Here is a 72,089-nt window from a genome sequence, read left to right on the forward strand (position 1 = left end):
ATATCCTTTTGCTTTAGGATAGAATGTTCTATAAATATCTGTTAAGTCCATTTGGCTCATGACTTCTCTTAGTCTGTCTACATCTCTGTTTAATTTCTGTTTCCATGATCTGTCCATTGATGAGAGTGGGGTGTTGAAATCTCCTATTATTATTGTGTGAGGTGTAATGTGTGTTTTGAGCTTTAGTAAGGTTTCTTTTATGTATGCAGGTGCCCTTGTATTTGGGGCATAGATATTTAGGATTGAGAGTTCATCGTGGTGGATTTTTCGTTTGATGAATATGAAGTGTCCTTCCTTATCTTTTTTGATGACTTTTAGTTGAAAATTGATTTTATTTGATATTAGAATGGCTACTCCAGCTTGCTTCTTCTGACCATTTGCTTGGAAAGTTGTTCTCCAGCCTTTCACTCTGAGGTAGTGTCTGTCTTTGTCTCTGAGGTGTGTTTCCTGTAGGCAGCAGAATGCAGGGTCCTCATTGCGTATCCAGTTTGTTAATCTATGTCTTTTTATTGGGGAGTTGAGACCATTGATGTTGAGAGATATTAAGGAATAGTAGTGATTATTGCTTCCTGTTCTATTCATATTTGGATGTGAGGTTATGTTTGTGTGCTTTCATTCTCTTTGTTTTGTTGCCAAGACGATTAGTTTCTTGCTTCTTCTAGGGTATAGCTTGACTCCTGAATTTGGGCTTTACCATTTATTATCCTTTGTAGTGCTGTATCTGTAGAAAGATATTGTGTAAATTTGGTTTTGTCATGGAATATCTTGGTTTCTCCATCTATGTTATTTGAGAGTTTTGCAGGATACAGTAACCTGGGCTGGCATTTGTGTTCTCTTAGGGTCTGTATGACATCTGTCCAGCATCTTCTGGCTTTCATAGTTTCTGGCGAAAAGTCTGGTGTGATTCTGATAGGTCTGCCTTTATATGTTACTTGACCTTTTTCCCTTACTGCTTTTAATATTCTTTCTTTATTTTGTGCGTTTGGTGTTTTGACAATTATGTGACGGGAGGTGTTTCTTTTCTGGTCCAATCTATTTGGATTCTGTAGGCTTCTTTATGCCTGTGGGTATCTCTTTTTTTAGGTTAGGGAAGTTTTCTTCTATGATTTTGTTGAAGATATTTACTGGTCCTTTGAGCTGGGAGTCTTCACTCTCTTCTATACCTATTATCCTTAGGTTTGATCTTCTCATTGAGTCCTGGATTTCCTGTACGTTTTGGACCAGTAGCTTTTTCTGCTTTACATTATCTTTGACAGTTGAGTCAATGATTTCTATGGAATCTTCTGCTCCTGAGATTCTCTCTTCCATCTCCTGTATTCTGTTGGTGAAGCTTGTATCTACAGCTCCTTGTCTCTTCTTTTGGTTTTCTATATCCAGGGTTGTTTCCATGTGTTCTTTCTTGATTGCTTCTATTTCCATTTTTAATTCCTTCAACTATTTGATTGTGTTTTCCTGGAATTCTTTCAGGGATTTTTTATATTCCTCTCTGTAGTCTTCTACTTGTTTATTTATGTTTTCCTGTGTTTCTCTAAGGCAGTTCTTCATGTCTTTCTTGAAGTCCTCCAGCATCATGATCAAATATGATTTCGAAACTAGATCTTGCCTCCTAGATGTGTTTGGATATTCTGTGTTTGCTTTGGTGGGAGAATTGGGCTCCGATGATGCCATGTAGTCTTGCTTTCTGTTGCTTGGGTTCCTGTGCTTGCCTCTTGTCATCAGATTATCTCTAGTGTTACTTTGTTCTGCTATTTCTGACAGTGGCTAGACTGTCCTATAAGCCTGTGTGTCAGGAGTGCTGTAGACCTGTTTTCCTGTTTTCTTTCAGCCTGTTATGGGGACAGCGTGTTCTGCTTTTGGGCGTGTAGTTTTTCCTATCGACAGGTCTTCAGCTGTTCCTGTGGGCCTGTGTATGGAGGCGTGTCTGCCTCTGTGAAGGTTTAGCTCTCCCTCCCACGGGATTTGGGTGCTGAGAACTGTTTATCCGGTAGGTCCCTTCAGGTTCTGGCGGTGTCTCAGATGCAGTGGATCTGCGGCTCCACGGGAACCCAGAGGCCGTATACAGTTTCCTCTTGGGCCAGGGATGTGGGCAGGGGTGGGCAGTGTTGGTGGTCTCTTCTGCTCTGCAGCCTCAGGAGTGCCCACTTGACCAGGCAGTGAGGTCTCTCTCCCATGGGGTTTGGCAGCAGAGGGCTGCTGCGGGCCGGGATCCGCGGGTTTGAGACTCCCGGTAAACACCGGAAGTGCCTGGTCCTAGAGAAATTTTGACTCTGTGTGTCCTGAGTTCACCAGGCAGGTCTCTTGCAGCAGAAAAGTTGGTCTTACCTGTGGTCCCAAGGCTCAAGTTTGCTCGTGGGTTTCTGCCTAAGAGCTCTCCGTGGCGGCAGCAACCGAGATGGTCTTTTTATTATCCCCAGGCTAGTCTCTAGTTTAAGATCCTGCTGTCTCTGCCTCCTGAATACTGGTATTTATGAGCACCATCATATCTTGTTATATTAAGACTTTATTAGACCCTGGACTCCCCTGGAGAATAGAATGTAAAAGAATGTGTGAAAAACTCATATTCGTGTTAGAAGCAACTGGAAAGTTTGCTTTTCCTCAATGGCACCAGACATTCCACATCTATCACAAGAACAGTAGTTCTTAACCTGTAGATTATGACCTCTTGGGACTCAAACAACCCTTTTTCAGGGCTCACCTAAGACCATCTGAAAACATAGATATTTACATGATGATTTGTAACAGTAGTGATAAAGTGCATAAATTACAGTCATGAAGTATCAATGAAATGATTTTATGGTGGGGTCACCACGACATGAGAAATTATTAAAGGATTGTAGGATTAGGATGGTTGAGAACCACTGAATAAGAGTTTCAATCGAAGTAGTTACACTAATGAGAACTTGTTAGAATGTTTTCTTGGTTCTGCCTGTAACAAGACCTCTATTTAAGGTCTCAGATAAAGTCCTACTTTAGTTCCATTTCTCTCACTGGCAAGACCAGACAAGTATTATTTATAGCATGATTCCAAAAGGTGTTATTGGGTAACAGTTTCTTGGAAGATGATCTTCAACCTCAAATTTCCTAGGAAATAATAACCCTCTATTTGAACTCTGCTTAGCAACAAGTAGGGACTCATGTCATTTAGATAACAGGAGGAATCATATTGAAACCGTCTTCAGGATCAAAATCTCAAATGGTTAAAAGATTTTTCTATTGTAGCGTATATAAGACATACCACGTTCTTCTTTTTCAATTAAAACTTTTCTTTATTAATTTTACATACCTTAGATAGTGAAACTATATTAGGAAAACATTTAAATATATCTCTGAGACAAAAGGTCTTAGAACACATTTGTATGTATATACAAATACACACACACATATAAAAATGTAGATAACAAGTGAATAACCTAAATGTACTAAAGAAGCTGAATTTGCAATATACAACTGACAATTATTTTTTTTACCTTTATTAACTTGAGTATTTCTTATTTACATTTCGATTGTTATTCCCCTTCCCGGTTTCTGTGCCAACATCTCCCTAACCCTTCCCCTTCCCCTACAATATGGGCTTCCCCTCCCCATCCTCCCCTCATTACCACCCTCCCCCCAACAATCACTTTCACTGGGGGTTCAATTTTGGCAGGACCAAGGGCTTCCCCTTCCACTGGTGATCTTACTAGGCTATTCATTGCTACTTATGCAGTTGGAGCCCAGGGTCAGTCCATGTATAGTCTTTGGGTAGTGGCTTAGTCCCTGGAAACTCTGGTTGCTTGGCATTGTTGTTCATATGGGGTCTCGAGCCCCTTCAAGCTCTTCCAGTCCTTTCTCTGATTCCTTCAACTGGGGTCCCATTCTCAGTTCAGTGGATTGCTGCTGGCATTCGCCTATGTATTTGCTGTATTCTGGGTGTATCTCTCAGGAGAAATCTTCATCCAGTTCCTGTCGGTCTGCACTTCTTTGCTTCATCCATCTTATCTAGGTTGGTGACATACCATGTTCTAATGTAACCATCCATAGTCATGATCAGCATCATGGGGAGAGAACATTAATAATCCATATTTGGGATGGGCACCAATATTGTTCTTAGATCCCCAAGAGTAGAAATGAAGTTTGCTTTAGTAGTTGCCGGAGACTCTAGCTCAAGGACGAAGATAGAACGTGCCCTAAATCTTCCATGGCTAATTATATAAATACAGCCTTCAATCTTTTGAGGGGGAAAAAAAGACTTTAAAAATATATCCCTTTGGTTCTTAGAATAGTGTAGACTTACATGTTAAAAATAGACTAAGAATAAGTTATATAAAGAATGTGGGTAATATTAATTATCAATTTCTTATATTAGATATTTTTGGCTGGAAGTAGTAGAAACCAAACTTAAAATAGGAATTTCTTCGCTTACTCTGAAAGTTAAAAGGTGGCTGGCCTAAGAACTCTGAGATGAAAGAATAGGTGTTTTTATATATGGCTGGTAGAAGGACAAAATAGTAAAGCCACTTTGGAAAATTGCTTAATGATTTCTTACAAAGTTAACTATCTATGACCCAGTAACCTCATTACTGTGCATTTACCGAAGGAAAATTATGACCTGTGAATGCTTGTGTTCTGTTTGACCATTGGAGTCCTTTCTATAGTTGACTCAATCTAGAAACAACCTAAATTTCCCCTAGTGAGGGAATGGACAAAGCCACTGTGGATATCTACGTGACAGAATCCTAGTCATCAACTGCAGCACTGAATCACAAAGGCATGGTTAAATCTTAAGTGCACTGGGTCTCAGGGGTAGTCCTGATGGTGAGGGTCGAACAGCCACTTACGTTACAGTTCTCTAGAGCACTTTTAAAGCAGACTGTAAAAACTCTAAACCAGGGCTTTTGTATTTGTCTGACTGGGTTAAGGACTGACCTTCAGTTCTAAACTATTAGCAATGTCTAGGTGGTATAGACATTGTTTGTGCAGAAACCAGACTTTGAGAAGATCAAATCTGTAAGACATAAGGATTTGTCTCTTCAGCAGCAGTCCCAGCTGCAGGGTCTATCTCTGTGGCTTTCTCATGGAAGACACCATACTTGAGCTTATTGTCACCATCCATGCCAACTCCAGAGCCATTGTTGTGGAGACAAATAACACAACGAAGTAGTTATTCCTACATGGATATAGCTCATTCAATGAGCTATTTATAAAATTGACAGTGTATTTGAAATTGATGGTTTTGGCATCTTGTCTCTTACACTCATACTCAAAATTCATAACAGTTATTACACAGGAGCCCTCTTTAAATAAATTGTTTGGATGTTGTCTGTCTTTTTGTTTAAAATAAAAATGATGAATTTTATATATTTTTGCCTTTTTTACCAGATTTTTTTGATAGTCTTTGGGGTATGTCCTATGTTCATCCTCATGTGGGAATTCTGTGAATATTTGAAGACTGATATGAGGCTTATAACACTTAGTGCATGGGGCAGAAACTTTCTCTTTTATTTTTGTCAAGACAATTTCTATTTTCATGAGGTCAAGAACTGTAATATTTCATCATATACCCAGCATTAGTTACTTAAGCCCCCACACATCTATTTCTGCTAGAATTAGTATTGGATCAAGGAGCTCAAAATTATAAAGATTTAAACTTGAGGATAGAAGAAAGCCATAGCAATAAGGTACAGGTCTGTCATTAAAAGCTCTTGAAATGTATCTCTCTTGCCTTTACTATCTACCCATTTTTAATTTTAATTAAAATCTAAAAGTGAAACATACAGTAACGAATAGGTTCTGAAAATTACGGTATGGCCTAAACACTTTGCTGCATAGCCTGTGGGTCTGGAGTAGACCCTTGGCTATCTCATGTGACTTCTGAATCCATTCACAGGACATGACTCTCAGGACCTAAATCACTGAGTTCCACGGCTTTTTGCTACATGGACTTCTACTTACTTAACAACCATTCTTCTTTTCACTTCTTTTTGATTTCATGGCCTTTGGGAATGTGTCTGCCTGCATTTTCACTCCCACTATAGATGTGTTTTGGTAGAAAGCTCACTTTAAAACACTATGGCTTCCATATAAGAATTGTATTGTGGATTATCTTGGAAACTCTTGTGTAGGAGTTGTGGAATAGAGGAGAGCCAAGGGAGGGTGTAAGATTCTGATGCAATAGATACATGAAGTTCAGATAACTTTAGTTGGTGACTTGGGCTTGGGATAGCCCTTCTAAGAAAGCCAAATCTTACAGACCATTCTCCAGGGAAACAAGCAGCTGATATCACCAACAGCTGGTTAGAACTGTGAAAATGGAAGATTCAGGTGATCTTCCCCACATCCCCACATTGCTGCAAGTACAAAGCCTTATTCTTTCAACAGTATCTGAAAGAAAATGGCTGTAGAGTTTTCACGAGCTTAGTCTAATCAGGTTTAGGTTTGGTGGGGAGTGGTGCTTCCAGAATATTCCTGGACCAACCGCTTCTTTCCTGCTTTCTCTAGTTCTCTTCTTGCCCTCTCTGAATACACCTTCTATATTAATGTTCTTTTACATAAATCAAAATGTGGCCTGTGCACTCAAAAGTTAATCACAGAGCCTAAAAAGGTAAAAAGTATGAAGGCATGTCCTCTTTCCACACATTAGTTCCTCAATCCAGCAGTGAGATTTCCCTTCAGTGTGGCCAAGAATTTTTATGTTACATTTAGCAGTACTGCATCAAACAGACACAGACCTATAGGGCCTTGTACTTTGTGAAGAAACAAATACCAACAAACATATCAGCTCACCTCTGGCAATACTATCCTACAAGTACATTCTGTCTACCCAAAGAGTGGGCACTTGAAAACTAAGCAGCAGCAGCAGCAGCAGCAGCAGCAGCAGCAGCAGCAGCAGCAGCAGCAGCAGCAATATCAGGCACTTAAGTGTATCAATTTCTTTTTTTTTTTTTATTAACTTGAGTATTTCTTATATACATTTCGAGTGTTATTCCCTTTCCCGGTTTCCGGGCAAACATCCCCCTCCCCCCTCCCCTTCCTTATGGGTGGTCCCCTCCCAACCCTCCCCCCATTGCCGCCCTCCCCCCATAGACTAGTTCACTGGGGGTTCAGTCTTAGCAGGACCCAGGGCTTCCCCTTCCACTGGTGCTCTTACTAGGATATTCATTGCTACCTATGGGGTCAGAGTCCAGGGTCAGTCCATGTATAGTCTTTAGGTAGTGGCTTAGTCCCTGGAAGCTCTGGTTGCTTGGCATTGTTGTACTTTTGGGGTCTCGAGCCCCTTCAAGCTCTTCCAGTTCTTTCTCTGATTCCTTCAACAAGGGACCTATTCTCAGTTCAGTGGTTTGCTGCTGGCATTCGCCTCTGTATTTGCTGTATTCTGGCTGTGTCTCTCAGGAGCGATCTACATCCGGCTCCTGTTGGTCTGCACTTCTTTGCTTCATCCATCTTGTCTAATTGGGTGGCTGTATATGTATGGGCCACATGTGGGGCAGGCTCTGAATGGGTGTTCTTTCAGTCTCTGTTTTAATCTTTGCCTCTCCCTTCCCAGCAAGGGTATTCTTTTTCCTCATTTAAAGAAGGAGTGAAGCATTCACATTTTGATCATCCGTCTTGAGTTTCGTTTGTTCTAGGGATCTAGGGTAATTCAAGCATTTGGGCTAATAGCCACTCATCAATGAGTGCATACCATGTATGTCTTTCTGTGATTGGGTTAGCTCACTCAGGATGATATTTTCCAGTTCCAACCATTTACCTACGAATTTCATAAACTCGTTGTTTTTGATAGCTGAGTAATATTCCATTGTGTAGATGTACCACATTTTCTGTATCCATTCCTCTGTTGAAGGGCATCTGGGTTCTTTCCAGCTTCTGGCTATTATAAATAAGGCTGCGATGAACATAGTGGAGCACGTGTCTCTTTTATATGTTGAGGCATCTTTTGGGTATATGCCCAAGAGAGGTATAGCTGGATCCTCAGGCAGTTCAATGTCCAATTTTCTGAGGAACCTCCAGACTGATTTCCAGAATGGTTGTACCAGTCTGCAATCCCACCAACAATGGAGGAGTGTTCCTCTTTCTCCACATCCTCGCCAGCATCTGCTGTCACCTGAATTTTTGATCTTAGCCATTCTGACTGGTGTGAGGTGAAATCTCAGGGTTGTTTTGATTTGCATTTCCCTTATGACTAAAGATGTTGAACATTTCTTTAGGTGTTTCTCAGCCATTCGGCATTCCTCAGCTGTGAATTCTTTGTTTAGCTCTGAACCCCATTTTTTAATAGGGTTATTTGTTTCCCTGCGGTCTAACTTCTTGAGTTCTTTGTATATTTTGGATATAAGGCCTCTATCTGTTGTAGGATTGGTAAAGATCTTTTCCCAATCTGTTAGTTGCCGTTTTGTCCTAACCACAGTGTCCTTTGCCTTACAGAAGCTTTGCAGTTTTATGAGATCCCATTTGTCGATTCTTGATCTTAGAGCATAAGCCATTGGTGTTTTGTTCAGGAAATTTTTTCCAGTGCCCATGTGTTCCAGATGCTTCCCTAGTTTTTCTTCTATTAGTTTGAGTGTGTCTGGTTTGATGTGGAGGTCCTTGATCCACTTGGACTTAAGCTTTGAACAGGGTGATAAGCATGGATCGATCTGCATTCTTCTACATGTTGACCTCCAGTTGAACCAGCACCATTTGCTGAAAATGCTATCTTTTTTCCATTGGATGGTTTTGGCGATTCTTTCAGGCATTTTTGCGATTCCTCTCTGTAGGCTTCTACTTGTTCTCTAAGGGAGTTCTTCATGTCTTTCTTGAAGTCCTCCAGCATCATGATCAAATATGATTTTGAAACTAGATCTTGCTTTTCTGGTGTGTTTGGATATTCCATGTTTGTTTTGATGGGAGAATTGGGCTCCGATGGTGCCATGTAGTCTTGGTTTCTGTTGCTTGGGTTCCTGCGCTTGCCTCTCGCCATCAGATTATCTCTAGTGTTACTTTGTTCTGCTATTTCTGACAGTGGCTAGACTGTCCTATAAGCCTGTGTGTCAGGAGTGCTGTAGACCTGTTTTCCTCTCTTTCAGTCAGTTATGGGGACAGAGTGTTCTGCTTTCGGGCGTGTAATTTTTCCTCTCTACAGGTCTTCAGCTGTTCCTGTGGGCCTGTGTCTTGAGTTCACCAGGCAGCTTTCTTGCAGCAGAAAATTTGGTCTTACCTGTGGTCCTGAGGCTCAAGTTCACTCGTGGGGTGCTGCCCATGGGCTCTCTGCAGCGGCAGCAACCAGGAAGACCTGTGCCGCCCCTTCCGGGAGCTTCAGTGCACCAGGGTTCCAGATGGTCTTTGGCTTTTTCCTCTGGCGTCCGAGATGTGTGTGCAGGGAGCAGTCTCTTCTGGTTTCCCAGGCTTGTCTGCCTCTCTGAAGGTTTAGCTCTCCCTCCCACGGGATTTGGGTGCAGAGAACTGTTTATCCGGTCTGTTTCCTTCAGGGTCCGGCGGTGTCTCTGGCAGGGGTCCTGCCGCTCCTGGGCCCTCCCCCACGGGAGCCCAGAGGCCTTATACAGTTTCCTCTTGGGCCAGGGATGTGGGCAGGGGTGAGCAGAGTTGGTGGTCTCTTCTGCTCTGCAGCCTCAGGAGTGCCCACCTGACCAGGCGGTTGGGTCTCTCTCTCACGGGGTCTGGGAGCAGAGAGCTGCTGCAGGCTGGGATCCGCGGGTGTGGGACTTCCGGTAAACACAGAACGTGCCCGGTCCTAGAGAAATTCTGCTTCCGTGTGTCCCAAGCTCACCAGGCAGCTTTCTTGCAGCAGAAAATTTGGTCTTACCTGTGGTCCCGAGGCTCAGGTTCGCTCGTGGGGTGCTGCCCACGGGCTCTCTGCAGCGGCAGCAACCAGGAAGCCAATTTCTTTTCGATATAACAAAATACCATGAAATTCTGGACTCATAATGGGCACCAAACATTTTTTTAATTGGATATATTTCTTCATTTACATTTCAAATGTTATTCCCTTTCCAGGTTTCCTATCTATAAGCCCTTTATCCTTTTCCCTTCCCCCATCCCCTCCCACTCCGTCCCCCATAAGGGTGTTCCCCTCCACCCCCCCTTACCACCACCCCCACATTCCCCTGCACTGGGGGTACAACCTTGGCATGACCAAGGGCTTCTCCTTCCACTGGTACCCAACAAGGCCATCCTCTGCTACATATGTAGTTGGAGCCATGGTTCAGTCCATGTATATTCTTTGGGTAGTGGTTTAGTCCCTGGGAGCTCTGGTTGGTTGGCATTGTTGTTCTTATGGGGTTGCAAGCCCCTTTAGCTCTTTCAATCCTTTCTCTAATTCCTCCAATAGAGGTCCCGTTCTCAGTTCAGTGGTTTGATGCTAGCGTTAGTCTCTCTATTTGACATTGGTTGTGTCTCTCAGGAGTGATCTGTATTTGGTTCCTGTCATCATGCACTTCTTAGCTTCATCAATCTTATCTAGTTTTGGTGGCTGTGTATTTATGGGCCACATGTGGGGCAGGCTCTAAATGGCCATTCCTTCAGTCTCTGCTCTAAACTTTGCCTCCATATCCCCTCCTATGGATATTTTTGTTCCCTCTCTTAAGAAAGAATGAAGCATCTGCATTTTGATCATCCTTCTTGAGCTTCATGTGGTCTATGGATTGCATCTTGGGTAATTCAAGCTTTTGGGCTAATATCCACTTATCAGTGAGTGAATACCATGTGTGTTTTTCTGTGATTGGATTACCTCACTCAGGATGATATTTTCTAGTTTGATCCATTTGCCTATGAATTTCATGAAGTCATTGTTTTTTATAGTTGAGTAGTGCTCCATTGTGTAGATGTACCACATTTTCTGAATCCATTCCTATATTTAAGGGCATCTGGTTTCTTTCCAGCTTCTGGCTATGACAAAGAAGGCTACATATTGGAACATGTGTCTTTGTTGTATGTTGGAGTATCTTTTGGGTCTATGCACAGGAGAGGTATAGCTGGGTCCTCAGGTAGTGGAATGTCTGATTTTCTGAGGAACCTCCAGACTGATTTCCAGAATTGTTGTACCCGTTTTCAATCCCACCAACAATGGAGGAGTGTTCCTCTTTCTCCACATCCTCGCCAGCATCTGCTGTCACCTGAGTTTTTGATCTTAGCCATTCTGACTGGTGTGAGGTGAAATCTCAGGGTTGTTTTGATTTGCATTTCCCTCATGACTAAGGATGTTGAACATTTCTTTAGGTCCTTTTTGGCCATTCGATAATCCTCAGCTGAGAATGTTTTGTTTAGCTCTGTACCCCAATTTTAATAGGGTTATTTGGCTCTCTGGAGTCTAACTTCTTGAGTTCTTTGTATATTTTGGATATTAGTCCTCTATCAGATGTAGAATTGTTAAAGGTCTTTTCCCAATCTATTGGTTGCCATTTTGCCCTAATGACATTGTCCTTTGCCTTATAGAAGCTTTGCAGTTTTATGAGGTCCCATTTGTTGATAGGGCTTAGAGCATAATCCATTGGTGGTTTTTTTCAGGAAATTTTCCCCTGTGCCCATGTGTTCGAGACTCTTCTCCACTTTTTCTTCTATTAGTTTGAGTGTGTCTGGTTTGATGTGGAGGTCCTTGATCCACTTGGACTTAAGCTTTGTACAGGGTGATAAGCATGGATCTATCTGCATTCTTCTACATGCTGATCTCCAGGTGAACCAGCACCATTTGCTGAAAATGTCATTTTTTTTCCATTGGATGGTTTTAGCTTCTTTGTCAAAGATCAAGTGACCATAGGTGTGTGCGTTCATTTCTGGGTCTTCAATTCTATTTCACTGGTCTACCTGCCTGTCTCCGTACCAATACCATGCAGTTTTTTTTTTATCACTATTGCCTTGTAATGCTGCTTGAGGTCAGAGATGGTGATTTCCCCAGAATTTCTTTTATTGTTGAGATGGGCACCAAACTTTATCTATTGGTGTTAGAACTCAAAAGACTACATGTGCCTCATTGGTCTAAAAATCAAATAATAGAAAGTCTGAGTTTCTTTCTGGTTTGTGTAATAGAGAATTTCCTCTTTTGCTTTTCCAGCCTCTATAGGCTGCCTACATCACTTTGAGAGGTCAAATCTACTTCATCATGGGACCAGACTCCATCTGAAAAAAAAAAAACTAAAAAACTTGACCTGCAGTTGTACCCAAGTACTAGGAAGGTCATCATATCTTGTCCTTGGCCTATACTCCAGAGTTATTCTATAGCTATTTCCTAGCAACAGTCAATCAAAAATTAGTCTGATTTTTTTCAGATGTACTTTCAGAGTATTTGTGATTGTTCATGGTTTTGATCCAGAGCAGCCACCTATCAGGTTACAAGAGTCATTCAATTAAATGCTTGCTAGGATGGACAACCCCTTGCATACTCCCATTTCCTGTAAAACCTTGTCCCAAAGAGGACTCCAAACTTCTTCACCAAACCATCATGCTGATTCAGGGTCGGTGGTAAATAGGCCCATGTTCGAGCTTGTAAATAAGGACCCTAAAGAGATGACATCAGCAGTGGCTCGTGGGTTATCTTAAAGTCTCTCCTATCTTCAGTCATTAGAGGCCTGTCAAAGCTTTCTCCCATCACAGCATATGGACTCTTAGTTTTTATTTACCTTTTCTATAATTAAATTGTGATGATACTGCCTGCCTGAACAATACATAATAATCTATTTTATGGTGAAAAGACAGTCACTTTAATTCAACCTGTAATCTTAATTGTCCTTTATCCTTTCTTACGTATAGAGAAAATGATAAGTTTAATCTCCACTCTTGAAATGTCTGTTGGAACTAGTTGACAGTATACAGATCGTTGGTAGAAACAAATACTCAACAAAGGGGAGAGAAAACCTGTAGAGACCATATCCAGAGGTTAGGCCCCAGGTTGAGGGATGGGGCCACATACCCTTTACAAAATTTTAACCCAGAATTACTCCTGTCTAAAGGAAATACAGGGACAAAGAGTGGAGCAGAGACTGAAGGAAAGGCCATCCAGAGATTTCCCTACCTAGGGATACATCCCATATGCAGCCACCAAACACAGACACTTACTGATGCCAAGAAGTGATTGCTGACAGAAGCCTGACATGGATATCTCCTGAGAGGCTCTGTCAGAGCCTTATTGATATAGATGTGGATGCTTGCAGCCAACCATCTGACTGAACATGGGAATCCCAATAGAGAAGTGAGGGGAAGCACTGAAGGAGCTGAAGGTGTTTGCAACTCCATAGGAAGAACAACAACATTAACCAACCAGACCTCCTAGATCTTCCAGGGCCTAAACCTTCAACCAAAGAAGACACATAAAGGGACCCATGGCTCTAGCTGCATATATAGCAGAGGATGGCATTGTCTGGCTCCAATGTGAGGGGAATCCCTGGGTTCTGTGAAGTCTTGATGCCCCAGCACACACACACACACACACACACACACACACACACAGAGAGAGAGAGAGAGAGAGAGAGAGAGAGAGAGAGAGAGAGAGAAGCACACAGTTTGTTTATATCAGAATCAATGCATGCTGGGCATGATGGCCTATGCCTTCTATCCCAGCACTCTGGATACAGAGGCATTTCTAAGTTTGAGCCCAGCTGGGTCTACAGAGTGAATTCTAGGCCATCCAAGGCTAGAGAGTGAGAACCTCTCTAAAAAACAGTCAAAAAAGTATCAAAGAATTCTCACAAGTTTGAAGATTAAATAATTTCTTCATGGGGTGGGCAGAGTGATAATGGAAAACAGACTATTTTAAAGGGATAGGAAATGAGTTTGAAAAGTTACGAATGAGCCCAAAGAGAATCATTAGAAACAATTTCTTTTGGCTTCCTGGCAGTAACTTACAGCTAAGAGAAAATGGGGGATTGAACTTCTTTGTAGGTAAAAGCTGTCTTATTCAAAGAGAAAGTCTTTCACAAGGTCTGTCTGAACTGGCGACCATAGATATAAAGTCTATTTGGCTCTGGCCATCTCCTTTGATAGTTATGCTGCTATGCTAATTTAAGCAGGTTCACAGGGCCTTAGAAAAATGCAATTTTTTGGGGGGGGGGCAATGAAATTTTCTTAGCAGGATAAGTGCTTGGTGAGAGAAAGAAAGACTGTTCAGAGAGCTTCTGAAAGACATCCACTTTCCTGTAATTCTAATCACTTCAGTATACTGAAGTGTCCAACTTCAGTGAATCACTTTCTGTGCCCTGGCATGTGTTATACAACACAGACCCGTGGATAACACGTGAAGAGCAGGCTACGGCCAGCTCTAACTCAATGCATGCTGTTACATCTGTCTTTCAGGCTGTGCTTGCCTCCGAGTGACGTCATTTTCTAAAATACCAGTTGGCAATGTTTTGACAGCCAATGCAGAGGCAGAAACAATGCTATGTTTTATCTGTTCATGCAACAACCACCATCTATGGAAGATGAACAATGAGGCACAGATAGGGAATAAAACTTATTTATGCAAATAAATAGCACTACCTATAACTTTCCAACGAAGTCAGAAATATACACAGGCCTCTGAACTTCCAAACATGGTGAGTGTCACAAACCTGTCACCTGTTTCCTGCCGTGCCTGGTGGAGCTCACTGATAAGCATCAGACCATCTGGTGCATGTCACAAGATCAATAGATGACAAACCCAAGTCCACACCCAAACCATCGTCTAGACCTGGGCTCTATACTTTGAACTGGTTCTTGAACCAGATTTCTGACTAGATTTGTTTATACACAAACACCTTCAGAGGCTCACCTCACAACTTGTATCAGTTCCATGTGCTTGTTTTCAATAAGGCTTCTGAGAACTGGGTAGTCATTTAGTAGTCATTCTGTAATATATAGATTTGTAGAAATTGTAATATGTGATCTGAGAGTGAACATTAATAATTTGGACTAGGCTAAAAGAACCTATAATTGCCCATGGCCAAATCTATAAAGGTAAATCAATAGAACTTGGTGAGCATTAGCTAAGAAAATTGAGATGGCTTGAGATTCTATTTATTTATTAAATCCCAACACTATGGAAAGACTTGTACATTTCTCTGTGTGTTTCTGGCATACCTCATCAACACACGGTTCTAAAGATGGAGTCAACATGTTGTCTGTCATACTTCCAAGGTTTAGAGTATTTGACTTAAATAGACCCCTGCTCTCCTTCTCCTGGAGTGCAAACCCAGTTCGCTGGAACATCCTAGATCCAAGAGAAAGTGAAAGGCTACTTTAACAGAAGGTGAGGAAGGCAATTTAGACAGCAGGCGGAGAGGTCCACTCTAGTGCATCTGAGACCTCCCACAGACAGAAGGGGACTTAGGGAGGACCTAAGGAGGGCAGCCCACCAGCTGCGCTGAGAAAGCTTTTCTTGGTACTTTTGCCACAGGGGTATGCCTTGGGGCAGGCTGACACTACTAAAAGGAAAAGGAGGCACTGTGCTTCATTTTTTAAATAGAGTAATTGATATTTAAAGCTAAATTCTGTGAGGTCTTTGATATTTCTGAGAAGTTACCATCACAGATGTTTCCGTTCTTTTTACTGAATTTCATTTCACTTTATAGGCCTAGCTTTAATTATTTCTGGAATTACATGAGAAATAAGTGAAAGGAAGTTTTCAGCTTTACTGGAAATTCTCTTATTTTATGCATGCAAGCTCAGGAGCATAACCGTATTCATTTGTAATTTCATTTACTCACCCAATGGATGACTTAAGGTCCTGAAGAAAGAGCCCTTTATATGGTTACCTTCTATTGAAAATTTGAGACCCTATAAAAAGAAAAACAAGATCTTTTAGGCTTGCTTTAAATTTCTAAAAGAAATCTGGTCTGCAGTGAAAACATTGCATGGTTTCAAGCTGCCAACTCTGATGTGTCCAGCCCCGTGCTTCTGAATTGTGTCAACCAGAGGAACCAGAGGACATCCTTTAAAATGACAAGCGTCAAGCAGCCAGAGCACTGCAGGACCTGTGTTTGGTGTTAAATGACAAGAATGTGGAACTCCATGAGGTCTCTGGAGCTTAAGCAGCACCAATCTCATGTCTCTAAGAATTTGGAAGTTTTACTGTGAAGATCAGTTAAAAGTTTGGGAATTTATTTTCTTAAATTGTACAGCCAGTCTCATAACTGCAGTGTTTAACCAAAGTGCATTCATGAAACTCAAATATTCCCTTCCTAAATCTGTGTTTCATTTTTGTTATTTACCTTTTGCTTGTGTGTTTGTTTCTTGTTCCTTGTGATTGAACCAAACAGGTACCATCATGAAACCGTAACCTCTACAATTTATTTATTAGTTATTGTTATTAATTAATTAATTTATTTATTACTAGCACATGTGGGGTGGGCATCCACAGGTGAGTGCCTGTCACTATGCACGGTACTGTGTGCATATGGAAATCAGAGGACAAGTTTTAGGACTTGCTTCTTGCTTTCCATCGTGTGGAGACTGGCTCTACCACTGAGATGTATACGCTAGGCTTGCTTCTGTATGATTTTCCTGTGGCTGACTTCCCTCTCTCCAGTCAGGTGCTGGAATTATGGATACACGTGATCTCATCCAGCGTGTTACTTCATCTCATAGGTGCCCTTAAAGCCTCACCTTCGGGATCTTAAATCCCAGTTTCTAGCGTTCCGTGGAAGTATGTGCTCCCTGTACTTCATTTTCCTTGGAATGCTAACACACAATGACCCCACAGCGTCTTCCCAGCATTTTCCAGAGAGTGGAACTGAGGTGTCATGTAACACACACAAGGCTGCTAGCTGGTTGATTCATGGAGAAGATATGCTTAAAGCAAGTGATCATAAGGTGATTTATTCATGCCTTAACACCTTTATGTAGTTTAAAGCATATAAACTGACATTCCTTTGCCAATCTTTGATGTAAAGTAAGGCCCGTTCTCTGACTCTGGGTCTGTTAATTGGCCTGATATGCTGTCTCTCCTAATAAATCCCACCACTAGTACATCCCCTAAGACTCCTGACTTCAGTTTCTTTACATTGAAGCACAGTTAATGTGACTCTTGAAGGAATCTGTTTGCTTCAGCTTTTATAGGTGCTTGAGTTTCTCTGACACTTTCGGAGCCACACCTCATTCGACTTGGTTCTATTGACTTGCTTTCATGGGACCTTTTGGAAACATCCAAGGTGTTTTTCGTTGAAACATCTTTTTCTCTCACAAACTCATTTTTTATTGATTTGCATAAATATAATTATTTACATACCACTTAGCTGCTTATGTAATATCAATTAGAACTCTCATATATTTGGTAATAATTGCAATTGATTTCTAGCAAAATGGATGACCTTCGGCATAAATAAACCTACTGGGCTGTTAGACAAGAGCCTTGGGCTGAGAAGTGGGGTATTTAGGCTATTTCTGGACTTTGTTTTTTTTTTTTTTACTGTACCCCACCCAACACTAGCTGCCGAGCCTACTGTGGATGCTATCTGCACGGCTTTGGCATCTTCCTCAATACCCATGTGTCTCTACCTGAGGGAAGTCTGGAAATGCTGTGGTATTTGGTACACCCTAGAGTCACCCCCGAAGAATGATATTCATAACAGTTAAGTACAACCAGAGGAATCCTCCCAGCTTTCTGTCTTTGAAATTGTCTACTTAGTTCCCTGACTTTCCATAGTCACCAACCCAGTGACAGCCCTTTAGGGTTTCCTTTCCCCACTCCTTCCTGTGTCTTCTTAGCTTGACTACAGCTTTTCTTTTGAAGAAACCTAGGCTAAGATTCACACTCATTAAAAGATTGAATACAGAGAGCTGAGAGAATTGATGGATCAGTGGATGGAGTGGTCTAATGAGAATGACCTCAATAAACTCATTTAGTTGAATACTTGATCCCAGGTAAGTGGGATTGTTTGAGAAGGAGGCAAAGCCCTGCTGGAAGAGTTGTGTCACTAGGGACGTGCTTTATAATTTTATGCCATTGACAGATTTCTCTCTGCCTCCTGTTTGTGGATCAGGATGTGAGCTTTCAGCTTTTGCTCCAACACCATGCCTGCTGCCTGGTGCTATGTTCCCCCTCCATGATGGACCTGGGCTCATCTTCTGAAACTCTAAAACCCCAATAAACTCTTCTCTGATTTGCCTTGGTCATCACAGTACCTTGACATGCCATTAGAAAAGTAGCTAAGTCTGTGTTAAGTAGAAACTACTTAAGCCACCTTCCACTATTGTGGGGACTCTAGTTCTGTCCCTTCCTCTCCAGAATGTTAAGCAATTTATAACCTTATACTGAGACACAGGATCTGTCTTTGCAGCTGACAGTCTGCTTTTTACTTTGAGGGCCCTAGTATGTACGGCATGTCCTAGGAAAGTGTAACAAGTTTCCAGCTAGGACAAAAGTTTGTCAATGCATCTTTAACATCCTCTAAATTTGTAAGCTGGCCACCATGGACTGTTGGCTCCTTCTTCATTTCTAATTTTGTTTCCTAGTCATATGCTATCTCATATTTACCTTAGCCCTCCAGTGACTTATAGTTTGAGGTTACTACTGCACAGATCCACCACTTTTCTGAGACTCCCACCTTTGACTCGAGGTTTAGAAATCCAGTCTTCTTTCTCTCTACCCTTTTTCCTTCTACCATTTGGTGTACCTCTATTGCACCATGGATTTCAGGTCTGCCTCACAGTCTTTCTCCAGGGACTCCAGGTACTACTGCATATGCAGGCTGTTCTGAATATTTTCCGGATCAATCTAACTTCCTACCACTTAGAGCCATCTAAATGTTTTTCTTCAAAGATACACAATATTGAATTAATGCTCTTTCAGAAACAGAACAAAAACTATTGTACTCTCTCTCCCCCTTTCTTAAGAACAAGTATTTAGATAGTGAAGTGATTGAACCACTCTTCGTTCTCTATTATTAATGGAAAATTGGCCATAAATTGCTGAGGCGTGACTAGCGCATTCCCCAACACAGCTGCAAATGCTTTATGCTGGATCATTTTTGATTTCTGAGAATAAAGGGAGGAAATGGTTCAGAGCTGGCACTTCTCTAAACATAACCTCGTGTCACTCTCAACAGAGAATAACTACGCTGAAGACAGAACTGACAAAAAAAAGTGCCACCTTCAGCTCCTTTCCTTCCCCCACCCCGTTTCTATGGTGAGGTGGGTTTGACTGCTAGCTTTGAAAAGGTAGCCATTGAATATTTACTTTTTTTACCATTTATAAAACTAATATAAAATTCCTATGTGTTTTGTAAATGCTCCATAATTAATATGCTGCAATCTGTGACATCATCTTACCATAATTTGAAAGCACAGCATGTTTTATTCAATATCTTTACCCATAAGTTATCCATTTTATCTTCAAAGATCCTAGTAAAACATTTATTGGTATTCCCATTTTATAGGGGGAAGTGTTCTGATAGATGTATTAAGTATTACAAAGAAAGAACATATGAAAAAGACAGTTGTTCTTGTTTCTTCAGTAAATACTTAGCTCTTATTTCTCCAGATACAGATCATTCATCCCTCAGGGAAACATTTCCTTTCTGACTCTAAGTGAAAGCTATGGAGGAACTGCTAAGTGCTGAACATCCAGTCATCGACATCAATGTCAATCAAGGTTGACATCGATGTTATAGCATATGAGATCCATGCTTTCAAAAGGGTCCCAGTGATGTGAGAATGCCATCAGCACCAGGGCAAGCTGTAAGGCAAGGGAAAGTTCCTATGGTTTCAAAGTTGCTGGCTTGCGCGCGCGCGCGCGCGCGCGTGTGTGTGTGTGTGTGTGTGTGTGTGTGTGTGTGTGTGTGTGTGTGTGTGTGTGTGACTCATTATCCCTATATAACCTAGGCTGGCTTTGAACTCTCACTCATTATACTTTAGCCTCTCAAGTGCTGGGGTTCAACGCTGTTCCATATCTACCCTTCCTTCTTCAGCAAATCCAGTTGTTTTCTTCTTCTTTTCCATAGTTTCTTGGTTTTGTTTGTCTGTTTGCTTGTTTATTTTCAGTTTTTATTTTACTTTTTTAACTATTGATGGCTGGAGACGATAAAACAAAGCAACAGATGAGATACAGTGAGCTGCTAGATTTGATTCAATTTTTAATATCCTGACAATCAAAATCTCCATCTGCTATAAATGTGCCCTGATTTTAAATTTAATAATTGTTTTTGGTAGGTTACTCCATGTCCAAGAAATTTCTACTTACTGTATGTACTTACTGAACACTTATTTTGCTGAAATGCCATCTTTAGTGCTGGAAAGATGAACAAATGAAGAGGTGCTGGCTCGATATGAAACCCTTCATTTTTCTCTCCCATATTCCATTGCTTCTGTTATTTATTTTTCAGACGAGTTGAGGAAAATTGTCTTACACAAATATACTAAAATCTGGGTGAGACCTTTGGCCCCAACCATTGCTCATTGCCTGCTGCTGCTCCTTCTCTTGAGAGGGTTGATATCTGCCTCCTGGAACTGCACCAGTACAGACATCTCCAGACCGAGCCTTCTTCTGCAGTCAGCTTTCCATGAGAATGGATCTTGGTGCCATTCTCGTTATACAGCTCTTGAGAGGCCGAGTTGGAAGTCGACTTCTGAAATGACCTTTGTCTTCCCTTACTGTCATCTGCTTTTCCTATCCTGGATGGGTTCTCCTTGAGAGCATCCTCACTTGTTGAGTGTCCCCTCTCAGGACTTGGTGGTTAGTTTCTTGTGATCTTAATGCAAGGGAGGCTCATCTGGCAAGAGGGGACCTCAATTGAGAAAATGACTCCATCAGACTGGCCTGTAGGCAAGTCTTTGAGGCATTTTTCTTAATGATTGCTGTGAGAGTCTCTGCTAACCCTTGGGCACATAACTTCTGGGTTATATAAGAAAGCAGTCTGAGGAAACTGCATGAAACATTCTCCCATAATCTTTGCAAGATCCTGAATCTAGGTCCCTGCCTCGGGTACTTGACTTAGCTTCGAGATGGATTGTAGCTCTGATGTAAACTAGCTTCTCCCCTTTCTCCCTGCTGCTTTTGTCACAACCATGGAAGGCAAACTGGAACAGACAATCCCTGTTTTGGACTTTTTGCTCTCTTACATATTTTTTCATATAAAAATTATGTTTATCCTTCCTACCAGCTTCTGTGCTCACCAATCACACACTTGCAACTCTGTGGTAAATGAGCAGAAGCTGCAGCCTTGTGGTGTTGGAGTTTGATACTAAACATACATATTCCATAACGTATGCTGCTTCATAGCTGGACAAGCTGGTACGACTGAGGAGAGGCACATGTCCTGTGTTCCCTAAAATAGTATAGCAGCAGCTGCACTAATTTTAGTTAGGAACAAAATTGCCTGTGGATGTAAAGGCTTTGTTGTTTTCTTCACAAAGTCAGCTTGTATGGAAAAACTGGCTAGAAATAGGAGAAATTAACTACGTCATAATTTCCACATAAACTAAAGTAAATGAAGGATCTACAGAATAGATGTTAGAGATTTTTCTCTAGTATTAATATGAATATCTAATTGAGCTGTTTGGACTTGAGAGGGATAGAGAGATGATAGGGGGTTCTCATATTCACAGCCAATGAGCATTGAGTTGTGAATAACAGGCAGAATGTTCTCTCAGTAAAAGGGCAAAGACTAAAGTAGAAAAAAATGTAAAAATTGATAGTTATTTCAGGGAAGTGGAGTTGCCACATGAGAAACTGGAACAGAACCAGCATTGGGGTAAGAAGGTCGAGGGGAAAGAAACAGAGCGGGCTAGTCAGGGAACTTGTTGACAGCATTTTGTTATTTAAGTTTGGTAGACAAGTTTGGACAAAGGGAATGTGTCTTTATTAGATGCATATATTATGATAAAAGATCCCAAAGGTGCCCATTTATTTTTCATCCATGAGATGTATATAATTATTGTCTTACCTTTCACTCGTGGGAACCAAACTTAAAGGGAGCTAGCTTGCCTGGCACAGGAAAGGTGTTGACCTGAATTTCATACTCCCTGACTTGGTTCTGTGCCATGACATACTGTGTTGTGAACTTGACCAACTGCTCTTTGCATCTCTGTGATCTTCTGGTATCTTCTCTATCCATAGAGTTGGAAATCTGAAACTCTAATATGTCACTAATGCTTTATAGCTAATTTTAAATCCAGTTGTCCAACTGTAATGACTTTTAAGGCAATGCTGTGAAGTTCTGAGCGTCTGTCATATTTCCAGCAATAGTTGCCCCTTTCTGGAATGTTGATACATTCTGGCTTCTCGGTAGCAGGAATTACTGAACAGGTCCATAGCCGGTGACTCAGTAACAAACATGATCTTGCAGGTTTGAGCATGGACCTTCTCAGCTTCTACCTTTTTCACCCAGAGAACAGACATTTCTTAGGTTAGTTATCATTGGAGTCATTCTCCTTTTCTTTCATTGGTTCAGTTGTCTCCCTTAAAACTTACTCATAGATGATTAGAATGATATCTCTACCCTACTGATTTTTGAGCTTTTGATTGTCAAATTTTGCTTCAAGTAGTATACAATAATAATTAAATGAAGACTACCTTCTACAGAAATAATTCAGAAGCCTTTCATATTCCAATGTCCAGGGCATTTGCTTTGTATCTTGATAGCATATACATTTATTCATAATTCCCCCACACCATGCATGCATTTAACATATTATCTTAGACTAGGAAAAGTTCCCAGGAGATCACTGTGAGTCTGCTTTTCACAAAGTGTAGAAGAAACTTAAGCTCAGGCTTATGGTTTTGCCTAGGGTTATAAAATCACACGGTGGAAGGGTTAAAATAATCCCTCATCATTGTTATCAATGTGTCTTCTAGAGTTCTACTACAAATTATAAAATACCAGGGCAATCAATGCAAGCATAGCATTCACCTTGATGTAATCTCTCCCACTTGTGTTGGTGCAGAGGCTATGTGAAGGCTGTTTCAAAGAAGGACAGAAACCACCATGAGGATTTGACCAAAGGCACTTGATTCAAACTGGGCTCTGAGGAGAAACCAGTAAAGGTATATAGGAAATCAGTGACAAAGACGAAAGGAAGGAAGGTATGATTTTAGGCCATATTCCAGTTCTGGCTTTAACATTTTAGACTGTGTGAAACACATATGATACTACGTAGCTTTCTTTTTGGGAACCAAGATTCTGAGCTTTCGTACTTGTGGTCAGTCATTGCCCTTGAATCCTCTTTTGAGATGTGACCTTGGGACTGTACCCAAAGTAGCCAGGTACCACAAACACAAAGAATTAACTTTGAAGGAAACTGCTATAGATATAAGGTATTATAATGCAGGTAATTAAAGTTTGGGTTTGCAGATCTAGAAACCTAGAGAAAAACTATTGAGCAAATCACCTACCATAGCCCTTGGATATAATTTCTAACGTTTTTCAGAGACCAGAGTCTTCCATGACCATTACTGATCCTACACAACTGTTTCTCTTTATCTTCTATGTTTTCTTATCTACAAAGGCTCCTGATACTCCCCCATCTCAATGTAGCCCTTTTATATTGCTTTGTGTTACTTCTTCACTTAAAATTCTCTGAATTTATTATTTAAAAAGTTTAAAATATCTCTGCCCAATATAAGTTCTGTGAAATCTGAAATATCCATTTTTATCTTTTCATTTACAATGCTGCAATCCTTGACACATCGAGGGTATTTAATGTAATTTGTTAACTAGTCGTGCATGTGTGGATGAAAAAATAATCACGAAGGGAAATGTAGAACTACAGTGAAGCACCCAGAGTACTTGGTATTAAATACAGGATTTCTTGTTAGTCTCACCTTTTCATTATGCCAGAAAACATGTGTGAAGGATTCCATTAAAGTTTAATCTATAGTCTTTCAAAATATTGTAGATAATGTCAGTTTTAATGGGTGCATTTTGCAGTAGTATAATGCTTCCAGGATATTTTTTAAGAAAATTATGGTATTGGAGGTAGCTCTTTAGTTATTTGATACATTCCATCTCTCAATGGACCAAAATAGCTTCCCTTTTCCCCAGAAGATGCTTGCATTCCATTATGTCATTACTGAATGTATGTTTGGCATAAAAGTACTGTTACATTTGTACATGGGACATATTTTATAAAAAAAAAAAAGAAAGTCAGTGAATTCTTGCCGCATTTCTGCTTCACGGTGTTTCTTGTTGGAATTAGCCACAACCCCCCTCACACACACACATTTTTCTTTGAGGATAAGGCAAGCATATTAACTAATAATATAATCTACACTCCATTCCTTAGGTGAGAAACTGGTTTAGGAATTCAGAATGTTTCAGATCTTTTCCACTGTGCCAATATTTTTCTTCCATTAGACAAATGCCATTTCCCTTAGTAGCAATTTAGTCATTACCCCATAATATAAAAGAAGTGTGAAATCTGTCACAAAGAAGATGATGTTGTGACACAAAGAGAGATCCTCTGGGAGGTTTAACCAGGTTTTCTACAAGATTGAAATGAATGTGACATTATGTTCATATTCATAATTAAATTTATTCCTTCTTAATGTGTGTATGAATGTGTGCTCTTTGGCATGAAGAATTGAGAAAATGTGGTCTGACTATAGATTGAGGACAGACCAATCGTGACCTTAAACATAGCACCTTAAATGTGTGGGCCATGTTGTAATTTCAGTTTCAGGCACTCAATGTGAGGCTGTAAAGTATAGCTGTGACTTTTGGCTTGGGCTAATAATAGATAGCTAATGGACTCCCCCAGGAGAATTGTAATTACCTTTAAATGCCTTTCATCTGTGCTGAGCATGAGCAAGAGAAGCTGCTCTCCTTGGCCCCTTTCTGATGTGCCTTTGGTTTCAGAGTAATGATGGCAGAAGTAGGCGCCTAAGAAATACTGGTCAAAACTGGAAATAGAAAGAGATGTGATACAAAGAAGACCAAGAGTAGAGAAGAAAAAGGAGAAAAAGAGTAAGTTGAAGAATAGAAGAGAAGAGGGAAGGAGAGAGGAGGGCCAAAGAAGGAAGAAGGGAGAACGTCTGAGAATAGGACACTAGAGGATCGATCACACAACCAAATAATTCCTTCCCTATTCATAGCAAAACTCACCAACAAACAAATGAAATAATGCAGATAGGTAAACATTTTGAGCTATTGAGTAATTGGAAAGAAAGTAATGGATTAGGAGTCTATGTAAGATGTAGAAAACTATAATATAGTTATTTCCATTCATTATTTCATCAAAGAATGTTTCTGTGCCTTGTTCATTATGACCAAAATTCTAAGCCTTAATCAGGGACGAGAGAAAATAGGCATGATACTATGTATCTGGTCATGTTAATACTATTTGGATTTTGTAGCATACAATTAGAATACTGCATTTTCCTATCACTTCTTAATTTTAAGTATATGCTTTATATACATTATAATTCTAGAATGAGATCTCAGTCTTAATCTTCCTTCTCAATACCAGTAGGAAGGGCTGATGATGACCATGTAACTGTAGAGGGCAGAGAGCTTGTCTGTCTCATGGGAAGCACACCTGAGACATACACTCTGGGTATATTACTTCTATCATCCACTGGAAGAGCATTGAAGTAGATAGGCATAGCCAGCTCTAGGGAACTTATTGCCATGGGACTTGATAAAAGTTGGTGTGACTAGATACTTTGGGATTACGATGAAGAGAATGTGTATAGGATAAATGAGGTTCTTCTGCAACGTCTAGTTCTATAGGTTCATGGATGGCACTAAAGTCAGAATGAAATTGGAAAATTGTGGATCAGGATTTGCTCAATATCCTGATCTTATCCTATATGTGACATGGGAATTATCAGAAATTCACTAAGCTGTGCTCCTTTGGTTACTCAGTTTCATGCATATTCATTTTTAAAAAAATGTTCTGCCAGATGAAGGGTACATGCTGTCCAGGCTGCATTCTTAGGTTCTCAGGGCAGTTTCACAGGCTGGAGTCTTGGGGATATTTGGGATATATAATCAATTCCTTCTAGAGGATCAGAAAATGTTCCAAATGTACTATCAGTGTGTATCCTGCCTCATGACATTACTCATTCGAGTTGGTTGTAGGTACTGAAGGGGATTTGGAAAATATGACAACATAACTTCGAAGCATGAACGTTCTGATATCTTAGACAGAGTCTGACTTAAGTCAAGGACTGCGCTGTGGTTGTGTGCCAGTCATATTTCTAGTGAGGGAGTTCCTGCCTGTTATTTGTTACCTGTCCTCCCCATAAAACTATGACTAACTTGTTGGAGGAAAAAATGTGTAGTTGGTCCATGTCACCTCAGTAGCCCTTCATTTTAATTAAACAACTGGGAGTGATTTGAGGTACCAAAGCCCAGACCAGCAAAATCAGCAGGCAGACACTCATCTGATCTCAGATATGACAGCAGTGAACATGTGATAACGTACTGCTAAAATTTCATGCTTGTTTGCTTGGCAGTGTTATTGTGTCAACAGAAACATAATCTAATTGGCCAGCTATGAGTTAAGAAGATAAGTAGGACATTACTACTCTGCAGTAAGTATCAAAAACCCTGACAAGGTTTTCTCATTGACAATAATAGTTGGATAGCATAGGCTTCCATGGGTATAGTTGATTCATTTATAAAAATGATCAGGAAGGATACAGATAAAGAAACAGGAGTCAGAGGCTTTCTTCTAGTTGAAAGTAATAACCATTGATTTTCCTGAAAGCCTTCTAGGTACAGTCTATGAGTATACAGATTTTAGCTATTAAGAGACCATGGAATGATACCAGACGAATGAAGGATGGGATGGTACAAAATAAGTGTTTTCTAATGTAGCACACCTTTCAGGGGAAAATGTAGTTGTTGATGTCCCCAGGGTAGAAGAACTAGGCTGAGCACAAAAGAACAGCAGGATTTCTGTACACAAGAGAAAAATGAATTTTGGAGGAAAAATACAGTTTGGCAAAATAGAAAACATTTCTCATAAAAGCTTGTAATGACAACTAGTATAACATCATCTGAGTTCAACAAAAGATTCCTTTCCTTAAGAATGGAGATATAGTGTAGATAGTGACAATGCTAGATATAGAAGGTAGTCGTTCTCCCCTTTGCATCTGAAAGAGTTTGTTGTTTCATAATTAAGAGAGTTGATACAAACTTACGTCAGTCTAGGTCTGTTTCCAATATTGCTTGTTTCCATTTCTGTCATCATGCATTCATTTCAAGGCTAGATATGTGTTAATTGCTTGTGAGTTGATTGCTTGGCAGAGAGATGGGGATATGTCAATAATTAAACTTGGTTGCTGACCTCAAGAGCTAAGGGAGAGGAAGGCAGGAAAGGTATCCATAGAGCTGTTGATCACTATCATAGTAAGAATCATAGCAGAACCAGGTACCAAGTTGCTTTGCTTGCAAGGAGACACAAATACATTAGGAATTAAGGGATACAAAATTTAGGTTAGGATTCACAGAATCTAGGTCATTATGGATGAATGTCAGGGCATCAGGTAAGCTAATGGATCATCAGTTATTTCTTCCACCAGACCCAACACAAGCGTTCAAAGGCCCACACTAACCTTTCAGTTGACTGTTGTCAGTGATAACTTCTGTGTTTTCTCATTGTCTGGTTAGTTTAGCAGACTTCAGGGATATATTTTCTGCTACTGTTGTTGCTATTTTAAGACATGTATTATAATTTTGAATTGGCCAAATTTGATGCCCTCTGTTTGGGGTGTTTAAATATTTATTGGAGTAGATAGAGAATGTTCCCAACTTGTTCTGATGCCTTAGCTGGAGCATAGGAATATCTTAAGGGATGTAGACTCCCATGGGTGTATCCTACCTTTTGATAGTATGAGGCATCACTGACAAAGTTTATGCTAAAAACCACATATTAAATTTAAAAGGCACAAAGAAAACCATTATGTTTTGACTTTATGGTTTGGTACTGGACCACATTTATAGGCATCCTTGGTAACATGTGACTGCGTGTACACTGCAGGCCGAAGCTTGTCCATGTGTTGAGGGTGAACTTCAGAATCTGGACAGATAGAGCTGAGCTGAGATTATTGTACAAATCAATGACTGAGGAAGCATCCCTGGAGAGTAACAGAGAAGAGCCAAGGGGACAGTAAGAGGATACGTCAAAAGTACAGTTTCATTTGAAGTCCAGCCTCAGCCAGATTCCACAGGAAGCTCTGGAGCCTAGATAGTTTCAAGGATTTAGTCAAATTGAGGCAAAAGTCTTTGTATCCAATAGCATTGCATTAGCTTTGGGCTCCTTCCTTTCTTTTATGAGGTAGAAGTAGCACGTACACTTCTCCATCTAAGGTGATTCCCCCACTGGCCAGGGACTATCTCTAAAAGCATGTAGCTGCCTGCAGTTAATAGTTAGCAGTTACAGTAGCTAAGCACTGGCCGGGCCATCAACAGTTCTAATGCCAAGACTTTATGCACAATAGGAGAATTCACCATAAGACACAGACACAGAAAGCAGAGTCCTGAGGCCTCCTCCTTGCATGCTGATCCTATCACTTTTAGTTCATGACACTAGCTAGTTTCTTAAAACATCTGTCTTCATAATTTCATCTGTGAAATGGAAGTCCTTCCAGTGCCCATTTTGGTGAGGATAAAATGACGCATTTGACTCAAGATTCAAATGTTCACCACACTGCTATTGCGCCATTTGTCTTGAAGTGCTTACCATAACTACTTCAGGCTTCACAGCCTTGGATTTCCCAGTTGTCTTTGAAACAATGTTTGTCTCACTACCATGCCAACTCTCTCCCTTCATATGAGCATCGGGCTTCCCGAGTCTTACCAATCAATAGACTCTAACATGTAAAGACTTAGAATAACAAATCTACAAAGCACATGCATGTTGTTCTGTTGGAAAGAGGGAGCCACATCAGAACCCTCTCAGACAAGCATGAGAAAATATAAAGGAGAGAGTCATTGGCACAGAGGGAAAGGGCTTTTTAAAATGAGTTTGCAAATATTACTGTATTTTTCTCCCATGCTTTTCCTTTCTGTTATTGCTACTGTAATGCTATGGTTTTTTTTGTTTATTTGTTTGTTTTAGTTTTTTTGTTTGTTTGGGATTTTTGCCACTTGAGAACATCCAGTAAATATGTAGCACTGTAAAACATGTGTGCTAGAGAAAAAAGGAATAAATACTTCATCATGTTCCGGGGAAGAACAAAATGCCCTAATATCTTCAGTCTCTGAGAAATAAAACAAAACAAAAAATCTCCTGTAATTTTCATGTAGAAAAGACCACCTGAAAACTATCAATTGCTAAAGATTAAATATATATGTAATAAAGTATCCAAAATTACAAAAAATAAATATATTGAGTAGAAAACAAAAGTATTTGTTTGAAACTGGCAAATAGGGGTTGGGGATTTAGCTCAGTGGTAGAGCGCTTGCCTAGGAAGCGCAAGGCCCTGGGTTCGGTCCCCAGCTCCGGAAAAAAAAAAAAAGAACCAAAAAACAAAACAAAACTGGCAAATATCAGAAATCTGGGAATATGGAACTTTTAAAATCAGGCCATTAATGAGTATCTGAAGGGGATAGATGGTTGGTGTTCAACATCTAAGACTTACTTTTTGTGAAGTAGCTGGGAAAGTTACTTCAATTATTAAAATGAGAGTGTTGAAATAAATATAATTAGCCTGTGGCTGTCTGCCTTAGGTAAATATAGTAATGCTGTTGATATTATTTTATGGCAACCCAATAGTGTTTCTTCATACTTGAACTGAGCCCCGGTTTAAGACAACTGCCTTCTCTTAAGATCAACGACCTTATTACTATGAGTCAGAATAGTCACAGATGATCCAATGGTCTTACTTGTTTGAATGATTCTCATTTACCATATTTGCATATTTCTATTGTAAAGTAATTTTAAAAGCAACTTGGCAAGGCTTCAACTGTTATTAATAAGTGCTGAGGCAAATAAAAATATAAAATGCATAGGTAGGGATGGCCAGAAGTATGTGAAAATATGTTCACTGTTAATTAGAGAGATAAAATTAAAACCATAGTAAAATAGGCTTTCACAACCATATTGTTGGCAAAGATGTTTAAGTCTTATGTCATCAAGTTTTAAGTATGAAGCCACTGTTAGTGGGAGTCAAAATTGGATCAATTGCTTTAGAGAAGTGTTTAGCAATATCAAATGCATCAAGTAAAGTTAGCATCCAGTAATATGAAAAAACAAAACACATTAATTTCTTAAAAGAAGAATCATTTCTTGCAACTGACAGACTCACCCATGCATCTTTAGTCTGATAGGTGAGTGTAGAAGTCCAGGTAGTCATGCTGTTGGGTTTTGGCTCTGACTCTGGTTTAGGATACCTCCCGAGACCCTTGGACTCGGATACACATAGTTCTAATGTGTGTCTACTATTTGCTTTCAGCAGATAATACATATTCTATTAGCAATATCAGAGATGCAAGGGCAAGAGCATTCAATTGCACAAAAAGAAAGCAAAAGTATGGAACCCATTCTCAGGCTTCAACCTACCATGGAGTGGGTCAAAGCAGGGTTACACTATTGTAGGGGAAAGGAGTGGCAAGATGAAGATCATTCACTGGGGTCACTCATTCAACCGAGCTGACAAAGAAGCATGGAATAACTTCTATGAGTCCACACTTCCAATAGCAAAGTCCTTGATAAACACATGAGTAGACCTCTATACATTTAGTGACTGGTATTAATTATGAAAACCTTTAAATGATCATAAATATCTACGGAGAGAGTGAAAACATTGACAAAGTCTTAACACAGACATCAGAACGCAGAGACTTAAGTGAACTAAAGCCATAACTAGCACTAAATCCATAACTGAGATCTGGATTTTTGTCATTATTATTATTATTATTATTATTATTATTATTATTATTATTAATCTCTCAAACATCACATCCTGACCAAAGTTTCCACTCCCTCCCCTTCTTTCAGTTTCTGCTTGCACATTTCTTCCACTCCAAATCCATGTCTCTGCCAATTCCCTTCAGAAAAGAGCAGGCCTCCCAGGGATATCAACTGAATATGACATAATAAGTTACAATAAGACTAACATAAACACTCATAGTAAGACTGGATGAGGCAACCCTGTGGGAGGAAAAAGGAACCAAGAGCAAGTGTAAGAATCACAGATACCCAACTCCCACTTTTAGAGGAGTCTCACAAGAACACCAAGCCACACAATCATAACATATATGCAGAGGTCCTAGCTCAGACCCATGCAGGCTCTGGGAATTTTGATTTAATCTATATGAGCCGCTATTGAGGCCTGCTTAGTTGATTCTCTGGGCCATATTCTCACAGCACCCTCAACCCCTCTGGGTCCTACCATTCTTTTTACCTTCTTCCATGGGATTACCCACACTTGGTCTAATGCTGGGCTGTGGACTTTTGTATCTACTCATCAATTCTAGATTTAGCCTCTCTGTGGACTATTGGGCTAAGCTCTGGGCTATGAGCATAGCAGAATATCACCAGGAATCATTTCATTGGCTTTTTTCTAGTCGGTCATTCCTGAAACAACATGTGGCATGTTAATTCAAAAAGGCAAGTTGAGAAAGGACATAGAGAACCGATAATCTAGGAATTGAGATAAACACATACACAAAGTCATAATTTATTTAGAGAGATACAACCAATAAACATTAATTAAATAGAAGAAGATAAAGTGAGGGAAGGGAATGGAACAGATGAGATTATATTTTGTTTAAAATATTTTTAACAAATTGGTAGTAATATCTAGGTGCTGATATATTTCCTTTCAAAGTTTAGGTTGGCAATAAAGTTAACAACTTTCTTTTATATGTACTGTTTTAATCCAAATGATTCTATTGGGACAACATACAATTGGATTTTATGTACTTATCTGCTCTATGAATTTTGATTGCAGGTTTTAATCCCTTTAAATATAAAGTGGTTATTCATACATTAGGAAAGGATATCCAATGTAATTACTAAGCAAAAGAAAGTAGGGATGGTTTTATTTGCATATTATAAGATAGGTTTTTAAATCAAGAATTATCACAAGAGATGCAGAAGGGCCTTATTTAATAAGATACTCAGTATAGCAAAAAGATATAACAACTATGAACATACATGTGCACCCAACATTCGAGTACCATGGTATTTATAGATAATTCTGGGATAAATGAACTGAATGAATGAATAGAAAGCAACACAATTATAATAGGGGAGTTCAAATGTTTCATTTTTGATAATAGAAATAACATGTAGTCCAAAAATCAATAAGGAAACAGCAGATGTGAACAATATTTTATCAAGTGGGCCTAACAGATGCACACTAAACAGGCCACTCAGAAGCAGTATATACATTCTTCTCAGGCACACACAGAACAGTCTGCAGGACAGAACTCATTGTAGCAGAGCTCAAGACCTAACATTTTAAAAGATTGCAAAGGGGGCTAGAGAGATGGCTCAGTGGTGGAGTACCAACTGCTCTTCCAAAGGTCCCGAGTTCAATTCCCAGCAATCACACGGTGGCTCTATAGTGTACTCACATAAAATAATAAATAAATCTTAAAAAAAAGTTAAAAGTAAAAGATTGAAAAGGTGATAAATGTCTTTCCTGACCACAGTGGAATGACCAGAATGTTAATATTAGAAAGAATGTCAGAAAAATCACAATTATATGACAATTAATGATCAGACTCTTGAATAAACAATGAGTCAAAAAAAAGTAGACAGTGATTTGAAACAAAGCAGTCCTATCCAAGCTCAGGAGATGTAGCAATGCTGTTACTAAAAGGGAATTTATTGCGATGGTGCAGGACTTCATTCAAAAAGATTTCAGCTAAACTCTGCACCTCAGGAATTAGGAAAAGAAATAAGCACAAATTTAACTGAGTGTGAACAATACAAGCTCAGTGGTTCTCAACCTCCCTAATGCTGCCACCATTTAATACAATTCCTCATATTGTAGTGACTCACAACTATGAAATTATTCTTTTTGCTACTTCATAACTATAATTTGAGACTGTTAGGAGTCATAATGTATATTTCTGTGTTTTCCAGTGGTCTCGGCCAACCCCTGTGCAAGTCTTATTCAACCCCCAGATTTAGAATCACTGGTTAGCAAGATTAAGAGAAAAAAAGAAAATATTTAAATTTATGGCAATGAAATAAAGCCACCAGAGACTCCTATAAACGAATATGTAAACCAAATGAAAAAGATCTGGAAAATTTTCATAAGTTCATAGAAACATACAACATGCCAAGACTGAAATAAGAAATTTAAAGAGACCTATAACTTATAAGGAGATTGATTAATCAAAACTAGAAATAAATCCAGGACTAGATATTTTCATTGGTGAATTTTATCAGACACTGAATGAATTCATATCAATCCTTAATCTCTCCCCCAAATTAATGACACAGGGCACTTCTAACCTTATTTTAAGAGGCCAGCAGTCCACTGATATCAAAACAAACTAAGAAACTACAGAAAATGACCAATCAAATCCCCAATGACAACATATATGCTAATCTTTAACAAAGTCTTAGGAAATCAAGCTCAACATCTCATGAAATTATTCAAACACTGTTACCCACAAAGATTTATGTCTGGGTTCCAATGTAGCATGATCAGTGTGATACATAGCTTAGTCTTAATTTAGTGGATCTGCTCTCTGAGTTAGTTTTCAAATGAATCAGGCTACAAGAGGAGGCAATGGCACCCTCAGAGCTCAGTTGATAAGCTCTGCCCCAAGAGTGACCAAAAGTACAATCATGGATTGACATGTCCAGGAGAGTACAAGAAATACACATTTTCTGTATCTACTCCAGACGTTCTGAGTCAGCCCATCTGGGAATGGGGCTCATCTCTGCTTTCAGCGAGCCTTCCCATTGTTCCCGGTGCCCACTCAACCTTGAGTGTACCAGCATCACTTCTTCTAGGTAACGTGTGAATCTGAGCATGAATGAATCTTAAAAAACTTAAGAAAAGTAAATGTGTGCTTATTCTACTGCCATGGAGAAATACCCAGGCATGGTTTCTGTGGGACAATGAGTGAGAAATGCGATATCCAAAGCAGGGACTCCAGATACTCTGATATGTATGACTTCATTGGATGTTTGCATGGTGTCAGAAAAGTTATAAAACGAAGAAAATGAGAACAGAGGCAAAACGTACATTCATTCACACAGATGGTTCTCATCCTTTGGAGGATAGCTTGCACACCCCTTTTTAACCAAAAACGTTAGATGGCTCACTTTGTCACATAATATAAATCACCATCTATTTCGCCTATTTGTAAGAGAGATGGGAGACAGTTCAGCTTCAAATCACAGTTTTATCTGCTTTAATGAAATAAAATGCCCATGGAATTTAATGGAATATGCCTCATAAATACTAGTTTAACTTTTATTCTAGTGGCCACATCTATCAAACAGTAATTTTCAGTGGAGGTTGAAATTCTGTAAAATTTAATCACCAACTATGGAGAAAATAGCCTACTGTGAAATGCATTACAACTTCCACTTAAAGTCCATTTGTGTATTATCTTACTTGCCTGGTGGAACTTCTAAGGAGTCTTCACCTGCTCCAAAGAGCACGTGCTTGTGCTGGCTAGTGTTTCTTTTCTTATCATACTGCCAACATTAATATATCAGAGAGCAAGTATCTGGAGCACTAAATATCTGCCAGGCACCACTGCAGGCAGTGAGGACAAATCAGGAAACAAATCAGATCCAGCCACTGATAATGTCATGTTTCCAAGCTAGGAGTACATCATGTGACAGCAGGAACACAGAAACAAAGACATAATTTTCTAACATGTCACAGTCTGATTAATGCCATCAACAAAACAGAAGCAACAGGGTATACAGGGGATTGTCTCAATGCTGTGCATTGGTTAGTCCCAGGAGAATCTCTGATTGAGTGACTAAGAGCAGTAGGGAAATTGACCATGGAGAAGGATAGAGGGAGATCTCACGAAAGAGACAGAGTAGAAAGGCACCAAAAAAGTGAATGTCAAGGTGTCAGAGAAGCAGTGACTGGGCCGTTTACAGAAGCTAGGGTAGAGGGTACAGTGCCTAAGAGTGCAGCATAAATCTGTCTTAGTTAGGGTTTTACTGCTGTGAACAGACACCATGACCACGGCAAGTCTTATAAAGGACAACTTTTAATTGGGGCTGGCTGACAGATTCAGAGGTTCGGTATATTATCATTAAGTGGGGAGCATGACAACATCCAGGCAGGCATGGTACAGGCAGAGCTGAGAGTTCTACATCTTCATCTGAAGGCTGCTAGTGGAAAACTGACTTCCAGGCAGTTAGGATGAGAGTCTTATAGCCCACACCCACAGTGACACGTCTTCTCCAACAGGGATACACCTTCTAATTGTGCCATTCCCTCAGTCGAGTATATACAAGCCATCACACTGTCTTAGTTAGTAATTTGGGCACAGTTAGCTGTTTGTCTGCCAAAAGCAGATTTTTTGTTCCTTGTCTCAAATCAATCAGCTTCATTTCTTATGTCCTGTATTAGTTTTTAGACTGAGGTAAAAATATCATTATTATTTGATATCTGTACTCATATGTCAAGGTGGGCGTGGCAAAAGAAAAGACTTGTGTAGCTGATCAGGCCTTCTCTAAGCTTTCCTTTAGGACAGTGGAATTTACAGATGTTTCTCCCTGGGTGAGGCTCAGTGAGACATGGATATGAAGAGTTGTAAGAATGAGTTCAAATTCCTTTGCTTTTAAACTGAGATGGCCCTATGTATGTTGCTGAAGTGTTACAGGATAGTTGACTATTGTACCTAACTAATTGTTAGCAAAATATAAAAGCTTAAAGAGATTGTCAGATGCAGTTAGGTGTGTCTTGAAGAGAGGCAGTTTGGGTATGCCTCTGAAAGCTTCCATAGATACATGCTAAAGAGTAGAAAGTTCCTGCCTATTTTAAGGCAAGTGGCTTGGGAAGAGGTCTTGTGTTCTTTGCTCTGTGACTGAGAAAAAGTCAACTGGGTGGCTTCAAGCTACTGTGGACTGGGGAACACCCCACACCATAATGATGACATGGCACAGCCTGCCCAGGTTGTAAGGGAGGAGGTGGAGACTTCTTTTATAAGAAATCTAATTGAACTTTTGAGGATCTCCTCTCTCTCTCTCTCTCTCTCTCTCTCTCTCTCTCTCTCTCTCTCTCTCTCTCCCTTCTCCTTCCCTCGCCCCCCTCACCTCTCTGTCTGTCTCTCTTTCTGTCTTGGCTTTGAAGAGCCTTCATGGGAATTATCTCCAGGTAAGAGATATGAATTCTCCCTTTAGATTTGCAGGAACAATCGAGAAGCAGCTAGCAGGACACAGGTAAAACAGTATTCTAGGAAAGAAAGCTAAGGGGCCTACTGGTTTACAGGAACTCAAGAGAAAGGTAGATTAGCTTGATAGAATGACATACAGAGAAAGAGATTTCTAAAGAGCTAGCAGTTTAGTTGTAGGATCAGACTTGTAAATAGATGTTTTTGTATAAAGTTAAGAAAAACTCACCTCACTGAGAGAGCAGGTTTCTATGTCAGTTTAGGCTTCCTGTATCTTTATTGGCATAAATATTAGATAATTAAAATGGTTACACAGAAGTCTCTTTTAATGCATAACTTGGATTGCTTTAAACACGCAGTTAACTTTAGACAAAGGTAAAATGTTTACAATTATATTGGAAAATGCAGATGATGGGAGAACAAGCCAGTGTTATATACTCTGTCATATATTTGTAGCTATAGAAAATACCAAAGACTTGTTCCACTCTTGCCTCCCATTATTAACTATAATGTGCCACACTGCATCCTTCTAAAACACTTTCCCAATACTATTTTCTATTGGGGCGGACTTTCAGATGGCCTGGGTATTCCTGGTTCCTGAATACAGTAGATCAGGATCTCTTGAGTCTGGTGCCAGGCATTAGCACTTGCAAAGTTTGCATACTCCAGCTTTCACAGTCCTGAGAACCATTGAGTATTGTGTGTTCTAGTCCCCCTCTCCTGGCCCAGCCCAAAGTCAAACCCCTCTGTAGGCCATGCAACTCTTCTGTGTCACACTCTACAGGGGTTTAGCATTCCTTTGTGGCAATACTTACTTAGTATTTATCTTCCTCAGACTCCTCAAAGTGATCCCTTAAGGGCTTGTTTACTGTAGCATCCATCACTGGCCATCCTGGTGTTTTGCAACCAAGAACAATGCTTAAATTGGAGTTAAATTATTTCCTCACTTTGTTTTCTGCATTAATGAAGTGACCTTTATTCATGACCAGCTAAGCACTGATTGAGGTCACTTAAGGCAAATTTATCTTCACTAAATAGGACTCTGGTTTAAACTAAAGTAATTGATTGGGCAGCCCATGACGGCGGGCACATTGTTAGGTTGTAAATATAAAACAAGTCTGTATTTTTCTACCATGCAATTTTTTTGTATATATGCACAGGGCTCCATGCGCAGGAAAACAAATGATGTTTTTAAAAGTGTGTTGCTGTGTAATTTCATAGTGCTGTATGGCCCTGTGCATGCTACTATCAAGGTAAGTCATCATGAATCTTACCCAGCTGGGCACTCTGAGCTACAATCACAGCTAAGTCTAGCAAGGGTGCCCACTGGTGAAATAATGAAGGGAATGGCATGGGAACAACTAGGCTTTAAGGCCTATTCCACATGAAACAATCCAGACTTGGTTTTATTCCGAACCCAGGAACCTGTGGCAAGATAAGGCTTAGACCCTAGAGGTTGGCCCACTTTTTTTACAGCAAAAGGACATATTAAGCAGAACTCTAGCAACTTATGGTTAAACTCTTGCTATCTTCCTTGGAGACACTTCCGTTAGCAATGGATGGTAGCCAACATAGAGACCCACAGCTGGTCAAAGAATACCCAGCCTCAAAGAATACATCTATACCATTCTCCATCCTCGTAAGGTGCAGGGGTCATGGCAGAAGATGCGGTCACAAGTGTATAAGAACCACAGGCAGTGGATAATTACAAGAAACAGCATCTTCCAGACATAGCAGAGGACCTGTGCACATGGATTCAGAAAGGCTGTGACGGGCGCATATGATCTGACTAAACGCCAACATGAAGACAGAAGGTGGGCACGAAGTCCCACTCCTAGCCAAGGAGTTATTGGCAGTTGACAACTCCTAAGAAATGGGAATGTGTGGAGGATCAGTTTTCCTTAAAACAAAGATTTTAGTAAGCAGACAGTGCCCCAGTGGAAGGTCACATATCTTAGAATATATAGGTGACACAAAATGGCCTTGATTTTTTTTTTTAAGAAAAAACAATGTCGTGTGAGGAGAGATAGGGGTGTGGATCCGAGAAGAGTTGTGGAAATGAGTCTAATCAAAACACATTTTATGAAATTAGTGCACTAATATAAAATTTAAAACTCAAATTGAATTTAAAAGTGTGCTGTTTTCTACCCTGGACTGTATGCCCGTTGAAAGAAATGACTATATGCGATTGTCTCACATTAAATATATCTCTAGGACCAAGCACTGAGTAACAAATAAAAGCTTAACAGCTATTTGGTGGATTGACAAACTAGAAAGAAAAGAATTACTCTAGGGGTTTATTTTATCATTCCAGATAATGACAATTCAGGAAATAGAGAAAATTAGTGCTGTTTGAATCTCAAATATTCTTGAAAAGGCTGTGTGTTGAAATCCTGTTCACCAGCTAATGGTCCTATTGAAATTGGTAGAGCCTTTAGAGATAGGTCTAGAAGAAAGGAGGTAGGGCCCTGGGAGTGGCCTTGAAGGATATATTAACATTCAATCCTCCATCTCTGTCTCTGTGTGTGTGTGTATGTATGTATGTATGTATGTATGTATTTGAGTGAAGTTTTCTAACAGTCTATACAAATTTTAAAACTTCATTAATCTTATTTCTGATTAATTTTATTAAAATAAGAAAATAAGAATGTTAAGGTACTCTAGAGTAACAGAATTTATGAATTTCTCTATCTATCTATCTATAAATATATCTTTCTATTCATCAATCTATCATGTTTAAAGGGAATGTATTGGAGTGATCTACAGGTTGCAGTCTCTCTAATCCAACAATGGCTGGCTGTAAATGGAAAGTCCAAGAATCCTATAGTTGGTTATGTCATAAAAATGGAAGTTTTAGCTGCCTTTAGAATATTCTGGAATCACAAAGAACTAGGCTACAATTCCAGCGAACAGGTGAATGCTCTGGCAAGGTAAGGACAAGCCAAAAAATATCAAAGGTTTATTTTTTCTATATGATTATATACACTTCCAGTAGAAGCTCAGTTTAAAGGTGTGTCTTCCCTCCTCAATATCTGGACCAAAGATGTGTACCTTTCTACCTTAGAGGTCCAGACTTCAAGTGGATTCACCCACTTTGAATGAAGAAAAACAAAATCTCTCACTGGTGTACCCTCCACTTAGTTAATTCCAAGTTGACAACCAATAATAGACTTCACAATTTCATATACTCACAAAGAGGGAGGGGCATGTTCTTTATTACTTTTGTGTTTCCATTCCCTATGGTGTTTTTGTCTCTCAATGTGGAGTCAAAATAATCTCTATTGTCACCAGAACTTCTCCAGTTGTGTGCTATTAATATAACATAAAAATTAATAATATTCAAGTTAAAACTTTAAAAATTTAAATTTGACATTTTTGTATTATTAAATGTTTTAACTTACCTGTTTCAAAAGAATGAAATAAATGATGTAAAACCAAAGAAGAGTAAGTACTGAAATGGCAAGAAAGAGCTGGGACGTGAGGTGATAGCATAATGAATTAAAGATCTCAAAGGACTTTGGAGTGACGAGGAATATTGTAATTTATAATTTTCTTTTTACTGTTGTTCTATCATGTTTTGTTGCACAGTCTTGTTGTGCATTTCAGGCTCTCTTTGAGTTCACCATCCTTTTACCTCATCCTCCCTAGTACTGGATTATTTCTGTGTGCTTGCAAGTCTGACTACACTCGTTGATCTGAGTGAGTCCAGAAGTTAACACCCAAGTACGTCCATATTGTGTCCTGTGAATCTGAGAGCAGATCTGAATAGTGGGAAGCATGGGTCTGACAGGCCTCTTTCTAAACAGCTCATGGAACAGTGTTTCCTGACATCATCCATCATGGGATTCAGTCTTAGAATAAAGCCAGAGAGAATCCATATAAAGTAAGGTTCTAGGTAGACTCAGGGCACCCAAGGGATAAATTCTTCAAGTAGAGACACATCATATTTTGACATCTGAAATAAGAACACAGATGCCCAAGACCCCTGTTGAGAAGAGCCGAAAGAAACACTTGCCAACTATCCATCCTCATGGCATACACATGAGTTTGTAATATTCCTCTATACTGTACAAGCTGAGAAAGCCTGACTCCACCCAAGCCTGACACTGATGTCATCTGCACAGTCCTACAACAAATAACTGAATGTTAATTGCTTTCAGATATTTGAAGAAGAGTAGTAGTTACAAAGAGAAAGATCTAGAAGCTCAGGTGACTTGAGGTAACATCAAAGTGGCAAATGGGAGACAAAACAGTTGCCCACTCATAGAGTATCACAAGAGGTTACTTTTAATGAGGAGTTTTTCATTAAAAACACAAAATATATTGTGTGCATTTAAAGATACATAATGTTGATGTTGTAAACTATACACATAGGAAATTATTAATAGAGTACAATGAATTATTGTCTCCATCATCTCATACCTATTTCCTGTTCCCTGATAGGCGTAGATAATATATAGGCATTTAGGAAAATTCTAAATAATATACTCTTATTAAATGTAATTCATATTGTACATCTGACCTTTCAATTCTTACATATTTGCTATTTTGTATCTCTTGACCTATATTCTGATTTCTTTTCCTCAGCCTAAGCTTGTATGTGTGTATATATATGTATATATATATGTATATATATATATAATATTTTTTTAGATTTCACATGTACATTGGATCATCAAGTATTTTTATGTGTCCTGTTTCAGTTAGCATGATGTTTTCTATATGCATCTATGTTGTGGGAAAAGGTGGATCCTCGTTCTTTCTGAAGCCTTAATAACATTCCTTTCCATGTAACACATACATGAGGAAAATGTTGGAGTAAATCATCATTGTGTTAGAATCTTCCCCATCTCTGTGACCGTAACACCTGTCTTTGAGTTTTAGAAGTTTTAGTCTATTTTAGCAGGAAAATCTTGACACAGTTTGCAGAGGTGGTGGTGGGAAGGGGGGTGGCTAAGGCAAAACTGTTTAACTTCATGAGAGACCAGCAAGCTCTGAAAGAATGACAAAAACCAGGGGCCAGACTATGTCCTTCATAAGCCTGGAGAGTGTGTCCTACTCCTTCCTGCCAGGCCTCACCTCTTGAGGGAGCCACCCAAAATAGCATCAGCAACTGTGAAACAAGTGCTTGAAACACAACACTTATCAGCAATGGAGAAAACAGAGCCTCCATCCTACAAGCTTTCTCCTTAGCTCATAGAGACCAGGAACAGGGAGAGATCACACATCTAATGAATTTAGGAAGCTTGGAATCACCGCAAATATACGCATATTTTAGGCTACAATCTTCTGAAATGAGAAAATCTATACATACTTGAAAATTAAATAACACTCCTTGTCAGCCAATGGGTAAATTAAGGAATCAATAGCGGGAGTAAAAAAAAAAATCTTTATGCAGGGGTTGGGAAGGTAGCTCACTAGCAGAGTGTGTGCTTAGGGTCTGTGAGGGTCTTGATGCAAAAGGCCCCAGGTAATAGAAAATAACAAAATAAATGGAAAACAAACAAGTAAGCAGGTTACCGTCGCTAAACAAGCTCAATACATCCTTCACTCAGAACCAACACGCAGAATTAAATTGTAGTTTTGCCACCAACAATCATTTATCCCCCAAAGGAAATTAAAATAGCAATCCAATTTTAATAGCAGCCAAAAATAACCCAATATATAAGATTAGACAAAGTAGTTGGTGAAAATTTATACAGAGTCTTCTAAATACGGACATCTTTACCCTTTTCCATTTAGGATCCTGTTTTTATCTGAGAACCTTCTATGTGATTCCAGAGGTATATGAATATAAAATAAGTATACACATCAGACATTTCCTTAAAATACCATTACAATTTATTTGGTACAGATAATGTTGCCATTTACTAAGCGTGATTTGCTGCTTTAAAATTAACCTTGCTTAAAATTTTATACTGTAGGAAGGACATGGAATCTTCAGCATCTTTTGGAGTTAATTGATATTTTTATTTTATAATTATCAATGCTGAGAATACCTCTTAGCATAAATACAGAGTTCAAATGTCAGAAAAGATGTTTTAGGCAACTTCATATTGTTAGATGTTTTATCCTAATCTCAAGCCAAATAAATTAAAGTAATTCATATGAAATGTAGCTTAGAATCTCAAATAACAAGTTTTAAATAAAACACTGTAACATAATACAATCCAAAGATATACTAATTTAATATATCTAACTGATAGTATTAATATATTAAAAACCATTTTCATAACCAAGCTAACATGTTTCCATAGAAACAGATCATGCTGGATGCACAATAAAAGCCCTCTAGTTCATAACACGATAACCCCAAATCTAAATTGGTGCATTAGGTCCCATCCCTAGTGTTGTATTTTGTATTATTTATATAGAATACAAAACTTAGTTGTAAAGTTTGTTTGAATCAAAAGACCTTAAATAAACAATTTGCAGGAAGAAAAAGCTAAAGGTATTACACTCCTTGAATTGAGAAAATGTTTAAAAGCTTCAGTAGTTAAAATGATATGGTATCAGTACAAACAGACATGTAGACCAGGCATAGAATAAAAAATAAATAAATAAAAGAACCCCAAACAGCCTTCTCATTGTGGCCAGGCCTCAGCAGAGTACCCAGAGGCAAAATGGCCAATATAGTCCCAATGCCTGATGCTGAAAATGCTGTAAGGCCCCATGCAAAAGAGAAAAATCTAATGCTCTTCTGTCCTACACCACACAAACATCAACCAAAAAGTCAACAATGTCAATGTATCACCTGCAACTTCAAATGTCTAAAATTCTAGGACCTTGTGCAGAATAAAATTTCCTAAGGAAAGTAGGTCACGAGTTTCCTGGCATTTGTGAGTGGTTTGAAGGTCATTGCACTAAGACACAAGCAATAAAAACAGAAATAGATGTGCACATGTAAGGTTCTACAACGAGAAGGAAGCACACACAGTGAGAAAGCAAATATGTATGTATGTATGTATGTATGTATGTATGTATGTATGTATGAGAGAGAGGGGGAGGGGGCCTTGAGCTGTTTCTAATAGGGGGAGAGTATTCCAGATACAAAAGGAATTCTTGTAAATATGTGGGAAAATGATACGAGAATCTCATTTAAATAGATGTCAGAGGAATTAGGATAGACATGATAGACATCTTTCCCCCAAAGATGGTCAGGGTATACAGGGCTAGCAACGCACGCTAAGTATCACTATTAGCTCAGGAAACAAAACAAAGCATCATGAGTTGCACTGTCAAGAGCAGACACCGTTATCAGGAGGAAGAGAGTATTCATAAGAATGCGGAGAGACCGGACCTCCTGTATCCTTTACAAAGTCACCCCAAATAATATTTTCTGTGGAGACACCTTTGTAATATTGATTTTTATAAATACTTAAAAAAAAACAAATCTCATCCAAAAATTCTAAACATGCCCTTCAAACTGATTATATTAAACATATAAAGAGTATCATGATCAAATTGGTTTAATCCAGGAATGAACAATTGTCTAAACACTTTATATCAACTCATGTGCTTCAGCGCATTAACAGAATATGACAGAAAAGCAATACATACCTTAACATGTGCAGAAAAGCAGCTTATAAAATTTGTTCATTTACATGTTGTCGTGAAATGTTGCCATTATGACACTCCTTAAAAAATTAGAATAGTAAGAAGCTTTCGTATTGTTAACTTGGCAGTCTCAAAAGGAAGAGACTCGGGACTAAGAGAAGGATCAGAGAACATCTGACACCAGCCTGTATCTCCAGTTTTATAAAGCAGGCTCTAGTCATGCACTAAGGCAGACAGAGGTAAGCAGTCCAATACGTATCGTTCTACCTAGAAAAGGCAAAAATAAAAATGCACTGCAGAAGCATGAGTGGATTCTTTTATTTGAGTAGAAAAACTAATGGACTCTTTAGAATTAATTCCAGATGTCACTGCATATAAGATCACCATTAAAATCACACATGGTATGCACTCATTGATAAGTGGCTATTAGCCGAAATGCTTGAATTGCCCTAGATGCACAGAACACATGAAACTCAAGAAGGATGATCAAAATGTGAATGCTTCACTCCTTCTTTAAAAGGGGAACAAGAAAACCCTTGGCAGGGAATAGGGAGGCAAAGTTTAGAACAGAGGCAGAAGGAACACCCATTCAGAGCCTGCCCCACATGTGGCCCATACATATACAGCCACCCAATTAGACAAGATGGATGAAGCAAAGAAGTGCAGGCCGACAGGAACCAGATGTAGATCTCTCCTGAGAGACACAGCCAGAATACAGCAAATACATAGGCGAATGCCAGCAGCAAACCACTGAACTGAGATCGGGACCCCCGTTGAAGGAATCAGAGAAAGGACTGGAAGAGCTTGTAGGGGCTTGAGACCCCATATGAACAACAATGCCAACTAACCAGAGCTTCCAGGGACTAAGCCACTACCTAAAGACTATACATGGACTGACTCTGGGCTCCAACCTCATAGGTAGCAATGAATAGCCTAGTAAGAGCACCAGTGGAAGGGGAAGCCCTTGTTCCTGCCAAGACTGAACCCCCAGTGAACGTGATTGTTGGGGGGACGGGCGGTAATGGGGGGAGGATGGGGAGGGGAAGCCCATATAAAAGGGAAGGGGGAGGGGTTAGGGGAATGTTGGCCCAGAAACCGGGAAGGGGAATAATAATCGAAATGTAAATAAGCAATACTCAAGTTAATAAAGATAAAAAAAATGTGCTTTCTTTGAGGTATACAGATAGGAGTGGAACTAATGAGGCATGGGATACCGTCTGATTGTTTTTTGGTTTTTTGTTTGTTTGTTTGTTTGTTTGTTTTGAGTAACTCCCAGGTTATTTTCCAAAGCAACTGTGTCAGGTGACATTTCCATTGACAGCTTGGGCAGAACACAGTTTCTCTACATGGCCCCTGACACGTGTTGCCGTGTGTCTGGCTGCAAGTATTGTGAGAGAAGAAATTTTCTACCTCCCAGCTTCAGACTGTGTGATACACAACACAGTACCTTTCCTTAGACATGGTAGACTTGAAGCAAAGCTTTAAAAAAAAAGCCGTGACGATTTCCTACTACTTGTGTATATAAAACTTTATAAAAAATTTCTCCCTGAGGCACAGAACAGGAGCCATAGCTGGAGGAAGTATTTTACTGGGGGTGGACTTAGAAGTTTTATAGCTTGGCCTGGCTTCCTGACCGTGCCTTGCCTTCTCCCTCTTGCATAGTCTTGCCCTCCTGTTCCTGTGCCTTCCAGACTCTGATACAAACTATCCCATCTGGAGCCTCCAGCCAAAATCAATCTGTTCTTCCACAGCTTGCATTTAGTGCGGGTATTCCAGCACAGGAACCCTTCGAGATTCAGTTTACATCCTGGAAGAGACAGCAGAAAGAATTTAAGAGTCACAAGATGAGAAGGAATTATGTCTTCAGGACACAGCGTGCTTCTTGCACCTCTGACACACAGGACTGATCCTAATAAAATCCTATCACAACAGCCTACACCAACCAAAGCATTGTTGGCAGCCAGTAGTTGATAAGGGAAAGGGAATTGTAGATATAGACATTGGTCGGTTATAATTGTTCAAATAAGTAGCTTCCCACCTGTATTCATGCAGTCATCTCTAAATCAGTCCTGTGAGGGCCACACAATAAAAAAGTTATGAAAGCAGGATAACGAAAGGGATAAGAGAAGATGCTTAATATGACTGGGGATGGAGGGTCAAAGGAACATAGAGTGTGTAAATAAAATTATGAAACAGTAAATGAAAAAGCAACAATTTGGCAGTAGTATTTGCTGATAGAACAATATAAATCAGTAGTCCAGGAAGACTCATGAATTGTGACAAATGTCATGTTACAAGCCAGAGAAAGACAAAGGAACTTTTTCCTTGACTGAATAATACTGGATGCACTATTTATCAAAATGGAAGATATTAATATTGACCTCTACCTCACCTTATACAACAAAATCAATTTCATGTGTTGTAGATAAAAATGTGAATGGTGACACAACAAACTTCTAGAAAATAGAAAGGAGGATATTTCTATGATCTAAGTATAGGCAATATCTTACTAAAGAGAGCCCCAAGAGCAGTAATAAGGAAAGGAAGGACTGGAACATTAACTTCTATTCACTAAACATAATTTCAAAAGACTAGAAAGACTAGAACAAAACAATTGTTGTGCACATAATCTTTAGAAGTCTCTTATCAAAATATGTAAAGAATATGTAAAATCCAGTTTAAAAACACAACCAAATAAACAGAAACATTGGGGAAAAAAGACTTAGCCAAACATAGCAAATGGTTACTTAAAATTTGGAAATCCAGAATGCACCCATATACCAGTCATAACAACCAAAGATAAATATGCTGCCAATGACTAAAGGTTGGTGAAACTTCAGAACAATCAGACAGTGTTAAAAAGAGTGTACTTAATAGGCTTACTCTGTAAAATGATTTGGTAATATTCTGAAAATTAATGCAACAATACTGTATGCATTTACAAGAAGTACAATAAAGTACATTATAAATGTGATGTATGTACAGCAAATAAAACTATTAACAATAGAATAATAAGCAAACCTGGAAATAAACGTGTACCAATATTAGTAAGAATACATTGCTGTCTTAATTACTTTTCGGTTGCTATGATAAAATGCCCAGACATAAGCCACGTAAAGGAAAGGGGGGTTTTAGTTGGTTAACACTCCTAGAAGTATCATGGTAGAGAAGGCATACCAGGGAAGGAGCAGTGCCAGGATCAGGAAGCTACTTGGTCAAATTGCATTCACATCCAGGAATCAGAGAAAGAGCAGGAAGTGGAGTTGTGCTGTAAATCCTTAATCCCCCACCTCTGCCCTAAATGACTCACTTCCTCAGGAAAGGCTTCAATCTAAAAGTTTCACAGCCTTCCCAAATGGTGACAAAGTGTTCAAGCATGTAGACCCATGGAGATCATTTCACAATCAACACACCACAGTTACTCATACCATGGCATAGTCGAGCAATTATATAGGTCACCCCAGGACCAGCATGTTATGTATGGTCTCTTGACCATATTGTATGGCAGTAACAAGCCAGAATATTTTGCTCTTGTTTTGTCTACATTTCAAAAATAGAAATGTCCCGAATGGCACTAGAAGTCAAGTTTGAGGCTAAATAGGGAATAGGTGCTAATAATTAAGAATGAGGAGCAAGTGGGGCTTTCTGAGGCACGGTGTATAACTGCTTTGTGATAATGTAGTATTTGTCAACTTTTGTGCTCATCGATTACTTATTTAAAATTAGGCTACATTGTATATTTGGAGATTTTGATAAGAATTAGATTGCTATTACCATCTTCTCCTAGTGACGTTTTAACGTTTAAGATGTCTTCAAAATTTTAAGGGGAAAATCTAGGAATTAAAAGTTATATTAGAATCTAAGAGTATTTATTAGGTTAAGGTTTTATAATCTAAAAATACGTTAACTAATCAAAAGGAAATCAGAGTCTTTAGGAAGCAGCAGAACTGACCCAGGAGAACTGTAGATCTAAGAAGGTAGCTGTGCTCACCCCCTAGGAACACTTTATATCATCCAATGAGTAGTGTGATAAGGAAGGCAGAAGCTTTTAGGAAAGTGCTAAAGCACGAACATTTTCTCTCTGCTAGCAATGTAAAATAAATGCAATAAAATTCTTTAAGAGACTTAGAAGGCAGTATGAGCAAATCATGTTTCACATCTGAGCCCAGATGATATGTGTTATTATCTTGAGCTGGTGACAATTTACCTGACTACACTTGACATTGATATTGAAATGCTCTCTCAGGGATTCAGGAAAGGGACAGAGGCTCAAGCACTTTACTCATTTCTGTCTGATCACAGGTTTAATGCCAGTTATGAGCTCAGCAAGCAGTAGCACTGAACTACGGCCACACAACGATGATACTCAGAGATTACATTGCAAATGCTACACCACTCAGTGCCACCACAGTAATTCAAAACTGCTGATTCCGATGAGTGCTACAGGTAGAAATCTGAAGGCCAGAGGGGTCAGAGAACTAAATCCCTCACTGTACAGGGATGAATAGAGAACTGATCTGATAGCTGGTAGCTCGAAGATAGAACTTTTCATTTTCCATCTTTACAAAGTTTTTTTAAATTTATCAATCATTTTATTTTTCAAATATTGTCCCCATTCCTTTTCTCCTCTCCATGAACCCTGTACACCCCTCTCCTTTGCCTCTAAGAGGGTGCTCCTCCACCCACTCACCCACCTACTACAGCCTCACCCCTCTAGCACCCATTCCTCTTCTCTACAACATCAGACCACCACAGGATCAAGCACCTCCTCTCCCACTGATGCCAGATGAGGCGCTCCTCTGCTACAAATGTAGCAGGAGTCATGGACCAGCCCATGTATACTCTTTGGTTGGTGGTTCAGTACCTGGGAGCTCTGAGGAGTCTGGTTAATTGATACTGTTCTTCTTCTTATGGGGTTGCAATCCCAGTCAGCTCCTTCAGCCCTTCCCCTAACTCTTCCATTGGGGTCTCCTGCCTCAGCCCAATGGTTGGCTGTGTGTATCGCCATCTTCCTTAGTCAGGTGCTGGGAGAGCCTCTCAAAGGCTAACCATACCAGGCTCTCCTGTCTGCATGCACATCTTGGCATCAGTAATAGTGTTGGGTTTGGTGCCTGAGGATACAAACGATCGAATGGTAGGGTAGTCTCTGGATTTTTTTTCAGCCTTTGTTCCATTTTTATCCCTGCATTTCCTTTAGACAGGGACAATTCCAGGTTAATTTTTTTTTAGATGTGTGGATGGTCCCATCCTTCAACTCGGGGCAATGCCTATCTACTGGAGGTGGTCTCTTTAGGTTCTATCTCCCTGCTGTTGGGTATTTCTGCTAATGTCATTGACATTGGTTTCTGGGATCCTCTCAAATCTCTGCTGTCTGGGATTTTCTAGTGGTTCCCCAAGTTCTCCACCCCCTACTACTACTACTACTACTTATTTTTATTCATTCTTCTGGCCCTTTGGATTTCTCTTTTGTCTCTTCCCATACTTGGTGCTACCTCTGCACCCTGTTTTTTCCTCCCCTCCCCTCTCCCACTCAGGACCCTCTCTCCCTCTGCCTTTGGTGGTTATTTTGTTCCCCCTTTAAGTGGGTTTGAAGCTTCCACACTTTGGCCTTTCTTCTTGTTAAGCTTTACATGGTCTGTGAGTTGTACCACGCGTGTTCTGGGTATGTTAAGATAGAACTCTTAATGTATGAATTAAGGTATTTGAAATACAATCAAAAGATGGACTTTGGTCATATATGTCTGTAATGTTAGTGTTTGGGGAATGAGGACATAAAGATTCTGAGTTTAGACTAGCTAATTCAGTATAGCAATATCCAAAAGGAAATAAAAGACAGATAGACAATCAGACAGAGATAAAGAAAGATGAAGACAAGGAGGGGAATATATCATTGAAACATAGAGAAAGAAATAAAAGAGCTGCAAATGCTACCACATCAGATACTATTTAGTATGTATAAATTCAAATTTCACTTAGAATTACACTCAAAAGAACTAAAATGAAACCAGAAAAACATTGTTGCCTATGAGGAGAGCCTTTTCATATTGAATGCCCCCCTCTCCTTTCCTCCCTCTCTCTATCTCCACTCCCTCTTTGTTGGTGCATGTCTGATCATATGCAAAGTATATTTACTGAACTAACAACTAGTAAAATTTCTTAAGTCAGAACTAATGAACAGGAAAGATTAAAAGGAACTAGCTATGGGAGGGAGGGGTAGAAGGAATATGCAGAGGGATCACTAACACTAAAGGCCTTTGAAGAAGCCATGTGGAAACCTACTGCTGTAGAGCTTCCTTAGATACATAATCTACAGGTATAAAATAATTTAAATGGAGTTACCATATAGCAGCACATCCATACCCCTATTAAACATCATAGACTAACACATAAAAATCCCAGAACTAGGAATCGTTACCTTTTTCTAGTTGTTGGCCAGTGGAGTTTCATAGAACACTAAATGTTACAGAGTATTACTGGTGTTCTTGGTTACCCTTTAGATCATGACCCTAAGACATCATTTCTAAAGACACTGCTTACTTAAATCCTAGACATGAAGAAACCAAGTGGTTACTGACCTTGAAGCCTCAGGTCTAACTGACTGAAAGGTGCTATGTATGTTACTGTTGGGGAAATGTAATCATCATTGTCACCCAGCTGTGAAACCTAGACACAATAATGATCAGTGTGGCAAGCTATGCGCACTTGTGCTATAGTAAGACAAATGTTACAGGAGTAACTAGACACTTTCTGATTGATTTCAAGTTTATTCTACCAGGTAAAACCCATACTTGGCAGTGCTAATGAGATCAAGAACTGGTGGCTAGGTGGGGTATTGGCCCTAGCAGAAAACCTAACATCATCATCATCATCATCATCATCATTATTATTATTATTATTAATATTAATATTAGTACATTGGGGTTGGGGATTTAGCTCAGTGGTAGAGCACTTGCCTAGACAGTGCAAGACCCTGGGTTCGGTCCTCAGCTCTGAAAAAAAGAAAAAAATATATATTGTTAAAATTTCCTTTAATGTCCCTTCTCTCAGCCCTATAAGCATCTTCATACAGAAGAGGGCAGTTAACACAGAAACCCACAACTGGTCAATGTGAAGAGAATAAGAGATTTTGGAGCGCTAAGCCGAAATGGAATGTTAGCATTATATTCCTAGAGGCTTGGAGGTTATTGTAGAAGGGGGGGAAGGAAAGAAAGATCATAAAAGCCACAGGTGGTAGATGACTTCAAAGAATCTATTTTTTGATATAACAGAAAAATTACATATGCAAATTCATATCCATAGTGGCGACATACACAATACCTATGTAAGCTCAAGCCAGACAAAATTCCCAACATGAGTGGGAGAGGCGGGCACAAAGTGTAGCACTAACGGAGGAACTATTAGCAATTGTTATCTTTCAGGAGAGGGAAAAAAAAAACAGTTTTCTTTAATGGTGGACAAGTCAACATATTGTCATATTCCAGGGACAGCCTCGCACCATAGAGTGGTTGGTCAATGTAAACTGGACTTGATAAGGCTGAGAGAGCAGAACATGAAGTGGATAGTTCTGGAAGGTAGCATGGATCTGGGAGGAGTTGGGGAAGGAGGTGGACACAATCAAAACGCACTGTGCAGACATTTCAAAGAACTAGTAAAAAATGCCATTTAAAAAGAAAAACCTAACTGCTGAAGGAATACTCACAAAGGACAAGAAAAGGATGATTAGGTATGCACATGTAGAACTCATTTGTAAATGTCTCCTACTGGGGCAAGAGAGACAGCTTAGCCCTTAAGAGCACATACTTCAGTTCTGTGCCCAGCACCCATATGGAGTAGCTTACAATTACTTATAACTGCAACACCAGGGGCATCTTATGTTCTAGCTTCCCCTGGTATCAGCACTCACATATATACACACACATATACAAACACAATTAAAGCACTCACATATATGCCCACACGTATACAAACACCATTAAAAATAAACACAATTAAAAACAAAATGTCCCCAAGATCCCACTTTGACAACGCTACAACATGCTTCTTGTTTTGCCTGGTGATGTGGGTTGCAATATTAGTGGTACCCTGTCCCTCTTTCTGTGAGGAGGTGGGGACAGGATCACCATTATGACCTGCATTGGGGAACTGAACACTGGCAAGTTTGATGCAAGAGGCTTGAGAAAGGTTTACAAATTAGGCATTATCCCCTTGTTGTTCTCAAAGCATAAAGCTTCTGTGTGAAGAACTTTGGACAGACTAGCAGAATAAGAAGATGGTGACCTTTAATGACCTGAAAAATATGAGACAAGATAGATTATTCTGCTTAAATATCAGCCTATTTGCCAACTGATCCTGGGCGAGACAGGTTAAAGGATCAAATGAAGGGATCAGATACACAATCATTGGCAGGGCTGGTAGGCAGAGTTGCATATTTTAAAAATATTTGTTTTATAGTAAAAATAGCATATTTCTATAAGTAAGCAATATTTTCACTATTTCCATATCACATGAAGTATGTTCTTTATAACAAAATTAGATCCCTGACAAATGACTGGAGAATACTAATGAAAAGTGTATACTTTGTAAATGTATCTAAATAGGTGGTGAGATTTTTCAGAACACATTCATTGGAGTTTCTTTGTTGTTCCATGTTTAGTGGTTTAAAAAAATCTTATCATGGGAAAAAACTTGTAGCCATTTCAATTTCATAAATCTACACAGAAATCTATGCTTTTACATCAAACCTACCTTGAGATATCTTTAACCAGATAAGGTTAAAGAGCACTCTCAGGTAATTGACCTGGGATTCAACATTATGCATTGTAAACTATGTTCTACAATTAGATGCAACATTCAGGGTTCTGCCTAACAGGGGAATACCTGCAGAGCAATTTTCAAGCCAGTCAACAAGTATTTCCAAAACTTTTCATGTATGTACATTGCCTTAGGAACTGATCAAAAACCTCTTAAAATGTTTGTGTGAGACATTATCTAAATATTTCAAATGATTATCAAACTATAGAATCCTCTATAGAAAAAAATCAACAATCTAGATTAAATGACTGTTTTTAAGTCTAGATATATGTTAGAGATGTAGATTATATGCCAGAGCACCCACGGCCCTGGGTTACAACCCCAGCACTACAATAAAGAAAAATATATCTAGATTAGACCTGTAACAATCCATTTAAGGATCAAATTTTATATCAGTTTGAGGCTGGAGAGATGGCTCAGCAGTTAAAAACACAAGCTGCTCTTCCAGAGGCCCTGAGTTCAGGTCCCAGCAGCCACATTGTGGCTCACAACCATCTGTAACTCTAGTTCCTGCACACCCATCACTCTTTACTGAGCTCTAGGCCTACCAGCAGGTGGTACATAGATATACATGCAGGCAAAACACTCAATATATTTGAAATATAAAATAATTTATGTCAACTTATCAAAAGAATTCAATGGGAAAAATAGTTTTTGATGAAAGTTATGTGAACAATTCCTTGTTCATAATATATTGAATTGTGGCCACCTCCTTATACATGAAAATTCAATTCAAAATAGACTATAGACCTAAATAGAAGAGATAATTCTTATATTTTGGCCAATATAGAAGAAAAAATGTTGTAGAAAGTCTTCACAACTATGGATTAAGCAAAAGAGTCTTAGATGTAACACCAAAAATGCAAGTGCCCGAAAGAGTCATTCTAGACTCCAACAAACTTAAATACAAGATGTTTTATGACAAAGGAACCCATCAAGAAATCAAGAAGACAACCTCAGAATTAAGAAAGCATTTCAAATCACACATCTAAGACTATGTTATCCAGAAGATATGAAAAAAAAACCCTTACTTTACAAAAATAAAAAAGACAAAGTAGTTAAAACAGTTAAAACGCCTCAAGAGATAGTTCCCCAATTAAAGGGCAACTGGTCAATACACTCATGAGAAGAAGTTCAGCATCAATAGCCATCGAAGAAATGCAAAACCAAATTTACAATGAGATAATGCATGCTTAGGCGACTGTCATAACACAAGAGGGCAAGGGAGCACACAGGATGTGACAGTGCTTGTCAGGTGTTGAGCGGTTTGAATTTTCATGGTGAGTGATTTGCTGTGAGGAGGGCAAAATGACATTGCACAGCTTGGAAAACAACACAGCAGTTCCTGAAACGGTTACACAGAGAATTAGCTTATGGCCCAGCAACCCTCCTTGCAGGAATGAACGCAAAAGAAATCAAACATGCCCACACAGAGCTGTGTATATCCTGCTCACAGCAGCATCCTTCCTAAGAGAAGATAATCACAAACAACCAAGATGCCCATATTAATGAATAGATAAATACAATACCCGAACAATATGATATTATTTCACCATGAGGAATAAAGCACTGATACAAGATGTCAATGGGTGAACTTTGAAAACTTACTAAATGAAGAATCCAATAGAAACGGCCACATATTATATGATTTTTTATTTACATGAAATGTCCATGTGGCTAGAAAACAGCTAGCAGTTTCTAAGCTATTGGGAGAAGGATTGAGGAGGAAGTGCTAATGGGTGTGGAGTTCCTTTTTTGGCTGATGAAACTACTCTAAAATAAAACGTGATAAAGGTTGGAGTTGTGGACGTTAAGTAAGTGAATGCCATAGCAAGTGAAGTCCAATAAAACCATTAAAATATGTATGAGATGATTTACTTAATCTTGCCACAGAAAAGTAGATTTCTATATTTAGAGATGGTAAGAGAGTCATTAATTTTTTGAATCATCTTATTTTATAAGCCAGGTATATTAATCTCAAATGTGCTAACTCAAGATACATGGCATAAATACTAAGAGAAAAAGAATATTTGGTATTCATGACTTGGTTAAAAAAAAAACTTAGCATCCTGTGTAGTCTAAGTTACTATGTATCCCATACCTGGGTAGTGCAAACTATTATTTTGGAGAAGCACCAAAATAACTTATATGGCTTTTTAAAATATCAAATATAAGTAAAAATCAAATAATACTGTTTTTGAAGTCTTCCCCCAACACACATATTCATATGAAAAATGCCTGCTAATAATTCATCTTTTTTTTAACTCTGCTTGCCAAGGAAGCAGGCAAGGTGTGATATTTTAATCATCTGTGCTGCTTTAATATTCTAGCAACATATTTCTCCCACTAAATTCTAAACAGTCATTTTTCAAACAGACGCTATGAGAAGGAGTGAGAGAAACTTTTATCTTGTTTTGCATGGGGAAGTCATCAGATGAATTGATAAGTACTTAAAATAGTTTGTAGGAAGGAAGTACAAAATGAGTTGTAAGGAGAGAGATAATTGAAATATAGTGACACATTCTCTATAAGGTAAAATAAGATTGATTTAAAAAACATAACCAGTGACCAGATTGGTCTCCAATTATTCTTTGTAGTTAACTTCCAATTTATGTTTCCTAATTCCCTCCCCCCTTGCATTGCAAACTTCTCAAAGCCAAATAAGGAATAATAGATGCCCACACAAAAATTCAAGAATCCTATTCCAGTGTCCCACAGCATAGGGGATGACTGACGTTTAAAACGACCCATGATGTATTCCATGACGATGATTTGAGCGGATCTCAAGACTTCAAACATAACAACGAGGGGAAGGGAGTTTTGTCATTTTGAGTTGAACTGGGAATGAGCTGGGCATATATGGAAATTACAGTCTACCCAGTTAATATGAATATCTGTTGCATGTCAGTAAAAAGGTAAAATGTATTAAAACTTTAAATACAAAAGGTAATGTTAAAAAAGAAAACCAGTTTCCCACTGGGAGGATGGTGAGCAGAGTGCTTAATGTCAGTAAATCAACCATTTGAATCCTGTAGTAGAAGAAGCATCCTGATATGATTTTCATACCATCATCCAAGACACAGCTGTATTACTATGTCGTGTCCCAGATGAAGAAATGGAGCCTTGTAGAGATTAAATAGACTCTTTCTATAAAATTGAGTATCTAAGACTTAAATCCAAGTCATCTTTTGAATCATTCCTGAATAATTGCATACTAGGCCTGCGCCTAGTATGATGAACTGTGCCAGAACTCGGCCTATACGTAGTAGTTGATAGGGATGGCTATGGGCATGCAAGAACTTCATGTGGTAATATGAAATGTAAGTTTCACTTAGGGTCACATAAGGCTTTTGGTATACCCTGAACATATCTGGTAATCTGGGAAGAAACACTAACTACCTTCTCGGTGTTGGTGTTAGCAGAGTCCTCGTCTCATTCCTGATGGGGCTCAGTGTAGCCTTTTAACTTTTGTTTTTCTGAATTCTCTTCCTTCCATGCTCTGTAGTCATACTCAGCCAGTACCACATTTTTTTCTCTTTGTTGTTACTATTAAGGACAATATCTTTCTCTTGTGAATAGATTTCAATTGTTCAAGATAGCTTTAACCCACCAGAGTGCTTCTTACCAATTTTGATAAACCACGGAATATGTTAGCCTTATCCATGTGAGTTTGCACTTGTACCTCTCCACACTGAGAAAGCATGTTCGGGAAAGCCCCCTTGTACCTGTTTCAAACTATATGACTTGAATTGTATCGACCTTACAGTTGGTTTATTTCTTCCGCCTGGTCTCCGTACTGAAGTTCTTCTTAATGAGAGATGGGAACCCAATTTTGGACTTCTGTTGCTCTAATTTTTAAAAAGGGGAGGTTACTTGTCAATTGCATGTTTCAAGAAAAATTCTGATGTCTAACCTAAGAACTCCTGGAAACCAATACTGAGAGAGACATTGTCAAACTGGCCAAGAATAGAGCCCATCAAAGGATGCAGTGTGAAGGACAGAGGTAAACAGAATGAGACACTGAGAGAATCGTTTCCTTTTCTTTTCCATGACTTTTACCTGACTGAACAAGGTCTTTGCTTTTGGTGTTAGAAACCCAAATTTTGTGCATTGTTTCAAAATATATTCTAAAATCTTACATTTTTAGATCCTCCATAATTATGGTTACTAATATGACTTTCTTGTCTAGTGTAATACAAAGGAAGGATGCATCCTCCTGAGGCCTTTATGGTGAATAAAATGTGAATAGGAGGACATTTTAATGGGATATGAGATTGGTGAGGTGTTCCAAGAGTCATTGAAGATCTTGTTGGCTATATGAAAGATTTTAGAATTAATTTTATATTTATTTATTTATTTAATTAATTAACTTGAGTATTTCTTATATACATTTCGAGTGTTATTCCCTTTCCCGGTTTCCAGGCAAACATTCCCCTAATCCCTCCCCTTCCTTATGGGTGTTCCCCTCCCTACCCTCCCCCTATTACCGCCCTCCCCCCAACACTCTAGTTCACTGGGGGTTCAGTCTTAGCAGGACCCAGGGCTTCCCCTTCCACTGGTGCTCTTACTAGGATATTCATTGCTACCTATGAGGTCAGAGTCCAGGGTCAGTCCATGTATAGTCTTTAGGTAGTGGCTTAGTCCCTGGAAGCTCTGGTTGCTTGGCATTGTTGTAATATGCGGTCTCGAGCCCCTTCAAGCTCTTCCAGTTCTTTCTCTGATTCCTTCAACCGGTGTCCTATTCTCAGTTCAGTGGTTTGCTGCTGGCATTCGCCTCTGTATTTGCTGTATTCTGGCTGTGTCTCTCTGGAGCGATCTACATCCGGCTCCTGTCGATCTGCACTTCTTTGCTTCATCCATCTTGTCTAATTGGATGGCTGTATATGTATGGGCCACATGTGGGGCAGGCTCTGAATGGGTGTTCCTTCAGTCTCTGTTTTAATCTTTGCCTCTCTCTTCCCTGCCAAGGGTATTCTTGTTCCCCTTTTAAAGAAGGAGTGAAGCATTCAAATTTTGATCATCCGTCTTGAGTTTCATTTGTTCTAGGCATCTAGGGTAATTCAAGCATTTGGGCTAATAGCCACTTATCAATGAGTGCATACCATGTATGTCTTTCTGTGATTGGGTTAGCTCACTCAGGATATTTTCCAGTTCCAACCATTTGCTTACGAATTTCATAAAGTCATTGTTTTGATAGCTGAGTAATATTCCATTGTGTAGATGTACCATATTTTCTGTATCCATTCCTCTGTTGAAGGGCATCTGGGTTCTCTCCAGCTTCTGGCTATTATAAATAAGGCTGCGATGAACATAGTGGAGCATGTGTCTTTTTTATATGTTGGGGCATCTTTTGGGTATATGCCCAAGAGAGGTATAGCTGGATCCTCAGGCAGTTCAATGTCCAATTTTCTGAGGAACCTCCAGACTGATTTCCAGAATGGTTGTACCAGTTTGCAATCCCACCAACAATGGAGGAGTGTTCCTCTTTCTCCACATCCTCGCCAGCATCTGCTGTCACCTGAGTTTTTGATCTTAGCCATTCTCACTTGTGTGAGGTGAAATCTCAGGGTTTTTTTGATTTGCATTTCCCTTATGACTAAAGATGTTGAACATTTCTTTAAGTGTTTCTCAGCCATTCGGCATTCCTCAGCTGTGAATTGTTTGTTTAGCTCTGAACCCCATCTTTAATAGGGTTATTTGTTTCCCTGCGGTCTAACTTCTTGAGTTCTTTGTATATTTTGGATATAAGGCCTCTATCTGTTGTAGGATGGGTAAAGATCTTTTCCCAATCTGTTGGTTGCCGTGTTGTCCTAACCACAGTGTCCTTTGCCTTACAGAAGCTTTGCAGTTTTATGAGATCCCATTTGTCGATTCTTGATCTTAGAGCATAAGCCATTGGTGTTTTGTTCAGGAAGTTTTTTCCAGTGCCCATGTGTTCCAGATGCTTCCCTAGTTTTTCTTCTATTAGTTTGAGTGTGTCTGGTTTGATGTGGAGGTCCTTGATCCACTTGGACTTAAGCTTTGTACAGGGTGATAAGCATGGATCGATCTGCATTCTTCTACATGCTTACCTCCAGTTGAACCAGCACCATTTGCTGAAAATGCTATCTTTTTTCCATTGGATGGTTTTGGCTCCTTTGTCAAAAATCTAGTGCCCATAGGTGTGTGGGTTCATTTCTGGGTCTTCAATTAAATTCCATTGGTCTATCTGTCTGTCTCTGTACCAATACCATGCAGTTATTATCACTATTGCTCTGTAATACTGCTTGAGTTCAGGGATAGTGATTCCCCATGACGTCCTTTTATTGTTGAGGATAGTTTTAGCTATCCTGGATTTTTTGTTATTCCAGGTGAATTTGCAAATTGTTCTGTCTAACTCTTTGAAGATTTGGATTGGTATTTTGATGGGGATTGCATTGAATCTGTAGATCGCTTTTGGTAAAATGGCCATTTTTACTATATTAATCCTGCCAATCCATGAGCATGGGAGATCTTTCCATCTTCTGAGATCTTCTTCAATTTCTTTCCTCAGTGTCTTGAAGTTCTTATTGTACAAATCTTTTACTTGCTTGGTTAAAGTCACACCGAGGTACTTTATATTATTTGGGTCTATTATGAAGGGTGTTGTTTCCCTAATTTCTTTCTCGGCTTGTTTTTCTTTTGTGTAGAGGAAGGCTACTGATTTATTTGAGTTAATTTTGTACCCAGCCACTTTGCTGAAGTTGTTTATCAGCTTTAGTAGTTCTCTGGTGGAACTTTTGGGGTCACTTAAATATACTATCATATCATCTGCAAATAGTGATATTTTGACTTCTTCTTTTCCGATCTGTATCCCCTTGACCTCCTTTTGTTGTCTGATTGCTCTGGCTAGAACTTCAAGAACTATATTGAATAAGTAGGGAGAGAGTGGGCGGCCTTGTCTAGTCCCTGATTTTAGTGGGATTGCTTCAAGTTTCTCTCCACTTAGTTTAATGTTAGCAACTTGTTTGCTGTATATGGCTTTTACTATGTTTAGGTATGGGCCTTGAATTCCTATTCTTTCCAGGACTTTTATCATGAAGGGGTGTTGAATTTTGTCAAATGCTTTCTCAGCATCTAATGAAATGATCATGTGGTTTTGTTCTTTCAGTTTGTTTATATAATGGATCATGTTGATGGTTTTCTGTATATTAAACCATCCCTGCATGCCTGGGATGAAGCCTACTTGATCATGGTGGATGATTGTTTTGATGTGCTCTTGGATTCGGTTTGCCAGAATTTTATTGAGTATTTTTGCGTCGATATTCATAAGGGAAATTGGTCTGAAGTTCTCTTTCTTTGTTGGGTCTTTGTGTGGTTTAGGTATAAGAGTAATTGTGGCTTCATAGAAGGAATTCGGTAGTGATCCATCTGTTTCAATTTTGTGGAATAGTTTGGAGAATATTGGTACGAGGTCTTCTATGAAGGTCTGATAGAATTCTGCACTAAACCCGTCTGGACCTGGGCTCTTTTTGGTTGGGAGACCTTTAATGACTGCTTCTATTTCCTTAGGAGTTATGGGGTTGTTTAACTGGTTTATCTGTTCCTGATTTAACTTCGGTACCTGGTATCTGTCTAGGAAATTGTCCATTTCTTGCAGATTTTCAAGTTTTGTTGAATATAGGCTTTTATAGTAAGATCTGATGAGTTTTTGAATTTCCTCTGAATCTGTAGCTATGTCTCCCTTTTCATTTCTGATTTTGTTAATTTGGACACACTCTCTGTGTCCTCTCGTTAGTCTGGCTAAGGGTTTATCTATTTGTTGATTTTCTCAAAGAACCATCTTTTGGTTCTGTTCATTCTTTCTATGGTCCTTTTTGTTTCTACTTGGTTGAGTTCAGCTCTGAGTTTGATTATTTCCTGCCTTCTACTCCTCCTGGGTGTATTTGCTTCTTTTTGTTCTAGAGCTTTTAGGTGTGCTGTCAAGCTGCTGACATATGCTCTTTCCTGTTTCTTTCTGCAGGCACTCAACGCTATGAGTTTTCCTCTTAGCACAGCTTTCATTGTGTCCCATACGTTTGGGTATGTTGTACCTTCATTTTCATTAAATTCTAAAAAGTCTTTAATTTCTTTCTTTATTTCTTCCTTGACCAGGTTATCATTGAGTAGAGCATTGTTCAATTTCCACGTATATGTGGGCATTCTTCCCTTATTTTTATTGAAGACCAGTTTTAGGCCGTGATGGTCCGATAGCACGCATGGGATTATTTCTATCTTTCTGTACCTGTTGAGGCCTGTTTTTTGACCAATTATATGGTCAATTTTGGAGAAAGTACCATGAGGAGCTGAGAAGAAGGTATATCCTTTTGCTTTAGGGTAGAATGTTCTATAAATATCTGTTAAGTCCATTTGGCTCATGACTTCTCTTAGTCTGTCTACGTCTCTGTTTAATTTCTGTTTCCATGATCTGTCCATTGATGAGAGTGGGGTGTTGAAATCTCCTATTATTATTGTATGAGGTGCAATGTGTGTTTTGAGCTTTAGTAAGGTTTCTTTTATGTATGCAGGTGCCCTTGTATTTGGGGCATAGATATTTAGGATTGAGAGTTCATCTTGGTGGATTTTTCCTTTGATGAATATGAAGTGTCCTTCCTTATCTTTTTTGATGACTTTTCGTTGGAAATTGATTTTATTTGATATTAGAATGTCTACTCCAGCTTGCTTCTTCTGACCATTTGCTTGGAAAGTTGTTCTCCAGCCTTTCACTCTGAGGTAGTGTCTGTCTTTGTCTCTGAGGTGTGTTTCCTGTAGGCAGCAGAATGCAGGGTCCTCGTTCCGTATCCAGTTTGTTAATCTATGTTTTTTTTATTGGGGAGCTGAGGCCATTGATGTTGAGAGATATTAAGGAATAGTGATTATTGCTTCCTGTTATATTCATATTTGGATGTGAGGTTATGTTTGTGTGCTTTTCTTCTCTTTGTTTTGTTGCCAAGACCATTAGTTTCTTGTTTCTTCTAGGGTATAGCTTGCCTCCTTATGTTGGGCTTTACCATTTACTATCCTTTGTAGTGCTGGATTTGTAGAAAGATATTGTGTAAATTTGGTTTTGTCATGGAATATCTTGGTTTCTCCATCTATGTTCATTGAGAGTTTTGCTCAATTTGGTTTCTTATTACTACAAATATCTATAAGCCTAAGTCTAAAACCCTTTGAACTTTCCTGGGGGTTCTTTATCCTTTTAACCATTATTCAGCTCCATGCCCTCCTTCACAACACACACACACACACACACACACACACACACACACACACACTGACACCACTGTATAATGGGTGATTGAGTTGTTACTATAGAAAATAGCTGCCATTGAAACAGCAGTATCTTGTATATTTCTTTATTGGGTAATACATTCTAACATTTTAGAAAGATGTAAATATGTTTGTCTATGTTTCTGTCCTAGTACATTTATAGCACACTATAATCATACTTTAACTTGAATTATTTTGTACACAAAATAAAAAAAATCTTTATTTTATTGGACTATATTGCAATCTTGTTATTTGTCTGATATTATGATTCCTGACCATTTAGGAAATATTGGTAAAACCACACAGAAAGAAGAGCCACTCAACACTACTCTTTATTATGACCATGGCTTCCCTTGGGCAGGAATTCTTATAGAACATAACAAAAATGAATTGACTTTATGTTTTAATGTCTGGGCCCTCAGGTAAAGGACTCCAATTTGGATCCTTTAAATATGTACTATCATTTGACATTCCAGGAATATAGTCAGAGATGGTTTGAAGTTTATGCTGGGATAACTTGGACCATGGCCTCAGGTGAGACTGTAATGATTCAGCTATTTCTTCTGGGTTGGCATGGCCATCAATTCTATGGAAAAGAGATCTCTGTGGTGTCTTACGTAATACTTCATGTCAGTAGTCATAGAGATGAGTTAGGCAAAGGGATAGATAGCAAAATCAATGGTAATAGTAATGGGTTGTGAAGGAGACAGAATGAGAGAGTATTACAGTATACGGTTGGTAGAAGGCTGAATGAATGGATTTCTTGTGATACAGCTTTTGTGAGTCATGATACGGAGAGTTTTTGAAAATCCAGATGCCTTTGAGTTACCCAGGTTTCTAAAAATTATTTTATTGAATTAATTGGTACTTTACATGGACTATGGTAGAATCATTCATTTGGTCAGAATCATTTATTTGACCCTATGTGAAGTCAGTAGACATTTGGCTCCCCAGGAAATGCCAGACAACTATCAACTCCAGTATTTGCATATAATCTGTCCAAATGCCCTTCCTTGTACATTGTAACTCTTATCAGGAAACATGAACAAGTTTATTTATCCCAGATAAGAAACCAAAATCAGATAACACAAATGATTCCATCCTAGTTTATTTTAGTGAATTGCTGAGTTTATTAGAGTTGTTTACAGGAATATGGGTAAAGTTTACTTAGGAGAAAGATGACTCAAAGGCAGTTTTATCATCTATAAATCTCAGCTGGCATACGTTATGATTTGTGAAACCCGCATTCCTGGATCTCCTTGCATGACCTGTAGGTATTTCCCAATAATCATTACTGCTTATATAACCTTGGGGGGGCCTTATGAATCTTTTAATTTCAGAGATTTTTCTGAGTCTCGGGGGTTGTTTGCTTCCCGAGCCTTGTAAGTTTTCTTTATTTCTTAAATGTTAAGGAATTTTTCCTGATGATAGAATTCAACTTTGGGGATAGTGCTATATAATATCTGTGTTTTCTCTCAATATAACACCCAGAATCTGAGATGTAGAAACCTAATAGGATACATCTAATGAACACGCTAGGACAGCCACAAGCAGAGTTGTGTAGATGTTGATGTCATGGCCTCAGAAGTCACAGAACAATACTTCTGATTTATTCTATTAAAGAAATCACATGTACTAAGATTCAAGCTGAATAGAGACAGACCCTCAAAGGGAGCAGTGCCAAGGGATACACATTCATTTCTAGAGTCGTATGCACAGCATTTGTACACATTGTATGATTACCATACCTTGCTTTTAGTGTCTGTTATGTGAAATTCAGCATGCCTTTCAATAGAATTCTTACATTGGCATGCTTTATATTTTTATCTGTCAAAGGGGTAACGGCAGAATAAGAATCTATTATTATGGTTATTTAAGATTTTATTTCAAGAACTTTTTTAGTATAATTTGTTGCTCACATCATTTTAAGTACTTACTTAAAATATTAACTCTACTATTTCCTTGTAAATGAATGCATACTCTATATTTACATGTACTTCATCTGGCCCTCAACACTAGGGCTGGGCCACAGTCTATGGGGCTGGGGAATTTTCTTTGTGAGGTTTTCATGTGAGCTAAGGATGGTTTTCTAGTTTCAAAATACTGATATTCACAATACCTGAAAATTATATGAAATTTGACTTTTAATTCTCACAGATATGTTTTGAAATATGGTCACAATGATGGATTGCTCATGAATGGCCCATGACTAACTCCATACCTGATGGCACAACTTGGCATTTAAACTAGAAAGCGTATGACTGGTCTAAAACATTTGCTATTTGAGCCATTACAGAAAATGGTCTCCAACCGTTGGCATAAAATACAAAATATTTATCAATCCCTACTTTTAGAGCTTATATTTGCGTGATAAAACTGACTAATGCACAGTATATCACACATAAGTAAAATATGCAGGATGTAAATTATGGCTGAGAAGGACAGAAAGTCAGAGGAGCAGGATATTTATATCCAATGCAATCTAAGGTGATCCCATCACTTGATTACACTTCTAAAGACTACAATTCTAACCAAGGCCACAGGCATTCACGCTGACAGGTTTGAGTCTCAATACTCCTCCCCTCTCTCCCTCTCCACTTTGCTATGTAGTACAGCCTGGCCTCGAACTCCGTCCTCTTTTCTCTTTCTCTGAGAGCTGTGATTACACATGTGTTTGTACCATACTATTGGGACATAGACTTTCTATCCTATGCTCTGCTATCTCTGTCTCTGTCTTTGCCCCCCCCCCTCTTTCTATTTCACACAAACGTGTGTGTGCATATATCCCTATTTTTCATCTTAGAAATCAAACTATTAACTCCAGCAATTCTTTTGTTATTCTGAATTGTTTCAGCTAATCTGAGTTTATTGTGTTTCTATATGAAGTTTATGAAGCTTTTGTTTGTTTGTTTTGTAAAGAATTATGTTGAAATTTCTCTAAGGATTTCATTAACTTTATAGATTGGTTTCATCAGAGTGGGCCTATCGTGGCCTTAATAGAGACAGTATAGAGAGTTCTATTCATCACACAAATCAAAGGCAAAAGAATGCCTGAGAGTATTTGAAAGAGAGAAATAAAAATGTCTTATTACATTACATAAGTCACAAACCCCTTGTAGCCTTCTCTGAGACAGAAAGTTGATAAAGCCTATTGTGTACTGTGGGGCCCTTGATCTCACAGCCACAGGCCTGCCTCCTTCCTACTGACCAGATCTAAAACAACCTTGAACTATATTATAGCTAGACTTTTACAGTGTCTTCTTAACTTCTCAGACTTTGGCAAGGCCATGCCAGCTTGCTCCCTTTCCCCTCTAAAGCTATAAGAATTAAAAATATTTTGTCCTATGGAACTGAAGTGTCTGTCTCTCTCTTCAGCAACCCATTTGTACTGGCTACAGTGCAATCTTCCTAACTCTCCTAATATTCTAGGAACAGAAGTGTCTGCCGTTCTTTTTAAGAACTTACCATGCTGTTGTATGCTGTGGTAACTCTCCTAATATTCTGAGATCTCAAAGAAACTGATGAAATGATAGTAGTAGTTTCCCTCAAGGATCTGGGTTTTTACAGACACTTTTCATCATCTTAATAAATACCTAATTCCAAAAGCCTGCCCCATATCTAGAGTCCCTCCCAGAAGACTCTTATACTGTAAGATGCCCTGTGTCCCCATGTCCCATTTCTTTTTATCTAAATAGCTGCTTTTCAGAAGGCTGCTTTTCATGCCTTGACCATGAAAGGTGTTATGTTTTCCTGTGTCAGTAATGGAAGTCACTGGGAAGACATCACAACAAAACACAAGGTATCAGAAACAACTTGTTGCTTAGAAATCCTTTAAGGAGGAAGAGCTCTGACAAGAGCTAATAAGGAGATGGACAAAACACTGTTCTAAATAAGCATGTGGGAACTAAAGAGAGGGGACTGGTGGCCCAGGAACATTGTTGAGATTCATAACAATAGAAGCTTCTATCAGGGAGTTGTACTGGATATATTGAGTAAAGGGAGATGGAAGAAAAGGCCCACATTGTGGCTTAAGGATTATCACCACAGATTGGGAATACCATTAGTGATAAAATGATTTTTCAGCTTGTGTAAGACTTTGGGGTCTGACAGAATGGTCACCATAACATAGGTACATGGTTTTTGCACCTTATTAAGTGTCAGTGGGATCAGTCTAATACAGCGGTTCTTAACCTGTGGCCAAATGACCCTTTCACAGGGTCACCTAAGACCTTTGGAGAACAGAGATATTTAAATTACATTTTATAATGGTAGTGAAATTACTCTTATGACATTGCAACAAAAATAATTTTGTGGTTGGGAATCACGACAATGTGGAAAACTATATTAAAGAGTCGCAAGCATTAGGAAGGGTGAGAGCCACTGCTCTAATAGGATGTAGCTAATTCTCTTTGGGGATGTAATTACAGGTAGATTCTTATATCTAGACTGACCAGAGATAGGCTGAACAGAGAATGGAACACTCTGGGCAAATGTGGCTAAACCCCACTTTTGTTGTTGTTGTTGTTTGTTTTGTATGCAAAAATTACCCTATACCAAAATGCATGAAGCATTTTCGGTAATTCTGTGATGCAATATAGAATTACAAATGTTGTGTATAATATGCATATGGATGACTATATAGTTACAAGGGAAAATCCCTTAAGCCAATTACATCAAGTTGAGTTTGTTTGAACCATGAAAAACAAAGCAATTTCAAGATCAAGCAACTTCCAGAGTCAAAGCAAGTTCTTAGAAATCCGACCAAAGACAATCAAAGACCGTTTGTAGTAAAACAGAAACGAGGCATGCAAAGCCTCTTAATTGGCTACAGTTTAGTCAATCAACCAGGCAATTGGTTGCAGCTTAAGTAGTTAATTGATTACAGTGTCCAGCAGCCAACCAAATTCAGTAACTGTGACTAAACCACATATTGGTTTGTTGGACCCCACACAGGACCATTCACAGCCTCTTAATTTTTTGTGTGCGTTTTGGCAGCACATGGGGCAGAATGGTCACCATAATGTAGGTACATAGCTTTTGCACTGTGTTAAGAATCAGTAGACCCTCTGATGCTCTGTAAGTGTGTGTGTGTGTGTGTGTGTGTGTGTGTGTGTGTGTGTGTGTGTGGTGTGTGTGTGCACGCACAGTTGAAACAACAAACAGCACACACTGTAACTAATGATGGCGTCCCATCTGCTGTGCTGGTGTACTGCAGGACCAGGGTCATTGGTGTTTTCTCGGAGAAGCTTATTTCACACACAAGCTTCCCAGTGTGTCAGCTCCTTGCTCTGGACAGTGGATGGATGAGACCCTTGCCAGAAATCAACAGGGTCTGATGAATTGACAGGCCTCCTCCATCCAGGACTCCAGTCTTTTCCTCTGTCTTTCTTTTCTTTTCTTTTCTTTTTCTCCCATAATATCCTTTTCTGAACAAATCCTCCCAGGCAGTGGACTCCTTGGGGTTGTGCATAAAGTTAATTGGTTGTGAATGATCCTTATTAGAATTTACTTCCAATAGGACATTAGATAGTCTTGAACCAATTTGATGGAGAAGTGCTGAAACAGGACAAAATGGAAACCTAATGAAGGCCATCCTAGGATGTACCAGAGGGACAAGGAAAGTCTGGAGTTTCCCCCAGCTTTGAAGTTCTCTGACAAAAGGCCATTTTAAAGGAATCAACAGCAACCAAACAACATTGTGCAGCTGTGGCCCTGCCTTCATCGAAGGAACTCCACATGCTTCCTAATGAGGCACTTGTGTTAATCTCCTCTCCTGAGTCTCCAAGGACCTGCTTTCTGAGCATCCTCATCTGCAGTGGTCTTGGTTTCATTTTTCATCATGAGACTGTAAGAGAAAGAACACATGTGGTTGCTACAGTTTTCCACAAAACCATAAAAAACAATTACCCAGCCTTGATGCTGGAACCTGCTTTCAACTTGCTGTTTGTGCTGGATACACAGCTGAAATGCTCCAAATGACAAAAAAAAATGAAACTTCTGCTGGTTTTTCCTTTGCAGAACTGCCAGCAACATATAGGTATGTCTTTGCTGCAGGACTCTCGGGGACAGAGCTTTCCATATAAAAACAACCTTGTATGCTTTTAGTGAGTCCTTATTTCCCAATGTGAGTTTGCATCTCTTGAGAGGGCTACACTGTACTTTATCATTCTGACCACACATATATGTAGAACATGCATATTTGTTTATATTAGGGGCACACACAAATTGACTGGTGGGAATCCCAAGGATTCTCTCAAGACTCCATTGGTATGTTCATAGTTGGGGGAAGGAGTGTCTTGTATTGTGTACCAGCTTTCTGGAAAGAATCGGAGAACACAGGGTATCTGATGAAGGTCTGAAAAAATGAATTACTGAGTAGATTTCGGTGTAGTTACCACAGAAACTAATTATCAAGGGCAGAGTGATGATCAGAGTGTAAGGATGAAAGGAGAATGAGAGGAAAAGGAGGATTATTGCATACAAACCTTATTGCATACAATCTTCATGAGCTGTTGCTTTATGAAGGAGATTGCACCAGATAATCCATGCATTTAATAAAAAAAAATCATGTGGGACCTGTTCATTAATTGCTACCTGCACTCTTCTCTATCACTTTTGTTAAACTCACTTAACTTTCAGAACTTAACAAAGAGATTCTGTTATTACAGACAAGGTAACTTTACTTCCTCTTTTTTATAGTTAGTAATAATTAACTACCATCACTAGCTATCATTAATATTTATGTTCAACAATGTTTTGTGCTTCTCCAAACAATAACCACTAGTTTTAGGAATACTGGCCTACTTGTGCAGAATGTAAGAATCTCAGATCTAGAGCACAGTCCTCGGCACTTACATTTACACAGGTTTCTCTCTCTCTCTCTCTCTCTCTCTCTCTCTCTCTCTCTCTCTCTGTGTGTGTGTGTGTGTGTGTGTGTGTGTGTGTTTGTGTATGTGTGTTTAAGCACCTTCCTTAGTGACCTCCACTAAAGACCTTCACCCATGACTTCATCTAGAGTTTCATCCATGACTTCATCTGGAGTTCCCTTCATTTATATTCAAGGCTGTCGTCATTGGCACAGTTCTGTTGTGTTTGCTCTCTCTTCTCCAGGCTTCCATAGTCTCTGAAGAGCACTTGTGGCCATCTGACTTGCATTTGGCCAATGAAATGTGAATGGGAGGAATCACTGTAACTTCCAAACAGATGCTTTAAAGTGCTAGTGAAAACATGTCCTCTCTTCATTGATAATCAAAGTGGGGATCCCTGAGTGACCATACTTGAAAGAACCTTCATGCAGTATGTGATGAGAAATGTAGCACGAATAACACAGCTTAGCTTATAAATTCTGAAATCCTAGCCCAAATGAGCTGAGCTGCAGTGTAATTCAACCAGCCAGTCAATACTAGTCCAGCTATGTTTCAGGGTTTGTGGTGGGGAGAAATACCTTCATAATGGTATTGTGTAGTTTGCACTGTATATACATCATGAAGGAACTGGGTGCTCTTCCCCATTTCAACCTCATGCAGGGACCTGAGGTGATACATAAGTTGCTGTTTTAAAACCTCCTGGTTTCAGAGAGCACATCAAAGCTAGCGTGACCTCTTAAAGATCTCCCAAAGCTAATACACACCAGCATTTAAGAACTCATCCAACCACAAGAGTGCAGAGAACAGAAATTCTACCTTCATTCCAGGGAGCTACGAGCACTCGGGGAGCAGTGTGCATGTACTTCTTACAACGCCTCCATCTTTTTTTAGTTTCTCTATATCTACCTCATCTAACAGGCAGAGCATCTGAACTGTCAACTTCAACTTCAAGTTTGTATTGAAAATATCCTGAGTATGGAAGTAAGTGGTCAGCAACCGATATCTTACTTACAGTGTTTTATGTGTGTATATATGCATGTACATGTTACATGTATGTGTGTGCAAGCACTCATGAGCACGTGCACGCGTGTCTGTGATAAAAAACACCGAAAAAAACATAACTATAATTTAGCCAGAAAAAAGCCTTTCCTTTGGGACCTGAAAAACTTTGCTCAAATTTTATAGAAAATGTTAAGTAGGGTGAACTATGAACGGTAAAGAAGGAGGGAAGGTGAGAGGAGAGGTAACAAATACTAATAATTTTTGAAAAAGACATGGGGAAACCTAGTATTTTATAAGCCTTCAAAAGAATATATATGCATACAAAATAGTTTAGATGCTGTTACACACTACATGAAAAATAATTTTTCCAGAACCCATAAGTAATCAGATCTAATGTCCAGTGTAAGGTGCGGGATACATTCCCTTTTGTTATGGGTCAGAAGTGCAGCAGAGTGCCCCACACCCTAAGCATACAAGCTTTGCCATTGATTTTGTTGGTATCTCGGGACTTGATAGAAGGTTCCTTTTGTTTAAGTAGTAAGGGATGCCGGAACTTTTTATCCTGCGCCAGCGTTGGCACCTGCAGAGTCATGTGGCACTGTGGGGCTATCTTTATCTCAGTGGCTCCATGCTACCACCAAGTACTCTCTGACCCACGTGGTCCTTGGGCAGTTCCAGTGTGGCACCTTGTCACACTGGTCCCCGGAGTTAGTTCCGGCACCTGCGGGACCATACGGAACTAACCATAATTTATCTCTGGTGGTATCTCTCCTGGTGGCTCTCTGCTAGCTGAGAACATAACATAGATTTTAAAGCCTTTCTAAAGCTGGACTACATAACTAAATGTTCTGTTTAACTGATAAAAGGTTGGACTGGGAATTAGGTATATTTTATGCTTTATAAATTACAAAATGGTAATAGTTGTCCTCGACAAATACTTGAGAGAAAAGTTAATTAGACAGACAGGGTGAAAGGGTGAAGCAACACCTTTTGCTTAAACACACACACACACACACACACACACACACACACACACACACACACACACATTATTCTCAGGATCTGGAGAAATTAAACTGATACTGGCCTGGAAGCTTTTATGGTGCTGGATAGCTTTCCTAGTTTCAGAAGGCACTGTACAGCCTGCTGGGGGAGAAAAGACAAGAGTCTTACCCAGATCTGAACTCTGGGAGATATACTAATGCTTGGTTTGGTAAAATATGCTCATGTGTACAATAGTGGCATGAAAGTTATATAGGTAACCAACCACTTTCCCATTGGATTTAAGATGTGCTCTGTAAATAGAAACTCATACTAGTAGTCTTAATCTGTTATGACCTATAACAGTTGAATCAGTTGAACAGTTCTAGGAGTGAATTTATTACTATAATTTTACTTAAACAGACATAGTATCAACTGCTGTCTACACATATTTCTATACTCATAAATTATTAGTAAAGTACTAATCAGAAAAGTATATTTTCATAATGGACAACAACCAATAAAGAAACTCCAAGTGATCAAAGCATAGAAAACAAGTGTTTTTCAAATACTCAAACATGAATGGGACATCTGTACCATACTGTTTTATCCCAACCCTTAAAAACTATCATGGAAGACAGGGCGAAGAGATTATAAGAGCCAGAGGTTGTGACGCACTGGGTCTAGACAGGGCCTTCTGAACATGTCAGAACAGTTTTCTTCATGAACTCATAATGGCTATAGTTGCTCTCCAAGAACTTCACAAAATCAAGACCTTCACAAATATACCACAGCATGAATAGGAGAAGGATACACCACCATCTGCTCCAAGATGAAAAGCTACTTACCCCTGATGGGAGGGGCATTCTGCTTTCTTACAGGTGTAGTCTCTGATAGGTTGATCATACTCCAGTGGGTGGGCTTACTTCTATGTGTATGTGTGCAGCACAAGCTGACCTCAGTGGGTAATAGAAAAAAAGAGGATATGAATTTGGGATGAAAATGTGTGAAGAGGTTAAGGAAGATTGAAAGACGGGCTTGGCAGATGGATCAGATTGAATATATAGTTTGCACATATGAAAGTCTCAAAGAATAAGTAAAATATATTTTAAAAGAAACTTACTTTGAAAAGCAAAAGGGATTGTGGTTTCTGTTTCTGGAATATTTTATTACCAGAGTCCCTTTAAAAATGTTAAACCTTGGGTATATTTCATTTGGATCCAAGGGCATTCAAAGGGATGCTAATACATGATTTTTTTTGTTTTTACCAATTTCCTCTTTTTCTTCCCCTCAGTAATCCATGATGTCCTCACAAGAATGAGGAAACAATGCAAACCATAATCAGTTTATTCACTGCCTGTTATGTGCACTACTACTACTCTACAAAGAGATGACTGTATGTTTAGATTGCTAAATTTACAAGATGGAATCCATTGAATGTTATTTTATTTTT

Source organism: Rattus norvegicus, chromosome 3 (genome assembly GCF_036323735.1).
Source record: "Rattus norvegicus strain BN/NHsdMcwi chromosome 3, GRCr8, whole genome shotgun sequence".
In the NCBI taxonomy this organism is placed as follows: Eukaryota; Metazoa; Chordata; class Mammalia; order Rodentia; family Muridae; genus Rattus; species Rattus norvegicus.